Source organism: Nomascus leucogenys, chromosome 4 (assembly GCF_006542625.1).
Source record: "Nomascus leucogenys isolate Asia chromosome 4, Asia_NLE_v1, whole genome shotgun sequence".
Taxonomy (NCBI): domain Eukaryota; kingdom Metazoa; phylum Chordata; class Mammalia; order Primates; family Hylobatidae; genus Nomascus; species Nomascus leucogenys.
In genome coordinates, this window is record NC_044384.1 from 81,826,294 (window position 1) to 81,897,323 (window position 71,030).

General features: G+C 43.9%; 3 protein-coding genes and 1 pseudogene across 5 annotated transcripts in view; 2 read left to right on the top strand and 2 right to left on the bottom strand.

The window, feature by feature from the left end:
- Positions 1–3,648: 3,648 nt before the first annotated feature.
- On the top strand, positions 3,649–6,676 carry SCGB2A2 (secretoglobin family 2A member 2). 3 transcript variants are annotated; one of them, XM_003274073.4, is made up of 3 exons: positions 3,649–3,762; positions 4,369–4,556; positions 6,473–6,676. In XM_003274073.4, exons 1-3 carry the CDS (start codon positions 3,708–3,710, stop codon positions 6,509–6,511), a joined length of 282 nt encoding a protein of 93 aa, XP_003274121.1. In that variant the 5' UTR covers positions 3,649–3,707; the 3' UTR covers positions 6,512–6,676. The 3 variants fall into 3 exon arrangements, with proteins under 3 accessions (XP_003274121.1, XP_012367228.1, XP_012367222.1); XM_012511774.2 differs by having other exon boundaries at positions 4,369–4,547; XM_012511768.2 differs by lacking the exon at positions 6,473–6,676 and having other exon boundaries at positions 4,369–4,907.
- A 21,769-nt stretch (positions 6,677–28,445) lies between these two features.
- Positions 28,446–31,753, top strand: LOC115834653 (annotated as a pseudogene).
- A 13,917-nt stretch (positions 31,754–45,670) lies between these two features.
- Positions 45,671–49,318, bottom strand: LOC100602513 (mammaglobin-B-like). Its single transcript, XM_003282289.3, has 3 exons — positions 49,264–49,318; positions 47,794–47,987; positions 45,671–45,727 (listed from the first exon to the last, which is right to left on the bottom strand). The coding sequence occupies exons 1-3, from the start codon at positions 49,316–49,318 to the stop codon at positions 45,689–45,691; spliced, it is 288 nt and encodes a 95-aa protein (XP_003282337.3). The 3' UTR covers positions 45,671–45,688.
- Positions 49,319–68,556: 19,238 nt separating this feature from the next.
- The window catches only part of SCGB1D4 (secretoglobin family 1D member 4), a 2,672-nt gene continuing 198 nt past the window's right edge, over positions 68,557–71,030 (bottom strand). The window contains exons 2-3 of the mRNA XM_003282290.3: positions 69,677–69,864; positions 68,557–68,627 (exon numbers count right to left, since the gene is read on the bottom strand). Coding sequence (XP_003282338.1) covers positions 68,598–68,627; positions 69,677–69,864 — 218 coding nt within the window. The 3' untranslated portion in view covers positions 68,557–68,597. The remainder of the gene's footprint in view (positions 68,628–69,676; positions 69,865–71,030) is intronic.

Sequence of the window (71,030 nt, forward strand, 5' to 3'; positions counted from 1 at the left end):
AAGCCTGGATCACAACGCAGTGCTTTATTTTCCAAGTTAAATGTTTTTGCTTTGTCTAACTATGGTTATTGTGATATATTTTTGAGAATATTAAGGGCAGACTAATTTTCCAGTGTTCTATGATGAGCTTAGTAGTCCTAGGAGTTGAATCATAAATACAACTCTTAACAATAGGAAAAGATGATGAGCAGCTGACATTTAGACAGCACTGACTCTGCACCAGGCCCTGTTCCCAGTACCTTACCATTTTTACTTTACTTATAGTCACAACCATTCTATGACTGTTTCCATTTTGAAGGGGACACAAAGCATTAAGTCTCCTGTCCACCGTGGCACTGTCAGCAAACAGGGGAGCTGGGATGTGAACACAGGCAGTCGGTCTGGCTTGGGGTCCTCACTCAGAAGCCATCAGCCATGGGCCTATGAAGGAAAAGGCCTGCAGAATTCAGCAGAGATGCAGCTTCCAGGGCTGGCCATTCCAGGCTTTTCGGTACAAATACAGAAATCACTGAGAAAAGATGACTTTCAAACAACATTGCTATTTAATATGAAGTATGGCAATGCCTTTCATTTGCCCAAATCCCTCATGTCCCTGTATCTCAGCTCTTTTGTGAGCCCAAGGCCAGGGTAGATGTCTGCCTTTTTTTTTAAGGGATACTTTTTTCCCCTCCCAAAACACAAGCACATTTTAGAGAGAATGTGTGAATGACTTATTGCTTTGTCATAGTAGAGGCTCAGTAAACACTTGTCACAGAAACACTGAAGACTGAAGGACACTTGGCCTCCAGTTTCTGAACTGAATTAGGGACCTGAATAAAAGTCCCGGCCAGGTGCTGTGGCTCATGCCTATAAACCCAGCACTTTGGGAGGCTGAGGCAGGTGGATCACCTGAGGTCAGAAGTTTGAGACCAGCCTGACCAATATGGTGAAACCCCATCTATACCAAAAATACAAAAATTAGCCAGGCATGGTAGTAGGCACCTGTAGTCCCAGCTACTTGGGAGGCTGAGACAGGAGAACCTGGGAGGGGGAGGTTGCAGTGAGACGAGATCAAGCCACTGCACTCCAGCCTGGGTGACAGAGCGAGACTCTGTCTCAAAAGAAAAAGAAAAAAAATTTCTTCCCTTTTGGGAAGAGAAAAAATTGGACAAGCAGTACCGTGTTTTAAACTTCTGATTCTCCTCTCTCTCCCTGCAAATACTGGCTTGCAAATGAGTCTTTCTTGGGCCAGGTATGTCTTATGACTCGCCAGAGAATGATCACTGTCAGATCTGGATACAACATGTGAGTGAAAGAAAACACCATCTCTTTAGTGGGGCACCATGTAGGTGGTGTGGGGAGTTCATCTTAGATGGGTAAGATAACACTGCGTGAGTGTTTGTCCCTGTGGGAAAGAGGGCAGGTCCATAAGGACTGGGGCACCAGACAGAGACCCATTAGGTCTTGGCCAAGGAGACAGTCTCCATTTCATGATCAAAGTCTTTCACTTCACTTATGGAAGAAGGATGCCAGCCATGGCCAGCTCGGTGAAAGTATACCTATAAGTACAGAAACCTTCTTTTTAGCCTCTTCCTAAATCAATTTTGTTCTCAACTTGAAAATATCTTAGGCTCCAGCTGAATGATGAAAAAAAGATGTCATGGGTAATCCAGACAGCAAATAATGCATCCACGGGAAGTGAGGAACAGACTCATCCCTTTGGCTCTCTCATCTGTATCTTCTTTTTTTCTTTTGAGATGGGGTCTCACTCTGTCACCCAGGCTGGAGTGCAGTGGCGTGAGCTTGGCTCACTGCAACCTTCGCCTGCCAGGTTCAAGTGATTCTCTTGCCTCAGCCTTCCGAGTACCTTGGACTACACGCATGCACCACCACACCTGGCTAATTTTTTGTGTTTTGAGTCGAGATGGGGTTTCATCATGTTAGCAAGCATGGTCTCGATCTCCTGACCTCATGATCTGCCTACCTCAGCCTCCCAAAGTGCAGGGATTACAGGCATGAGCCATCACACCCGGTCTGTATCCTCTTTAATAAAAAACTGAAGCCAGCTTTGTATTTCTTGTTCCTATGACCTTCACCATGCCCCTAATTAAACGAGGGTGGATTTTCTGTCACATGAGGCTGTCCTGTCCTCCTGATCCCATGTGGCCATGTTCCTTGCCTTCCTTACCTGGCCAAGTGCCATCTGCCCTCTGGTCTCTGATCTTGTCATTCCCCCTTCATGGAACTCCATCTTCCCTGGATCTGTCACTAGACACTGTCATCCACTCATCCAAATGTCAGCTGAAATGGCATGGCCTCCTCCTCTCAGTAGTCAGTCCATGACATCATTTTGCTGTTGTGGATATTTTGAGTTCTTTGCAGTGATTACCACTTTCTCATATCTCTCTTATGTGGCAGGATGCTTGTTACCTCTCTTATTGGAAAGTCAGCTCCACAAGAGCAAGGACTTGGTCGAAATTGTGCCTATAACTGAATTTATGGTGTGCAGCTCAGTGCCAGCTCACAGGGGATGCTCAGCTGTTATTTAAAGATGGATGGGTGCATGCATGGATGAAATCTTGTCTTTATACATGACTACTTTGTACTGGGCTGTGTGAAACAATTTTTTTTTTTGAGACAGAGTTTCACTCTTGTTGCCCAGGCTGGAGTGCAATGGTGTGATCTCGGCCCACTGCAACCTCCACCTCCTGGGTTCAAGCAATTCTCCTGCCTCAGCCTCCTGAGTAGCTTTGACTACAGGCATGCACCACCATGCCCAGCTAATTTTGTATTTTTAGTAGAGAAGGGGTTTCTCCATGTTGGTCAGGCTGGTCTCAAACTCCCGACCTCAGGTGATTCACCCGCCTCAGCCTCCCAAAGTGCTGGGATTACAGGCATGAGCCACCGCGACCAGCCATGAAACAATCTTTACATGAAGCATCCTTATACAAATTCTGCATGCTATCCCATCCCGCCTTTTATTTTCTTCAAGTGATGAAAAGGAAGGATGCTCAGAGAGACCAGCAAGGATATGGCAGGACTGCAAGTTGCATCCAGGGTCCAAACCCTCATCCCTGATTGCAAATTCCATTACCACCCACCGCCCAGCACTGCCTGTCCAGCCCGTCAGTTACTCTACTAATTCACAGCATCCTTTGAATCAGTGGAAAGAAAACCCTAAAAAGTTACCAAAGAACTAAACAAAGTTATCAGTTAATTTATAATTAACCGAGATAATCCTTGTAAAAATAACTTTCAGCGGAGGTTGGATGGCCTTAAATTTCCCCACAAAAGGTAAAACTTTCCCAGACATCCCTTTCTGAAAATGAGATGTCAGTGGATGAGAAAAGCCTGCTCCCAAGAGTAGGTGTGAGGTATTGCACCCAGGCCCACTGCTGGGATAAGCTGGCACAGATACACGGGACATGAAACTGTCATTCTCACCTTAAAGAAAGAGACAGAGAAGAAAAGGAAGGGGAGCAAGTGGAGAAGAAATACAAGAAAGAGGAAGAGAAGCAGGAAGATTCTACATACAGGCAGGCTGTGTTTCCCCTGGGGCATGCTCCTGTTTACTGGTCCCATTGCCAGGTTGACTCATTGCCTCATTCGTGGGTGGAATTAAGATGCCTACCTGGGGAATAAATAGAGCAGGGCTGGGTGCTCACCTCCACAGCGGCTTCGTTGATCCTTGCCACCCGCGACTGAACACCGACAGCAGCAGCCTCGCCATGAAGCTGCTGATGGTCCTCATGCTGGCGGCCCTCCCCCTGCACTGCTATGCAGGTGAGTTCTGTGCAGGGAGGGCTGCCTCGGGGTTAGGGGTTGTCACTTGGACCTCTACGGAAGAATTCCTGCTCCCCAGTTCTCAGCACAGATCAGCCCCAGTACAAAGGCGCTAGGTATAATAGATCTAACCATGTTGCCCAGGCTGGTCTTGAACTCCTGAGCTCAGGCAGTCTGCCCATCTCGGCCTCCCAAAGTGCTGGAATTATAGGTGTGAGCCACTATGCCTGGCCTAAGATACTTGGAAATCTTCTGTGATGCTCTGAAGGGTAATAGTGAAGCATCATATGACTTTGAACCAAAGAAGACCAAATAGTCTTCACGATATACTTCCAAGTCCGAGTATTTCATTTCTGAAGTCTTATTAACTGAAGTTTCATGAGGTTTAGCTTTTCTGGGCTGGGGAGTGGAGAGAAAGAAGTTGCAGGGCTTACAGGAAATCCCAGAGCCTGAGGTTTTCTCCCAGAATTGAGAACTCTAGATTCTGCATCATTATCTTTGAGTCTATATTCTCTTGTGCTGTAAGAAGATGAGGAATGTAATAGGTCTGCCCCAAACCTTTCATGCCTTCTGTACCAAGCTTGTTTCCTTGTGCTTCCTTCCCAGGCTCTGGCTGCCCCTTATTGGAGGACGTGATTTCCAAGACAATCGATCCACAAGTGTCTAAGACTGAATACAAAGAACTTCTTCAAGAGTTCATAGACAACAATGCCACTGCAAATGCCATAGATGAATTGAAGGAGTGTTTTCTTAACCAAACGGATGAAACTCTGCGCAATGTTGAGGTGTTTATGGTAATTTCATTTTCTTCCTATAAGCTTTTCAAAACCCCTGATCAGGGACAAGTGGGCTCTTCATTTCTCACTGACAACGTCAAAGCCACTGGTAAACAAGTCTTTTCTTACATTGGTTAATTTAGTTGAATGGTTAGTCTAATGACTTTGCCATCAAGAAAAACATCCAGTGCCCCTGTGTTGTCACTCTACCAGAGAATCCTCAGTGGATGATAAAAGAATAGGGCAAGAGAGGAAAAGGAAAGGCCAGGAGAAGGCTTACCTATCCCCAGAGCTCTCTAGTTCATGCTCACAAACACAGACACAATCACACAAACACAGAAACACGCATACACAAATCCAGACACATGCAAACACACAGACACAGTCACAATCACACAAACACACATTCAGACATACACAAACACAGACAGGCAAAGACACAGGCACAGGAACAATCACACCAGCACACAACCATCCAGACACAAACACAAACACACAGACACAGACACAACCACAGAAACACAGACACACACAAACACACTCAGACACACACAAACACACTCAGACACACACACACAAACACATGTTCACTCTCTAGAGAAAAAACAATTTTCCAGAAGACCTGCACCTATAGACCAATCTGCAGAGAGAAGTTCTCTTCTTCAAAAAAAAAATGTAAAAGTGTTCTTAAAAATGCCCTATTTTTGGATAGAGTTTGGAAAATACCATTTGAGCAAGATTCTATACATCTTAAATAAAAAGAATTTAAAATGCATTTCAATGCATTTCCCAGGGCAATCATAATTTGCCTAGCATAATAAATGGACGGAGAAACCCTTGGGACCTATCCCAATAGGGCCAACCTGTAAATAATAAATCATAGGTATATGAAAATCACCTACACCATGGAGGGAAAGAGAATTGTCTCAAACAAAAACCAATAGTTTTGTATTTCTTTCTAATTACACATGTATATTGTTGAGAATTTTCTTTAGCATTTATTCCCTATGCTAAAATTCTTCTTTAATTTTTTCCTGGTAAAAAAGTTAGAAATACACCAAACACCTCCATTAGGATGAAAGTGAACATCATCTCAGGAAACCCTGACACTTTCTACAACATGGATGAACCTTGAGGACATTATAGTGAGTGAAGCACGAAGTCACAGAAACACAAATGCTGCATGACCCATGCATGTGGGAATCTCGGGAGCCAGATTCAGAGACAGTGAAAAGAAAAAAAAAAACAGTGGTTGTCAGGACTTGGGTGCAGAGAAGAAGGGGGAGTCGTATTTAATGAGTCTAGAGTTTCAGTTGTGCAAAACAATAATATTCTGGAGTTAGGTTGCAAAACCACGCGAATATACAGAACACTCCTGAACCATCCCCTTAAAATGGCAAAATTTATGAGATGTACATTTTGCCACTATTAATAATTTGTTAAAAACTAAATATCAACTGCAGGGAAGGGTGATGGATTTGTTTGTTTAAAAGCTTCCTTAGACAGATCATAGTCTGCAGCTCCAATAATTTGTAGAGCACAATGGTGGTGGCAGAGGGTGTTGGACTGCTGGGATGCTGGGAATATTTCCACAATGGAGGGTTAGACAAGAACTCAAAGGTTCACTTTTTTTTTTTTTTTTTTTTGGCATTTGAGCTAAGATTTTAACAATCCTGTGAAAATAGGTAATATAGTCACATATTTGTTGAATACATTATTTCAAAGAACAACAAACACAGAGAAAAAATATTTAAAAAGTCCATGGTGGGGGAAATGATCCAGAAACAACAGCTCTTCTACTTCCAGCCCTAACTGTCTGGGATGCGAGATGTTTGTGGGCAAACTCTGGAAAATGATAAGCTTCTGTTTTTCAAGATTTTATTTTGTTAGAGAGTGCAGAAAATCTAAGTGATGTCTCTGTTTTTGCTTTCTAGCAATTAGTGTATGACAGCAGTCTTTGTGATTTATATTAACTTTCCACAAGACCTTTGGCTCACAGAACTGCAGGGTATGCTGAGAAACCAACTACGGATTGCTGCAAACCACACCTTCTCTTTCTTATGTCTTTTTACTACAAACTGCAAGACAATTGTTGAAACCTGCTATACATGCTTATTTTAATAAATTTATGGCAAAAACTAAAGTTTCTCTTTGTTCTACCATAGAAAAGAGGCATTAGAGGGCCTCACGTATTTTAGACATGCACACACACACACACACACAACTTATTAAAGAACTCATGGTCATAGGTTGAAGACTCTGTGAAACACTTGCTTCCTCAGTACGTCCTCTAAACCTTGGTCCTCTCTCTGAAGAGTGTTTCCCTGCCTCCATCTCACCACCTCCCCCGTTGACTGTCTCTGGGGTCCTCAGACTTCGGGCTGTGAGGCAGTGTTTTTCTCAGAGGACCTGCTTTCACTCTAGTCCTCCGGTCCACACTGAGCCCTGCTGGCCATGTCAGGCTTCTCTGCACTGTCTCTGGGCCTCCCCGAGATGTGCAGGGCCTGGGCCAGAGCTAGCCAGGGAGGGGAGGTCTGCAAAGCAGGGTGGCTCCTGACCGGATTTAAATTTTGTAATTTTTACTCATCATAGGTGTTGGCTTCAGTTTTAATTTATAAAGTATATATGAAAATATTATTTCTAATGATATTATGTTATTATTTGAATCCTATGCAGTATGACTACTGAGTTTAACAGTACCCCTGTTAAGAATTTCAATGTCCTTTAGTCCTGTACCTGTGGTGGGAATGGGGTCCATCCTCCCCTGCCCCACAGTGAGCTGCAAAGGCCATGAGGGTTGAGGGGAGTGAGTGTGCTGTGCAGGGATGCAGCACAGCAGGAGGTGTTTAAATGGAACCTGGAGTCGGGGAGGGGGGGTGGAGCCAAGATGGCCGAATAGGAACAGCTCCGGTCTCCAGCTCCCAGCCCCAGCGACACAGAAGACGGGTGATTTCTGCATTTCTGCTTGAGGTACCGGTTTCATCTCACTAGGGAGTGCCTAACAGTGGGTGCAGGACAGTCGGTGAAGCGCACTGTGCGCGAGCCGAAGCAGGGCGAGGCATTGCCTCACTCGGGAAGCGCAAGGGGTCAGGGAGTTCCCTTTCCTAGTCAAAGAAAGGGGAAGCAGACGGCACCTGGAATATCGGGTCAGTCCCATCCTAATACTGCGCTTTTCCAACGGGCCTGGAAAACGGCACACTAGGAGATTGTGTCCCGCACCTGGCTCGGAGGGTCCTATGCCCACGGAGTCTCGCTAATTGCTAGCACAGCAGTCTGAGATCAAGCTGCGAGGCGGCAGCGAGGCTGGGGGAGGGGCGCCCGCCATTGCCCAGGCTTGCTTAGGTAAACAAAGCAGCCAGGAAGCTCGAACTGGGTGGAGCCCACCACAGCTCAAGGAGGCCTGCCTGCCTCTGTAGGCTCCACCTCTGGGGCAGGGCACAGACAAACAAAAACTCTGCAAGAACTTCCACAGACTTAAATGTCCCTGTCTGACTGAAGCTTTGAAGAGAGTAGTGGTTCTCCCAGCATGCAGCTGGAGATCTGAGAACGGTCAGACTGCCTCCTAAAGTGGGTCCCTCACCCCTGAGCAGCCTAACTGGGAGGCACCCCCCCAGTAGGGACAGACTGACACCTCATTCAACCCGGTACTTCTCTGAGACAAAACTTCAGAGGAACTATCAGACAGCTGAATTTGTGGTCTCACGAAAATCCGCTGTTCTGCAGCCACCGCTGCAGACACCCAGCAAAACAGAGTCTGGAGTGCACCTCTAGAAAACTCCAACAGACCTGCAGCTGTGGGTCCTGTCTGGTAGAAGGAAAACTAACAAACAGAAAGGACATCCACACCAAAAACCCATCTGTACATCACCATCATCAAAGACTAAAAGTAGATAAAACCACAAAGATGGGGAAAAAACAGACCAAAAAAACTGGAAACTCTAAAAAACAGAGCACCTCTCCTCCTCCAAAGGAAGCAGTTCCTCACCAGCAACGGAACAAAGCTGGATGGAGGATGACTTTGATGAGCTGAGAGAAGAAGGCTTCAGACGATCAAACTACTCTGAGCTACGAGAGGAAATTCAAAACAACAGGAAAGAAGTTAAAAACTTTGAAAAAAAATTAGAAGAATGGATAACTAGAATAACCAATGGAGAGAAGGGCTTCAAGGAGCTGATGGAGCTGAAAGCCAAGTTTCGAGAACTACGCGAAGATTGCAGAAGCCTCAGTAGCAGATGCGATCAACTGGAAGAAAGGGTATCGCTGATGGAAGATGAAATGAATGAAATGAAGAGAGAAGGAAGTTTAGAGAAAAAAGGATAAAAAGAAATGAACAAAGCCTCCAAGAAATTTGGGACTATGTGAAAAGACCAAACCTACGTCTGATTGGTGTACCTGAAAATGATGGGGAGAATGGAACCAAGTTGGAAAACACTCTGCAAGATATTATCCAGGAGAACTTCCCCAATCTAGCAAGGCAGGCCAGCATTCAGATTCAGGAAATACAGAGAACGCCACAAAGATACTCCTCGAGAAGGGCAACTCCAAGACACATTATTGTCAGATTCACCAAAGTTGAAATGAAAGAAAAAATGTTAAGGGCAGCCAGAGAGAAAGGTCGGGTTACCCACAAAGGGAAGCCCATCAGACTAACAGCTGATCTCTCAGCAGAAACTCTACAAGCCAGAAGAGAGTGGGGGCCGATATTCAACATTCTTAAAGAAAAGAATTTTCAACCCAGAATCTCCTATCCCCCAAACTAAGCTTCATAAGTGAAGGAGAAATAAAACACTTTACAGACAAGCAAACGCTGAGTGATTTTGTCACCACCAGGCCTGCCCTAAAAGAGCTCCTGAAGGAAGCACTAAACATGGAAAGGAACAACCGGTACCAGCCACTGCAAAAACATGCCAAATTGTAAAGACCATCGAGACTAGGAAGAAACTATAGCAACTAACGAGCAAAATAACCAACTAACATCATAATGAAGGATCAGATTCACACATAACAATATTAACGTTAATGTAAATGGGCTAAATGCTCCAACAAAAGACACAGACTGGCAAACTGGATAAGGAGTCAGGACCCATCAGTGTGCTGTATTCAGGAAACCCATCTCACGTGCAGAGACACACATAGACTCAAAATAAAGGGATGGAGGAAGATCTATCAAGCAACTGGAAAACAAAAAAAGGCAGGGGTTGCAATCCTAGTCTCTGATAAAATAGACTTTAAACCAACAAAGATCAAAAGAGACAAAGAAGGCCATTACATAATGGTAAAGGGATCAATTCAACAAGAAGAGCTAACTATCCTAAATATATATGCACCCAACACAGGAGCACCCAGATTCATAAAGCAAGTCCTAAGTGACCTACAAAGGGACTTAAACTCCCACACAATAATAATGGGAGATTTTAACACCCCACTGTCAGCATTAGACAGATCAACGAGACAGAAAGTTAACAAGGATATCCAGGAATTGAACTCAGCTCTACATAAAGTGGACCTAATAGACATCTACAGAACTCTCCACCCCAAGTCAACAGAATATACTTTTTTTCAGCACCACACCACACCTATTCCAAAATTGACCACATAGTTGGAAGTAAAGCTCTCCTCAGCAAATGTAAAAGAACAGAAATTATAACAAACTGTCTCTCAGACCACAGTGCAATCAAACTAGAACTCAGGATTAAGAAACTCACTCAAAACCGCTCTACTACATGGAAACTGAACAACCTGCTCCTGAATGACTATTGGGTACATAATGAAATGAAGGCAGAAATAAAGATGTTCTTTGAAACCAACGAGAACAAAGACACAACATACCAGAATCTCTGGGACACATTCAAAGCAGTGTGTAGAGGGAAATTTATAGCACTAAATGCCCACAAGAGAAAGCAGGAAAGATCCAAAATTGACTCCCTAACATCACAATTAAAAGAACTAGAAAAGCAAGAGCAAACACATTCAAAAGCTAGCAGAAGGCTAGAAATAACTAAAATCAGAGCAGAACTGAAGGAAATAGAGACACAAAAAACCCTTCAAAAAATTAATGAATCCAGGAGCTGGTTTTTTGAAAAGATCAACAAAATTGATGGACCACTAGCAAGACTAATAAAGAAGAAAAGAGAGAAGAATCAAATAGATGCAATAAAAAACGAAAAAGGGGATATCACCACCGATCCCACAGAAATACAATCTACCATCAGAGAAACTACAAACACCTCTATGCAAATAAACTAGAAAATCTAGAAGAAATGGATAAATTCCTCGACAAATACACCCTCCCAAGACTAAACCAGGAAGAAGTTGAATCTCTGAATAGACCAATAACAGGTTCTGAAATTGTGGCAATAATCAATAGCTTACCAACCAAAAAGAGTCCAGGACCTGATGGATTCACAGCTGAATTCTACCAGAGGTACAAGGAGGAACTGGTACCATTCCTTCTGAAACTATTCCAATTGATAGAAAAAGAGGGAATCCTCCCTAACACATTTTATGAAGCCAGCATCTCCTGATACCAAAACCTGGCAGAGACATAACCAAAAAAGAGAATTTCAGACCAATATCCTTGATGAACATTGATGCAAAAATCCTCAATAAAATACTGGCAAACCGAATCCAGCAGCATATCAAAAAGCTTATCCACCATGATCAAGTGGGCTTCATCCCTGGGATGCAAGGCTGGTTCAACATACGCAAATCAATAAATGTAATCCAGCATATAAACAGAACCAAAGACAAAAACCACATGATTATCTCAATAGATGCAGAAAAGGCCTTTGACAAAATTCAACAACCCTTCATGCTAAAAACTCTCAATAAATTAGGTATTGATGGGACGTATCTCAAAATAATAAGAGCTATCTACGACAAACCCACAGCCAATATCATACTGAATGGGCAAAAACTGGAAGCATTCCCTTTGAAAACTGGCACAAGACAGGGATGCCCTCTCTCACCGCTCCTATTCAACATAGTGCTGGAAGTTCTGGCCAGAGCAATCAGGCAGGAGAAGGAAATAAAAGGTATTCAATTAGGAAAAGAGGAAGTCAAATTGTCCCTGTTTGCAGATGACATGATTGTATATCTAGAAAACCCCATTGTCTCAGCCCAAAATCTCCTTAAGCTGATTAGCAACTTCAGCGAAGTCTCAGGATACAAAATTAATGTACAAAAATCACAAGCATTCTTGTACACCAATAACAGACAAACAGAGAGCCAAATCATGAGTGAACTCCCATTCACAATTGCTTCAAAGAGAATAAAATACCTAGGAATCCAACTTACAAGGGATGTGAAGGACCTCTTCAAGGAGAACTACAAACCACTGCTCAATGAAATAAAAGAGGATACAAACAAATGGAAGAACATTCCATGCTCATGGGTTGGAAGAATCAATATCGTGAAAATGGCCATACTGCCCAAGGTAATTTATAGATTCAATGCCATCCCCATCAAGCTACCAATGACTTTCTTCACAGAATTGGAAAAAACTACTTTAAAGTTCATATGGAACCAAAAAAGAGCCGCATCGCCAAGTCAATCCTAAGCCAAAGAACAAAGCTGGAGGCATCACGCTACCTGACTTTAAACTAACTACAAGGCTACAGTAACCAAAACAGCATGGTACTGGTACCACAACAGAGACATAGATCAATGGAACAGAACAGAGCCCTCAGAAATGATGCCGCATATCTACAACTATCTGATCTTTGACAAACCTGACAAAAACAAGAAATGGGGAAAGGATTCCCTATTTAATAAATGGTGCTGGGAAAACTGGCTAGCCATATGTAGAAAGCTGCAACTGGATCCCTTCCTTACACCTTATACAAAAATTAATTCAAGATGGATTAAAGACTTATATGTTAGACCTAAAACCATTAAAATCCTACAAGAAAACCTAGGCAATACCATTCAGGACATAGGCGTGGGCAAGGACTTCATGTCTAAAACACCAAAAGCAATGGCAACAAAAGCCAAAATCGACAAATGGGATCTCATTAAACTAAAGAGCTTCTGCACAGCAAAAGAAACTATCATTAGAATGAACAGGCAACCTACAGAATGGGAGAAAATTTTTGCAACCTACTCATCTGACAAAGGGCTAATATCCAGAATCTACAATGAACTCAAACAAATTTACAAGAAAAAAACAAACAACCCCATCAAAAAGTGGGCAGAGGACATGAACAAACACTTCTCAAAAGAAGACATTTATGCAGCCAGAAAACACATGAAGAAATGCTCATCATCACTGGCCATCAGAGAAATGCAAATCAAAACCACAGTGAGATACCATCTCACACCAGTTAGAATGGCCATCATTAAAAAATCAGGAAACAACAGGTGCTGGAGAGGATGTGGAGAAATAGGAACACTTTTACACTGTTGGTGGGACTGTAAACTAGTTCAACCATTGTGGAAGTCAGTGTGGCGATTCCTCAGGGATCTAGAACTAGAAATACCATTTGACCCAGCCATCCCATTACCGGGTATATACCCAAAGGACTATAAATCATGCTGCTATAAAGACACATGCACACGTATGTTTATTGCGGCACTATTCACAATAGCAAAGATTGGAACCAACCCAAATGTCCAACAACGATAGACTGGATTAAGAAAATGTGGCACATATACACCATGGAATACTATGCAGCCATAAAAAATGATGAGTTCGTGTCCTTTGTAGGGACATGGATGAAACTGGAAAACATCATTCTCAGTAAACTATCGCAAGGACAAAAAACCAAACACCGCATGTTCTCTCTCATAGGTGGGAATTGAACAATGAGAACTCATGGACACAGGAAGGGGAACATCACACTCCGGGGACTGTTGTGGGGTGGGGGGAGGGGGGAGGGACAGCATTAGGAGATACACCTAATGCTAAATGACGAGTTAATGGGTGCAGGAAATCAACATGGCACATGGATACATATGTAACAAACCTGCACATTGTGCACATGTACCCTAAAACCCTAAAGTATAATAAAAAAAATAAATAAATAAATGGAACCTGGAGTCTCCTTCATGTCCTGTCCCCAGCATTCCTGTCACCAGGGGCAGTTATTGCCACCTGTTCTGCTCCTACCTCAGCCTGTCCCTCTTCTTTCCAAGGCTATCACCTTGTAAGGTTCTTGTATCAGTTCGAACCCAAAGAGCACACCAACAGACAACACGAGGCAGTGTGGAGCAACATGTTGTTTTAATAAGTGTCTGGATACAGGCGGGCTGAGGCCTAAAATGGCATCAGCCCTAAGTGAGGATGGTGCAAAGGTTTTATAGTCTCCTTTAAACAGGAAGTGTCCTAGTCTGATGTAACTGCTATGTTGTACTTGGATGGCCTCTTTCTCCACCTTCAGGGGTATGTGTCTTCCGGCCGGCTCTCTTCCTGCTTCTGCTATCTTGCTGGTGCACCCCACTAGCACAAGTAGCCTTGTGCCTTGGGAGTGGGACTGAGAAGGGGGGAGCTATTCATCTCCTTAAGCTTTCAGGCCCTGGGGAGAATCTTACATTGCTGTCTTTTTGGTTATAGAAAAGAGAAAAGGATGACTCTCAATAACTACTTCAGGCTTGACATAGGGGTGACCTGGGCACCTTGGAAAAAGAAAAACTTAATTTTGCGGGTATTCTTGAGAGACAGGTTGGCATCTACCGTGTCATTGTAGCAGGAGCATCGTCTGGATTGTCTGGAAAGATGTCTGTGCCTGAAAGACAGTGATGTTGAGAGGACAAGGAGGTGTCAACAGGGAGCGGCATGGCCTCATTTCCTGCTTCACGAATGAAAGACCATGTCTGGATTAAGGAGGGGAAGTAATTCCTGAGTGGCTCAGTGTCTGGTAAGGGTGGAGGCCCCAAGACAAAAATTTGGCCATACATGATTTCAAAGGGACTATAAAAAGAGGGTGCTTTTGGTATTGTGCAGAGTCTCAGGAGGGTGAAAGGGAGATTTTTTGTCCATGACTGGTGGGTTTGTAGAGGCAGCTTGGTGAGTTGGGCTTTAAGGACAGAGTTCATTTTTTCAACTTTGCCTGAAGATTGAGACCTGTAGGGTGTGTGGAGAACTTACTTTATTCTTAAGGATGTAGAGACACCTTGGGTAATTTGGCTGATGAAGGCGGGCCTGTTATCGGACTGGATGGATGCTGGGAGTCCGAAATGGGGCATTATATGCATGATGAGAGTTTGTGTGATGACATTTGTACCTCCTGAAGTCATTGGGAACACTTCTACCTACCTGGGGAAAGTACAGACAAAAACTAGAAGATAGTGGAGCCATTTATCGGGCGGCATGTGAGTGAAGTCTACTGGCCAATCTTGCCCGGGTACCTGTCCTTGGGCTTGGTGGGTAGGAAAAGGCAGTGGCCGAAGGGAACCTTGGAGTGACACTGAGACGCAGATAGAGCAGTATTGGGTAATCTCTTGAACACAGCTGGAAAGGTGAGGAGAAGTGAGGATAGGGTGGAGAAGTTACAGGAGAGGTTTGTAACTGACATGGAAAGAGTTGTGGAGGCTTTGGAGGTGAAGAAGGCTTTGAGAGTGAGGAAGAGTGAAGCACCCTTCCTTGACATACCATGGTCATTGCTTTTGAAGGTTTTGGGCTTGGAAGTCCTCCTTTTCTTGTGAGGAGTACAGAGAAGAGAACAAGGACAGGGACAGAAACTGGCCTTGCACAGCATGTAGGGCTACGTTTTTGGCTACTTGATCTGCTAGCTCATTTCCAGCTAGGGAATATAGGATTGTCTGGGGTTTGGTGGTCTCTGTAATGAATGATGGCAACTTTCTGTGGGAGCCTGGAAGCTTGAAGGAGCTTGCTGATGAGAGAGCCATTTATGACAGGAGTGCAGGAGTGTTTTTTGCAGTTAGGAAACCCCGTTCTTTCCAGATGGATGAGTGTGAGTGCACGCATAATGAGAATTTGAATATATGTTCATCTGTTTCCTCTGTTGTCTGGCTGCTAGAGTGAGAGCTCAAGTGAAGGCGATGAGTTCAGCTTTTTGGGAGGTGGTGCCTAGGAGGAGCAGATTGGCTTCAACAGTGTGGGAGAGTGATGCTATAGCATAGCCAGCATGTCAGTGTCCTTGATGTAGGAAGGATCTGCCATCTACAAACCAAGTAAAGGAGGCATCTGGAAGGTGTTGGTCTGTTAGGTTTGGAAAAGGTATAAGGAAAGTTTGAACAGTGTTCACACAGAAGTGTGTAGGGTCTTGGGCGGTTGTAGCTTCAGGTAAGAGCGTGGCTTGGTTTAGATGGGAGCTTGTTAGCACGGTGATTTGTGGGGTTTCTATGAATACAGCACACAGTTGGAGAAACCGTGGGGCAGAGATGAGACTTAGTACACTGCGGTGAGCTAGCATGTCTTTGATGTTATGGGTTGAATACACTGTTAGGTTGGCATGGAGAGATAGTTTTAGGCTTACAAGGGTGAGGACAGCAGCTGCTGCCAATGCTCAGATGCAGGCAGGCCATCCCAGAACTGTGGATTCAAGCTGTTTAGAGAGGTAGGCAACAACCTGGAGGGTGGGTCCCTTAGACTAGGTTAGAACACCTAGTGCAACTCCATGACGTTCCTCGGTATAGAGGGAGAAAGTTTTGGTGAAGTCTGGGAGAGTGAGGATGGGGTCTGAGGTGAGAGCCTGTTGGAGTAGATGGAAAGGTTGTGTAATAGGCTGTGCAGGTTTTAAAGGCTCATGGAGAGGGCCTTTAGCAGCTTGGTATAGTGGTTTGGCAAGTAGAGTGAAGGAGGGAACCTAGAGCCTAAATATCCCACTAGTCCTAGAAAAGAGAGAATTTCTTGCTTAGTTTGCAGAGGCAAGAGGAACTGGAGGAGGGATATGCAGTCAGTTGTGAGCCTTCGGGTTTGTGGGGTAAGGGCTAAACTTAGGTAGCTGACTGAGGGTGTGCATATCTGTGCTTTCTTAGGGGAGACCTAATACCTCCATTCTGCCAAGAAGTTTAAAAGAGAGAGACACTATGGTCTTTGCAGTCTCTTTGAGAGGGGCTACATAGGAGCAGATCATTAACACATTGGAGGAGAGTGGACAGTTTTAGGGATAAGGTACAGAGGTCATAAGCAAGGGCCTGTTCAAAAAGGTGGGGGCTGTCTCTGAAAGCTTGAGGTAGTATGAACCAGGTGAGCTGACATGAAAGGTGGGTGTCGGGGTTTTCCCATGTAAAGGCAAAGAGGTTTTGGGAATCAGGGTGTAAAGGAATTGTGGGGAAAAAAAAGCATCCTTTAGGTTTAGAACAGACAAATGGGTGGTATTGGAGGGAATTGCAGAAAGTAAAGCATATGGGTTAGAAATTACTGGACATACTGGGAGTACAGCTTGGTTAATGAGCCTGAGGTCCTGGACTAAGCTATAAGTTCTATCTGGCTTTTTAACAGGTAGAACTGATGTGTTAAAAGGGGAGTTCGTTGGGCGGAGTAGGTGACTGGTGAGGAGGCGAGAAATGACAGGCTTTAGACCTATGAGAGCTGCTTAGGGGATGGAACACTGCTTCTGTGATAGGAACTGGGTGGGCCTTAAAGGGCAATGCGGACGGGAGTGTGGTGTTCTGCGACTGAGGGTGTGGAAGTATCCTAAACAGTGGGGTTAACTATGGATGGGGCATAAGGAAAAGTTGCATGTTTTAAGGTGGGAGGTTGTAGGAGTAGAAGAAAGAAGCCCCAGACGGGTCTGAGTTGATGCGTTGGGTACTACGGGAAACGTGGAAGTGGAGAGTAGTGTGGAGTTTTGAAAGGATGTCTCTGCCTAGGAGTGGAATTGGGCATGAAGGCAGGACAAAGAAAGAGTGAGTAAAGGAAAAGGTGTGCAGGGAGCAGAAAAGTGGAGGAGTGGCTTGGAGTTCAGAGACTTGTTCATCAATTCCTACAACTGAGACTTGGGAGGACTTGGTGGGTCCTGAAAAATTAGGTAAAGCAGAGTAGGTTGCCTTGGTATTCATTAAAAAACACACTGGCCTACCCGCCACCATCAGGGTTACCTTTGGCTCAGATGAAGAGACGGTAGTTGTTGGGGCGTCCGTTCCAGGGCACCGTCAGTCTTCAACAGCAAGGCTGATGAGATCCGAGTAGGAGGTTTTGGCCCGCTCAGGAAGGGATGGGGGTGGTCCTTGAAGGGACCGCTCACAGTCCGACTTCCAGTGGGGTCCTCCACAGAGGGGGCATGACCTGGTGGGCCTACAAGGGTTTGGGCATTGTCTGGACCAGTGGCCTTCATTGCCACACTCGAAACAGGGGCCAGGTGGAGGTGGATTGCTAGGAGGCTTCTGTGTGGAGCTGGGGCCCCGTGGGCCTGCAGGGCCCCAATGGTGGAGGCAAGCATTTGAAACTCTGCCAGTTTTTGTCTTTTACTTTCCTCATCACAATTGTTAAAGAGTTTGAAGACTAAATTAAGAAGGTCTCATTATGAGGTTTGAGGGCCGTTGTTAAGCCTCTGAAGCTTGCACCGGACATCGGGGTGGATTGGGAGGTGAACCAAAGCTTTAAGATAGTGGTTCCTTCTGTGCTGGCTGGGTCTAGGTTGGTATACTTTCTCATGGCTTCAGTTAAATGAGAGAGAAAAAGGGCTGGATTTTTGTCAAGACCTTGGGTGATTTCTGAAAGTTTTTCATAGTTTGCTGCTTTATGGGCACCCTTTTTGAGTCCTGCAAGGAGAAACACAATCATGTGGTCCCGACAGCAGCATCCAGAGGCCCCGTCTTGATAATCCTAGTGGGGGTCCTGACTGGGGACTGCCTCTGTGCCAGTAGGCTGGGCAGGAGCTTGGTGATGAATTGTGTCAGCATGCACCTGAGCTAGGGTCCAGATATGGTCCTGGTCTTCTGAGGTGAGGGTGGAAGGGTGGGTAACATAGAGGTCATGCCAGGTTAGTTCATAAGACTGGAGAAGGTACTGAAACTTTTTAATATAAGAGGTAGCGGCTTCTGGAAATGAACCGAGTGTTTTATTAATTTGAGAGAGATCAGTGAGGGAGAAGGGAACATGAACTCTAAGAATACCTTCAGCTCCTGCTACTTCCTGAAGGGGGCATTCTAGCACCAGTGCTGAAGTAAACATGGGGCATGGGCCAAACATGGCGCCTGAGTGAGTATGAGCAGGAGAGAAGGAAGAAGCCAGAAGTGGTTTCTGCTGAAGGTTTAAAGGGGGAAGGGAGGTTGAGTTCATAGGCAGTAGAGAATAGATAGGGTGGTAAGGTGGTGGGATGGGTTTACAGCCTCAGGAGAGGCTGGTGGGGGAGGAGAATGGGTACAGGCAATACTAGAATTGTCCTGAGGAGGGGACGGTGTAGGAAAAGAAATGGATACAGCTGACTGTGAAGGTGGAGGCTGGGAAGATGGCAGCTGAGAAGATGGTGACTGGGAAGAGGGCAGCTGAGAAGATGGTGACTGTGAAGATGGCAGCTGAGAAGATCACAGCTGAGAATATAAAGAGGCTTGGGGGGTTAAAGTAGACAGCTGAGAGGAAGAGGTAGGGGCTGGGAAGGGTGGACAGCAGTCTGCTGGATCTAACAAGGAAAAAGAGGTAGGGTCGGGAGGAGAAAGGTGATCAGGGTGGCGAGAATGGGGGAGAAGGATTTGAACAGGTAAGCAAGAATTGCAGAGGCCGAGTTGTGATCTGAGGGCCAAAAGGCCGGGACATAAGGAATTTCTCCCCATTTTTCCAATTGTTGGCAATAATTGCTTAAGTCAGTTAAAATTGTAAAGTCAAATCTTCTATTTGTGGGCCGTTTGGACCCGTTATCTAATTCGTACTGCGGCCAGGATGTATTGCAAAAATAGGCAAGGCACTTAGGGCAGATATCTTGCCTGAGGCCTAAGGTTTACAGGTTTTTTATGAGGCAGCCTAGAGGGCTGTCCTTTGGAACAGAAGACTGAGAATCTCCTACAACGGAGGGTAGGCTTGAGAGAACAGGGAAAAGGAGACCTTCCTGGAAGGTTGGAGGGAGACAATAAAAGGAGCGATCATCAACACTGCTTTTTTATTCCCGGAACCAGATCAAATGGCTTAGAGGTGTCCCCCTAAGACCAGATGATCAGCGAGTGCCTGGCACACGCCAGAGCCTTCTTGGACCAACGCTGGATTTTCAGACCAGAGAAACTAAGAGAGGCCATGCAGATTTTCCCTGTTAACTGGGCTCCCAGGAAACTTACCTGTAGGTGAGATCAGTGACCGATGTGCATGCACAGAGAGGTGACTGGAGGCTGAGGAGGTTCCTTTGTCCAGCAGCTGTGGCCTGCTCTCTGGGGTGCAGGGGTAGTCTCACGGGGGATGCAGACCTGAGCCCCTCCTGGGTTTTGGCACCAGACGTAAGGTTCTTGTATCTGTTCGAACCCCGAGAGGGCGCCAACAGACAACACAAGGTGGTGTGGAGCAACCTGCTTTTTTAATGAGTGCCTGGATGCAGGTGGACTGAGGTCTAAAATGGCTTCAGCCCTAAGTGAGGACGGGGCAAAGGTTTTACAGTCTCCCACAAACAGGAAGTGTCTTACTCTGACATAACTGCTATGTTGTACCCAGATTGCCTCTTTTTCGATCTTCAGGGGTATTTGTCTTCTGGCCGGCTCTCTTCCTGCTTCTGCTATCTTGCTGCTGCACACTGCTGGTGCAAGTAGCCTTGCACCTTAGGACTGGGCCTGAGAAGGGAGGAGTTATTCATCTCCTTAAGCTTTCAGGCCCCGGGAAGAATCTTACACCCCTCACACAGAAAGACCCTGTCTATTCCTCAGGACAACTCACCTCCACCAGGGCTGACTCTTTCCTTAAGCAAGGCGGGTGCAGAGATCGAGGCCTACAAAACTTATAAGGATCCATGAAAATGTCATAATTTAAAACAATCATTTTCTAAAGTGAGTATAATAATAATGATGAATATAAATCAATGAATCTAGCCAGGAATATATACACCCTTCGACTAATGCAGTTATAAAATACAATATTTAATATGTTCTTATGGAAAAGTGGCCCATGAAGGCAATAATACCTGTGACCTACAAAAGTCATAACGATGCCCTCCCACAGCACCTTTCCCAAACCACAGCCCACACTCATTGTCTTAAGATCCTGAAAGGAAGGAGAAGGGAAGAGAGATTCAGAGCTAGGAATGCAAAGACGGGCACATGTGTAGCAGAAAATACAAATCTCTTTAGAGATGGCCCTGGTCCCTTTGTTGAGGAGGCCACAGACTTCCTAGAGAGGCAACAGGCTCAGGAAGAGGGAGTATCCCATAACCAAAAACAGACTGGCTCTGGTGAATGAGCCTGAGAGAATCATCATGGTCCTTCCAGTGTCCTGGCTCAGTGGAGCACATGGGACTCCAAGGTGGCTATGCTGGCAGCAGATGAGACTCTCATTTGCTTAGGGTGACCATGCCAGATAACTTTTGACAGCCACCATGAAAGCCTGTCTTGGTCAAGACCCACATAGGGAAAAACTGAACATTCAGAGCACTGCTCAGAGGAAATCACTCCTGGACGTTATTTGACAAGATATTATTTGAGGGAATATCTCCTGGGTAATTCCTCAATGGGATGAAAATTTTCAACATCTTGTAGGGTGGATGCTGAGGCACTGAGACAGGGCTTAATGAAGAGGCCTGGTGACTGAAGACAGGAGTGGTACCTGGCAGGGACACCAGTCGTCAATGGCTCTGGTCTCAGCACTGACTGCGTGGAGAGCTGTGGGAGGAGCCGGGGCACCTACGTAGTGACCAGCCCAGGGCCCAACCTCAATGTCAGGGGCTGGATGTGGTGTCTAGAGACCACTGAGTGAGGTTGTGCGGGTCCAGGACTCCAAGTGGCTGGAGTTGCATCATCTGCGTTAGCAGGTTTAAAATATAGATCATACAAACCCTGTTCTGTGACCATAATTGAGTCCAATGAAAAATCAAGAGTCGAATGACAAGAAATTTGCCAATCACTTGAAAATTAAACTCCCTGCTGCCAAGTGATAATGAGTCATTAAATACTTTTTGAAATTGTTGTTAGAGCGTCTGTGTCCGGCCCTTGGGCTGTGAGGTATGGGCAAGAAGGGACAGTGGATAAACCCTTCTCTACTCCTGCTGGGATGGTTGGGGACAATGCTCTTTCACTTCCTAGAGGAATGTCAAATAATCCTGTTTACCTTTCTTTTCTAGACACTTCAGGGGCCTTCTGAAGTATTCAAAAAGCTAACTGCAAGGGAAGACAATTTTGAAACTAAAGTTTGATTTTGGGAAGGCTGTTAAATGTTCGAGGTTTAAAACACTTGATATTGTAAAATAGAATTGCAGATTATTATAAGTTTTTTATGTTTCCAAAATGATGACTCAGAAATTTTAAAGAAGCAAAAACCTTTTATCGCCTTTTACAGATTTTGCCAAAGAGCAGATTAGTGCCTTAGGAAGACCTTGTTATGCTTTTATTTCAATGCTCAATTTACAGAAAAACCATAAAATAACCCATTTTTTAAATTTAGTCAATATATTTACATAGAGAACCTCCTATGCAAAATTAATTTCCACAATTCTTCCACCACTTCTTGAACCTTCAGATTTTTCCTATCTAATTTAAAACTATCGGCTGGGTGCAGTGGCTCACATCTGTGATCCCAGCACTTTGGGAGGCCAAGGCGAGCAGATCACGAGGTCAGGAGATCAAGACCATCCTGGCCAACATGGCGAAACCCCATCTCTACTAAAAATACAAAAATAAGCTGGGTGTGGTGAAGCACACCTGTAATCCCAGGTACTCAGGAGGCTGAGGCAGGAGAATCGCTTGAACTCAGGAGGTGGAGATTGCAGTGAGCCGAGATCGCACCACTGCACTCCAGCCTGGCAACAGAGCAAGACTCCGTCTCAAAAAAAAAAAAAAGAAACAAAAAAAAGAAAAACTATTCTTTAACCCTAGGCAACAGTTTACATTTCCATGCCTTCTTATAATCTTTTACTAGAAAACACATTTTACTGTTTTTAAACACCTTGCATGAAAATCTATTTTCAGTAGTTTTAATTACATAATAGTAACTCCTAGAAATTGTTAACATTAAGGTAAAATCTGGTAAGTTGCTTTAATTGTGTGCTAAGTGCAGCCAAGGTTTACCTTCTTACTTAAGGGCGTGGTTAGTTCCCTATGTCCCCAGGCCCTACCAATTGTGAAGCAATCAACAAAGACAGTTCTCAAAACCCAAAAAGCAGTTTGCAACCTGGGTTGGTTCTTAAATCAAGTTTTTTTCTGGTTTAATACTTGGCAGTTCTGAAATAGCTGCAATTTGTCCTAGTTGAAATATGGTAATGAGAATTATAAAGAGATTTTTAAAGGAGCTCAGTGGTTAAGAGTCAGCTTAATTAAAATCTAACATCCAAGATGTGTGTGTATGCATTTAAAAGGCCTTCATATTTTTGTTTTTGTTTTTCCTCCTAGAAATTTGACTTTTTTGAGCAAGTTTTTTTTTCTCAGTTGACTGAATCCTGTTTTCTTTATTTATTTCTGCTGTCTACCAGGATGTATTTTTTTGTAGGAAAGCTTAAAGAGAAATAATTTTATCTGGGAAAGAATCATATGGTAAATGTTGTCCTAAAATGAAATGACTGGTTGTTTAAGAAAGAGGGATGTTCAGGACAAACAAGAAAGTCCAAACATGTCATAAATGACCTGTGTAACTTATAATAAGATAATTTATTTTAAGAAAAAAATTTCTATATGATCTAGTTGTCTATAATTAAAGGAAATTATAATGGTCTTTCTAGAAATTAGGTTTTGATTTAAAAAATACTTAGTAAAGAATTGTTTCCAACTATGAAGTTTTCTTAAGGTACTGCTTTACTCTTATTAAATTACAAGACATTATAATTTTTGTTTTCTGCAAAGTTCAACTTTTATTGTATCTGTTTTCAGCTTTCTCTCCCCTTTTAAAAGGCCCAAAGTAATAACTCTATTCTTCAATTCATTTTCAGCTTCTGTAAGTTTCTTTTTTCCTTAAGGTTCTAGCTTGTGGCCTGATGCTTTAAAAAAAGCTTTATCTTAAAGGTCTAAAGGAAATGTTTCCTTTTAACCTAATATTCCTCATAAGGAATAGCAGTCACACTGCAGAAGGTCTTTCCTTTTGCCTTGGGTAACTGGCCTAATAAATAGATTTTATGCTTTATTGAAATAATTCCTATTGTTATTACTAAGTTTCGTTTGCTTAGAAAAAAACATTCATTTGGCCAGATGTGGTGGCTCATGCCTATAATCCCAGCAATTTGGGAGGCCGAGGTGGATGGATCAACTGAGGTCAAGAGTTCAAGACCAGCCTGACCAACATGGTGAAACCCCATCTCTACTAAAAATACAAAAATTAGCCAGGCATGGTGGTGTATGCCTGTAGTCCCAACTCCTCAGGAGGCTGAGGCAGGAGAATTGCTTGAATCTAGGAGGCAGAGGTTGCAGTGAGCCGAGATCACACCACTGCACTCCAGCCTGGGTGACAGAGAGAGACTCCATCTCAAAAATATTAGTTTTTTTAATTCAGGATACTACATCCCTGTAACTTTCTGTATGTGTTTGTAAAGTCCTTGTGTCATTAAGTTACAGGACTTTGACTCGTGAGTCTAAAAGGACACCAAGTCCTGCTAAATCTTAACACTGATAGCACTTAAAGCCTCATCTTCAGACCCCATAGAAGACGCCAATCAAAGTAAACTGTGTTCATGAGGCCCAGGGCCAGAAATTAAATCTATTCAAGGCCCTGGTCAAGGCCCAAGAACTGTTATGAAAGAGGTAGGCGTCTGAGATTGTAAGGGCTGATTTGGAGAGATAAATAAGTTGTTTCTCTATGAATTAACCATTATTGTCAAAGGCACACTAATGCAAAACCAGCCTATGGATCCCTGTGTCAGAATAATGAGATTTTCTTGAAGCATTAACAAACTCCATGGTAAAGGTCAGAAAAGGCTTATGGAAATTATATCTTATGGTCAAGATGATTGCACTTTATAGATTATAAAATTTTAAAAAACTAATTTCATAGGCTTCATGCTGTTTTTATTAGAGCTTATTGTTTGGAAAGTTATGTCTCCTTTCTCAAATAATGGTTTTTACCCTTTTTGAAATCCTTGAGTTATTCATTTGGTTAAATGAATATTTATTTTTCAATGACCTGTGATCCTATTTTCCAATAAGTGTTTAAACCTTTGATATTCAACAAACTTTCCAAAATCAAATAATAAATTATGTCTTTTTCTGACCTAATTAATTCTTGAAGATATTAGGTTTCCTAAAGTCCAAAAATGACATATTTGGCTTATGGGATATAAAAATCATACAGGAAGCATTATCAAATATGGAGTGTTGTTTGGCTTTCTTTGGGCTGTATTTCTATAAATATTTTATTGGTATATGTTCCAAAATTATGTGAAACTCCTATAATTCTGCTAGGACTTAGTGTACATTCCCAGTAATAATTATAATTGTTACGTTAAATTATTGTTTGCCACAGAGGTAACAGATTTCCTTGTCAATTGTGTCTTTGACTATGGCTACCCTGAAACTTTTTGTCATTCACAGTCAATTGTTGTCTTGTTTTGGTCCTCTTTATAAGGTGGTTTTATAATCAGCTATAAAACTCTAACAGGTATTTTCTAATGCAGGCTTCTGTTAACTGTCAAGATTGTGACATTTGAAAGAGGAAAAACACTCAGAATTCTCATGGAGAGCTGGAATGTTCATGAATATCATGCACATGAACTGAACTAATAGGAGACTGAAATAATCTTTTGACATTTTTGCTTAAAACATTGCTACTCCTTTGTTTTGTTTTTCAGAGTGAAGAAGCTTTTCTTTTGAGCTATTTACAGCTTGTAGCAATTAAGTAAAGTATACTCCTGTGAACAAAATTTGGAGCATATTTGTTTCTCTCTACCTGATTTCTCCAGAATTTGTGAGTATTCTTAACTTATGGCAATATAGTTATTTTCATAAGTGCAATAATAATCTGTTTTCTTTTGCAACAGGAAACCATCAGACCAACTATTTATTTTACCAAGGCTTTGACTGGAATGGTGTGCTTTACTTTAAGTAATCAAACTTTACTTATAGTGCCAATAAAACCCCCTGGGGAAAACTGGCCTTGAACCTTGTCTACACAGTTTCTCTACACTTTATATCTTACGCTTTTGTAACAACAATGTGAATATGATAAATTGTGTTTTGCAGGTATAGATATACAAACTGAAAACTATTGCACTCTTTTTATTACCACTATTCTAATTAACTATAGAAGTTTTTCCAACCCTCTGGGCCTGCAAATTTCCAAGAAGAATCAGCTCATGGCTAGTTTGGTGAATGGATTTTCTTGGGACATTCCATTCTATAAAGCCAAGGCAATGTTTGTGTGATCAAGGATAAAAATGGTTTCTTGGTTGAATGAATGAGTCAACAGAAAGTAAGGGCTTACTTAGGAAAGAGAATGTGCTCAAGGCCCTCTTGGCCTTCTGTAAATCTTTGGCTTTACAGAAGCAGGTAGCTCAAAATTCAGGTGCTTGGAAGGTGTGATTTTGACTTCAAGCCCAGGTGATTTAAGTTTTTTTTTTCATTGTGATACATAAAAGTAAAATGTGCCATCTTACATTTTATACATTACAAGTTTGCATGCACCTCAGTGGTATTAAGTACATTCACTTTGTTGTACAACCAATCTCCAAAAACTTTTTTGGAAACCTGAAATCCTCTACCATTAAACAATATCTCCCAGGCTGGGCGCGGTGGCTCAAGCCTGTAATCCCAGCACTTTGGGAGGCCGAGGCAGGAGGATCACAAGGTCAGGAGATCGAGACCAACCTGGCTAACATGGTGAAACCCCATCTCTACTAAAAAAATACAAAAAATTAGCCGGGCGTGTTGGCGGGCGCCTGTAGTCCCAGCTACTCGGGAGGCTGAGGCAGGAGAATGGCGTGAACCCGGGAGGCAGAGCTTGCAGTGAGCTGAGATCGTGCCACTGCACTCCAGCCTGGGGACAGAGAAAGACCCCATCTCAAATAAAAAAAAGAAAAAAAAAACCTCCCAACATCTTTTCCCCAAAAGTTTCTGAAACCCACCATTCAAACTTCTGTTTCTATGGATTTGGATACTGTAGATACCACATATAAGTGGAATCATACAATATTTGTGTTTGTGACTGGATTACTTCATATAGCATAATGTACTCTAGTCCATCTATATTGAATTCCACAACCTGTGTCTGGATTTTCCTCCCTTTAGAGTCTGAATAAGATTCTATTCCATGAATACCCAGATTTGCTTCATCCATTCATCTGGGGATGAACATTGGGTTGGCTCCCCTTCTTCACTGATGTGAATAGTGTCCTTAAGGACATGCCCTTGCAATATATCTACAAGATCCTGATTTCAGTACTTGTGGCTATATCATCAGAGGAGAAATTCCTTGATCCTATGATATTTTCTGTTTTAATTTGAGAGGCCCCCATATTCTTCAATGATGGCTGCACTATTTTACATTCCCACTAAGACAGCACTAAGGTCGCTACCTCTGCACTTCCTTGTTACAATGTTATTTTCAAATTTTTTAGTTAGCTTGTGCATCTGTTTTATACTAGCTATCCTAAAGGATATGAAAAGTCTATTATTTTGACCTGAGATTTAAAATCACACACACACAAAAAAACAGTGGGGTAACAAAATCTGAAAGTGTCTCATCTCTCCCACCCATTCTCCTTTCCACAGAGGAAAGTGCAAGCAAGCTGCACTGAATTTGGCCCATCCTGTTCTCTAGCCACAAACCCTCCTTTATTATACCATGTTCACCTGTCTGTTTCAGGTTCACCAGGCTACCTGATGTTCCTCACAAGCCACTTTGTTTATACTGTGTTGACTTCTCTCATGCTGTTCTCTGGGCTCCCTCCACACAACTGTTTTTTTTGAAACAAACTGTTTATTCTTTTTTTTTTTCACCCAGGCTGGAGTGCAGTGGCGAGATCTTGGCTCACAGCAACCTCTGCTCTCAAGCGATTCTCCTGCCTCAGCCTCCCGAGTAGCTGGGACTACAAGCGCCCGCCACCATGCCCAGTTAATTTGGAAAATGTAGGGTTATTTATTCATCAGATCAGCCCTAAGATAAGATGTAAGTGGCTACACATCACAGAAAGCTTGCTCTTAATAGGTAGAAAATGTGAATCTTGGTCATATTTATAACTGCACCCATAAACAAGACTCAGGTCTGGGAGTAAGGCAGGATAGAGAACAGGTGCAGTGGTTGTTTTTTCCCCAGGAAATCCTCCAAAGGTAGGATGTATCAACTCAGTTTAGGTACCTATGCAGTGAACACAGTGGTGATGGAAGGGGATGGAATAGGTCTTGTTTCGATTTGCCCAATGTGCAACTGAAACAATCCTGCTGGTTGTCAGACATGCAGGGGGATCAAAGCAGGGTTTCCTTATGTCCCTGCTCTCCCATAACCAGAACACAGCCTTCCAGCTTCCTGTGCCTGCTGAAGTCAAAATCCACCTGGGCTTCTGCACTGATATAAAGAAAAAATCATCATTAGCAAAAGCTCAGGAGGAAACTGAGAATCCCAGGAATATTTCCAGAGGTGTCTGAACACTCACCTGGAGCACAGAGCTGAGTTTTGGGTGGTTCTCAGCTCTGCTGCCCACACATGGGCTGCTCTCCTGAGCTCCACCCAACTCAGGATGGAGGGAGGCATGGGGACATGACACTGGTGGATGGCAGCAGCCCTGGCTAGGAAAGTTGAGCTGACAGCCAGGCCTCGTGACCTGTCAGGTGCCTCTGTGGGCAGGACCAGCCAGGCTCCCTAGATACAAATAGCCCTGTGCTCCACGACTTCACAGGCATCTGGGGTTGAGTTCAAATTTCTCATCGTTTGTGAAAGCTGAGCTCACAGCAGAATAAGCCACCATGAGGCTGTCGGTGTGTCTCCTGCTGGTCACGCTGCCCTTTGCTGCTACCAGGGTGAGTACATCAGTCATGAGTCCAGCACCAGCCCCTGGGAAGCCCCCTCCTCTGAGCACGAGGCCACTCATTCGGGCTGGGGTAGGAGTCTTCACCAAACCAAAATACCAGACATTTTTCTGTGCTGCCTCTCCTAAAACTCAGGGCTATTTCTTCTCCCCAGCACCTAGGAAGTTTTATAAAATATAGATGCAGGAAATGTTAGGAATTCTTCTGCCCGAGCTTTGCTCGTAGATGGGATCTGTGTCAGAGGACATAACGTGAGGTCTGGGGTGAATCTGGGCTTTGCCACTTCCCAGCCATTTGACTTTTGGCACAATGCTCACCCTCCCTGAGCCTCCTCCAATCACTGATGGTTACAGCTTCTGGCAGGAGTGGCTATGGGAATGGAGTAGGATTAAGTCTGTCAAGAGTCTAGCTGTGGGCCAGGCATCATGGCTCACACCTAGATTTTAACACTAGGTGTGAGCCATGTAATTTTAACACTTCTGGAAGCCGAGACGGGAGCATCGCTTGAGCTCAGAAATTTAAGACCAGGCAACATGGCGATACCTAGTATTTACAATAAATAAATAAATAACCCACAAAAAAATTAGCTGGGCATGGTGGCATGCACCTGTGGTTTCAGCTACTTGAGGGGCTGAGGTAGGAGAATCACTTGAGCCCAGGAGGTTGAGGTTGCACTGAGCCTAGATTGTGCCACTGCATTCCAGCCTGAGAAAGTGATACCCTGTCTTGAAAAAAGAAAGAAAGAAAGAAAAGGCCGAGCACGGTGGCTCATGCCTGTACTCCCAGCACTTTGGGAGGCCGAGGCGGGCAGATCACCTGAGGTCGGGAGTTCGAGACCAGCCTGACCAACATGGAGGAACCCTGTCTTTACCAAAAATACAAAATTAGCTGGGTGTGGTGGCACATGCCTGTAATCCCAGCTACTTGGGAGGCTGAGGCAAGAGAATCACTTGAACCTGGGAAGGGGAGGTTGCAGTGAGCCGAGATCATGCCATTGCACTCCAGCATGGGCAACAAGACCGAAACTATCTCAAAAAAAAAGGAGAAAAAATAAAAGAGAGAGAGAGAGAGAGTCTAGCTGTGGGTATGAACCTCTTCCCTTTGTTTGTGTGACCTTGACGAAGTCACACCGGAAGGGTCTGGCATTGTCATCAGCACAAAAATGGTATAGAAACATGGATCCCAGGGGATGATGTCTGGGAGCCATTAGGCAGCCATGAGAGAAAAATCGACTTTTTCTAACATAAAGTGTATTTTTATTCTTGTGTTGCAGCCAAGGCTGTGGTCTGCCCAGCTCTTTTTTCTGAGATCTCAGGCTTCTCATTCATTAATGAACCTGTGTTAAAGTTAAAACTTGCCAAATATGATGCACCTCCAGAAGCTGCTGCAGCCTTTTTGGAAGTGAAGAAATGCACAGATCAGATATCCCTTGAGAAAAAACTTTTAACTGAAAAAATCCAGGTAATTTCCTTCTTTTCTTTTGTTTGAGTCATTGCAACCTCTGCCTCCCAGGTTCAAGCGATTCTCGTACCTCAGCCTCCCGAGTAGCTAGGATTACAGGTGCCTGCCACCATGCCTGGCTAATTTTTGTATTTTTAGTAGAGACGGGGTTTCACCATGTTTGCCAGGCTGGTCTCAAACTCCTGACCTCAGGTGATCCACCCACCTCGGCCAATTTATTTCTTGTTTTGTGGCGAGGCTTCTGGTCAGCAGCACAGTGTGAAGTGAGGTCAGCTTGCTGCTCTGCAGGGGACACAGGTGGTGGGGCACCTGCCTTGCTGGTCACTGCTTGAGTCACTCAGGGACACAGCGTAGGTGCTTCCATTTCACCCGCAGAATTCAACTCAGCTGCACACAGCCTCCTGCATGTTTCTCCTACTCAGGTCACCTGCCTGGATGCCGTGTCCCCAGAGTGTGCTGAGGACATGGGGAGTGAGCCCAGGCCCAGGCAGGGTGGTGAAGGGCCAAGCATGACTGCCTCTCCACCTGGGGACTTTCCTGAGGCCAAGCGGCCCTCATGCAATCACTGTGGAATGTTCTGGGGAGTGTGGGAGCCTTGAACAGGAAGAGGAAGGCAGGGAGGAACCCAGAGCCAGGCCTCCTGCAGATGCAGCGCTTGCGGGCTGGGCTTCTCTGCAGCTTCTGCAGAACCAGGAAGGAGCCCCTCCCGGCTCCTCAGACTCCATGCTCCCCTCCTCATCCACAATGCTCTCCTGACCACAGCCAGTGGGCCAAGACCCTGGCTACTCTGCCTCCTGCAGTGCCATGGAAGTGGGATGTTCTCACTCTGTCTTTGTCAAGAAATCAGAGATTTTCCAGGGGCCTCTCAGCCTGGCTGCCTCTGGGTTGCTGTCTTGAGGTTTAGCTGCAAATGTCCATGGAAGCTGCAGGCTCAGGGTTGAGAGTTGCCCGGGCCCTGAGGCAGAATTCCCACCTGGGAAGGCTGGAGTATCCTAAAAGCCACGCTTCCCAGAGGCCCTGTCAGCCCTGGGTCCCCCATTGCAGGGAATGGGAGACTCCACAGTCCTGGGACACCTGCAACAACAGTCTTTGGCTGCTCTATTCACTCCTCCCCTCCAACTTCCATGAGGACCCTGGGCCTCACTCCTGGGTACCCCCAGGACTATTGGCCTGGCAGGGAAAGGCTGCTCCATCGTTGGCATGGGTGTTGTAAGGGCACCAGTTCTAGGCCTCAGTTTCTTAAACTGAATTCTTGCCTCTGCCCTTCCAATTGCCTTTGGGGACAGAATTCCACTGGCCTCTTGGATGTTAGCCTGTTATCTCCAGCAGCAGCATGACTGACCCCACCTCCCTTTTTTTCTTTTTCTATTTCAGCTAAACATAGTGGCAAAAAGTTAATATGTGATATGTAAAAACTCTCATCCTGGTTTCCACCATCTTTCAATGATACCCTGATCTTCACTGAGGAATGTAAACATTTAAACGTCTTGCCTTAATAAATCATTTGCCCTGCACGTCTCCACTGGTCTTGTTATGATCCTGCAGTCTCAGGCCTTGAGTCAAGGGTGGCTTTTATAGGGGAATGGCCTTTTGCTGTGGGTGATAATCAGCTCCAGAGAACCAAGGCCCTGTTACCAATGGGGCCTGAGTCCAGGCATCCCAGAGGGAACTATCTGGTAGGAATCATCCTGTATTCCTTAGACATTCCCTATCCTGTGGCCCTAAATGGACACCATGGTAACGAGGACAGAGGAATTACAATGTTTCTGATGGCCTTGTACTGAGGGAACCCCTAGCCTGCCTGGGTGTCCAGGCCTGGGGTTCCCACTCAGCAGTGGCCCTAGTGTGATGTCCTTTAGGACCGAAAGTCAGCCTGCTTGGTGCCACCTCTGCACTGTGGTTTCTCTGCCCTGTCATGTTTATTTCCTAATTTATCACAATTTGAGGGCATCTCCAGGTTTCGACATGGAGTTCACATTTTTTCACTGCCTAAACTCAGAGCACTCCTCAGTGTCTGCACCCTTACCAGCACCTGAGGCGAACTCTTTCTCTCTCCAGCTCTCCCAAGAGCTCCAGAGACCAGCACCCCCTGCCAACTGGACAGCTCCAAGCATGCACCCTACAGTCATTTCAGGAGCAGGATGTGAAACTGAGCACAGCATCCTCCCACAGCCTGCTCTCCCTTCCATGAGCCCATCCAGGCTAACGTGCTTGCCCAGCAAGTCCCCTGACCAGGACACAGGGAGACGCCACAGGTTCTTGTCTTGGTGTCCTGTGGCTGCTGGAACAAACCCCTCTGCAAGCTTGGTGGCTTAAAACAACTGATTTTCTGACACCTTTGGGGATCAGAAGCCCAACATTAGTATCACTGCTGGGAGGCCAGGGGGCAGCAGGGCTCTGCTTCCTCTGGGGGCTCTCAGGGAGAGATCACTAAGGGCTGCTAATGACTTCTGGGCTGCTGACTGTCCTGGTCCTGTGGCCACACCACTCCAACCTCTTTCTCCATGATAAATTTTTTTTCTATTGCTATTTCCATGTCAAATCCTTCTCTGCCTTTTAATTACAAAATACAGGTGTTGGGTTTAGGGACCACCAGATTATTTAGAATAATGTCCCTGTCTCATAATCTTTCACTTAATCATGTCTGCAATGTGCTTTTTTGTCATGTGATGGAACAGTCACAGATTCCAGGGGTTAGGATGTAGATATGTTTTTGGGGGAGAACATGAATCAGCCAAAAACGTCTCCCCTTCCTACTGCCTCCTAGCCGTGCACTAAGTTTTATTCCCTCCATGGCTACAGCATCTCCTCAGCAAATCTCTTTTTTCGTGTCTTGTCTGGTCTGTGTCCTTCACAACTTAGACTGAAATCTCCTAAATTGTCTCCTAGCCTCTGTGAAGCCTTCCTGCAATACATTCTCCTTATCCACACCAAAGTGAGTCTCCTGAAATTAAAATGTGATTCTGTCTTCTTTTCCACAACTGTACACGACCAGAGGCCTCTTTGTTCTCAAGGGTTTTAAGTAAGGGAACTTATTTTTACCCTGAACCTACCTTCATATGATAATAGTAATGTTTATACACTTGGGACAAGAGTAGATAAGTTATTATCAATTGAACATTGCTTGTAAAATAAATATGTATTTAAAAAATCACATCAGAAAATAGGTGCACTTAAAAATAGAACCTAAGTTTGTGAAACCCATTACCAGTTCAGTCTACACACTGTGCATGGCAAACAAGGATTCACGGAGCTCTCGAAACACTGGGAGAAAACCACAGAGGAACAATTGCTGGAGGAGCAAGTCCACACCCTTGCATTGCATACAAGGGCTTCCAACACCTGTTTTTGCCAGCCCCTGCCCTCTCATCTCCCTTTTCCCCCAGGTACTCTGTAATCAGTCATAGTGGTTATATTTCATTTCTTATGTATCACATAAGTCATACCCTTCCACTAGGGCTGATGGGTTTTCCTTTGCCTTTGTAGCCTTCTCTCCCTAAGACATCTGACAACCCCGTCTATAGAATTCACTTCGCTTATCACTTCCTCTGCAAAGCACTCTCAAATACCCAGGCCTTACATTAAATCCTGATACACACATGCACCCCCATGCATAGACATCCCTTTTGTCATTAGTTTGCCTTTCTTTGTTTTAGGATGCATATCATAGCATTGTTGTAAGAACACACCAAATTAATTAATACTCGAGAAAATCTTAGCACTCTACAAATTGTAGCAACCATTACTATAACACTTAAAATGAATACAAGTTTCTATTTATTGAGCATCCTGATATGCATTTTGCTGGAAGGCTTCCAAGTTCTCTGACTTAGACCTCACTAGTGCCCAGGAAGGTCTGAGGTTATTCCCACTAAAGAACACAAGAATGACAAATGCTCTACCTTGGGGTCCTCAAACGTGGCTCTGTTTTAGAATCCACTGGGAAGCTGTCAAAAGCAAGTGATGCCCTGGCCCCATGCAGGGCACAGGTGTCTATCCCTGTGCAGGTAGGGTCCATGCAGTCCCCATCCTCACACCTCACACCTCCCAATCCTATACGCATGGGCATCCAGTGACCTGAGGAGGGAGTGGCTGAGACAGGAGTCCCCCATGATACTCACAGGACTCCCAGCATCACCAGGGCTGTCCCTTGAGGCCCCTCACTTAGCTACCTCCATAGTTTTCTAAGCCTGGGGATTGCAGAGTACTCATTACTTTCACCATTATACAACTAATTATATTGGTGTCACATGTGGTAAGGGTTTTTGTTTGTTTGCTTGTTTGTTTTTGTTTTTTTCCTGGGCTGCTATTAAGTAGTGTGACGTGAAATCCAGCAAGACTGCTCAAGCTGAGGCAGGGAGGAAAGGGTATTGGGAGTCATTGTTTAAGGGCTACTGAGTTTCTGTTTGGGATAATAATTTCCTAGAAATGTATAGTATGACAACATCATGAATGCCATGAAGGCCACATAATTGTACACTTAAAAATGATTGAAATGAGAAATTTCATAAAATGACAATACAATACAATACAATACAATATAATACAATACAATACAATACAAGAATGCAAGGACTGCTATTGCCTAAGGGGCAGGAGGAAGATAGCTACAGGGGAGCTGGGCCTGTATTTTACCCCTGGACACACACTCCTGAACCTGTCAGCATCCCACACTCATTGATTCATATGCTGAATTTCTTCTTTGTTGAAGATATCATTTTTAAAAAACTCTGGTTCAGTCCTGGGTGCAGTGACTCATGCCTGTAATCCCAGCACTTTGGCAGGCCGAGGCAGGCAGATCACAAGGTCAGGAGTTCAAGACCAGCCTGACCAACATGGTGAAACCCTGTCTCTACTAAAAATACAAAAATTAGCCAGGCAGGCTCTCATAAATATCCCTGTGAAGGCTGCTTTGCAAATGAGTCTTTTTGGGGCTGAGTTATCATTATCTTACTCACCAGAGAATAAGCACCTTCAGATGTCCTTATCAAACATGGAAATGGAAGAAACACAATGTCTTTAGGGTGGGCACCTGTACCTGATGTGTGGTATTCTTTATATGACTAGGAAACCTCTGGCTGGGCGTGGCAGCTCATGCCTGTAATCCCAGAACTTTGGGAGGCTGAGGCGGGCAGATCACCTGAGGCTGGGAATTCGAGACCAGCCTGACCAACATAGAGAAACCCCATCTCTACTAAAAACACAAAATTAGTCAAGCAAGGTGGTGCATCCCTGTAATCCCAGCTACTTGGGAGCCTGAGGCAGGAGAATCACTTGAACCTGGGAGGCAGAGGTTGCGGTGAGACAAGATCATGCCATTGCACTCCAGCCTGGGCAAAAAGAGCGAAACTACATCTCAAAAAAAAACAAAAACAAAAACAAAAAAAGAAAAGAAGCATCTGCAGGGTCCTCTGACCCAGCAGGTGATAGGGCAGGGCCATAAATGCTGAGGTACCAGACAGCCCCAAAAATTCCTGGCCAAGGACAGTCTCTCCTTTCACGATCAAAGTCCTTCACTTCCCCTGGGAATAAAGAAAGCCAGCCAGGACCGACTGTTTACACAGGTAAGTACACAACTCATCTACTTTCTGTCTTTCTAAAATCAGGCTAGTTATTGGAAACTGAGGTTCTAGTTGAATGATAGAAACAAATATGTCACAAATAATTGAGAGAGCAAATACTGCCTTCATGGATAATTAAGAAGAAATTCATCTCTCTGGCTCACTCGTCCATATCTTCTTTGTTTAAACCTGAGCCAATATTGTTTTCCTTGTCTCTATTGTCTTCACCTCAACTGTAATTAAACTGGGGTCAGTTTCTATCATTTGAGGCTTTCCTGTCTCCCCGTTACCCCAGGGAGGATAACAGGGACCTTCCTTGACCTTGCCAAGTGTCTTTTGCTCTCAGGCCTCTGTACTTGTTTTTCCTTCTTCTGAAAACACTCTTTCCCAAAAGTCCTGGAGAAGTGTTGGAGTTTTAGCAATGCATGAAGATGCAACAGTATTTTGTTGTTTGAGACAACGCCTGGAGGTTTTTGTTTTACCTTTAAGATTAAGGAGCATGGGCAGCTCAGCAAGGCCGCTGTGGCCAGACTGCCGCTCTAGATTCCTCCACTCTGGGCAGGGCATCGCTGAAAAAAAGGGCAGCAGCCCCAGTCAGGGGCTTATAGATAAAAGCCCCATCTCCCTGGGACAGAGCACCTGGGGGAAGCGCTGGCTGTGGGCACAGCTTCAGCAGATTTAAACGTCCCTGCCTGACAGCTCTGAAGAGAGCAGTGGATCTCCCAGCACAGCATTGGAGCTCAGCTAAGGGTCAGACTGCCTCCTCAAGTGGGTCCCTGACCCTTGTGTATCCTGACTGGGAGACACCTCCCAGTAGGGGCCAACAGACACCTCATGCAGGAGAACTCTGGCTGGCATCCAGCAAATGCCCCTCTGGGACGAAGCTTCCAGTGGAAAGAACAGGCAGCAATCTTTGCTGTTCTGCAGCCTCCACTGGTGATACCCAGGCAAACAGGGTCTGGCATGGACCTCCAGCAAACTCCAGCACACCTGCAGCACAGGGCCCTGACTGTTAGAAGGAAAACTAACAAACAGAAAGGAATAGCATGTCCACTCAGAGTCCCCATCTGAAGGTCACCAACATCAAAGACCAAAGGTAGATAAATCCACAAAGATGGGAGAGAAACCAGTGCAAAAAAGGCTGAAAATTCCAAAAACCAGAATTCCTCTTCTCTTCCAAAAGATCACAGCTCCTCGCCAGCAAGGGAACAAAACTGGACAGATTTTGAGTTTGATAAGTTGACAGAAGTAGGCTTCAGAAGGTGAGTAATAACAAACTTCTCCGAGCTAAAGGAGCCTGTTCTAATCCAATGCAAGGAAGCTAAGAACCTTGAAAAAAGGTTAGACGAATTGCTAACTTAGGAATAACCAGTTTGGAGAAGAAAATAAATGACTTGATGGAGCTGAAAAACACAGCATGAGAACTTCATGAAGCATACACAAGTATCAATAGCCGAATTGATTAAGTGGAAAAAAGGATATCAGAGATTGAAGATCAACTTAATTAAATAAAGCGAGAAGACAAGATGAGAGAAAAAAATGAAAAGGAACGAACAAAGCCTCCCAGAAATATGGGACTATGTGATAGGACCAAATCTACATTTGATTGGTGTACCTGAAATTGACAGGGAGAGTGGGACCAAGTTGAAAAACACTCTTCAGGATATTACCCAGGAGAACTTCCCCAACCTAGCAAGACAGGCCAGCATTCAAATTCAGGAAATACAGAGAACAACCACAAAGATACTCCTCAAGAAGTGTAACCCCAAGACACATTATCGTCAGATTCAGCAAGGTTGAAATGAAGGAAAAAATGTTAAGGGTAGCCAGAGAGAAAGGTTGGGTTACCCACAAAGGGAAGCTCATCAGACTAACCGCAGATCTCTCTGCAGAAAACATACAAGCCAGAAGAGAGCAGGGGCCAATATTCAACATTGTTAAAGAAAGAATTTTCAACCCAGAATTTCATATCCAGCTGAACTAAGTTTCATAAGTGAAGGATAAATAGAATCAGACAAATGTGGAAAGGCTGATGGCAGTATGGGTCAGGGAGGGAAGGTTGTCACTACTGGGGATGGGGAAGCTGTTCCTTCTGGCAAAAAAAGATTCATCAGAGTTTACAAACTCAGTGTTGCCAGCTTCATCAGGGTCCTCCCACACATTTTTATTCCAAGTTACAGGGTCTCATTCTTTTCCAATCAATGCCCTCACTTTAACAGTGGACACCCGGTGAGGGGGTGCATGCACCTTTCATTACAGGTCAGCCACTTGTGTGATAAGAGCTTGTGTCTATTTTTCCACAATTTCAGCTCTGTCTCTACAGGAGATAAGATTCTCACTCACGGCAATCTTAGCAGATTGGAGGCTCAGTATCTGCTTCTGAAGCCAGGAGACAGAATCCCTGAGTTCATCCTTTTCTTTCATCACTTTGTCCACTGAACTTAGGAGTAACCAACCAGCTTCATTATGTTCCTTGGTTCTCCACATATGGTCAAAGGTATCATAATATTCCTTTGGGTATATACCTAGTAATGAGTTTGCTGGGGCAAATGGTATCTCCAGTTCCAGATCTCTGAGAACTCACCACACTGTCTTTCACAATGGTTGAACTAATTTACATTCCCACCAACAGTGTAAAAGCGTTCCTGCTTCCCCGCAACCTTACCAGCATCTGTTGTTTCTTAACTTTTTAATAATCGCCATTCTTCCTGGTGTGAGAGGATATTTCATTGTGGTTTTGATTTGCATTTCTCTAATGATCGGTGATGTTGAGCTCTTTTTCATGTATTTCTTGGCCACTGAAAGTTTCAATGTTTTAAAAATAAGAAATTAACCCAAGTGACAAATTCACTGTAGTAGAAATCTATGAATTAATGTTTGTTTATCTCTTTGGTAGCTTTTTTTTTTTTTGAGATGTAGTCTTGCTCTGTCACCCAGGCTAGGGTGCAGTGGCATTGTCTCAGCTCACTGCAACCTCCGCCTCCTGGGTTCAAGTGTTTCTCCTGCCTCAGTCTCCCAAGTATATGGGATTACAGGCACCCACCACCTCACCTGACTAATTTTTGTGTTTTTAGTAGAGACGGGGTTTCACCATCTTGGCCAAGCTGGTCTCGAACTCCTGAACTCATGATCCACTTGCCTCAGAAATAGAATCCTTTACAGAGAAGCAAATGCTGAGAGATTTTTGTTACCACCAAGCTTGCCTTACAAGAGCTCCTGAAGGAAGCACTAACATGGAAACGAACAAGTACCAGCCACTGCAAAAACATACCAAATTGTAAAGACCACCAACGCTATGAAGAAATTACACCAACTAATGGGCAAAATAGCCAGCTAGCATCATAATGACAGGATCAAATTCAGACATAACAATATTAACCTTAAATATAAATGGGCTAAATGCCCCCAATTAAAAGACATGGACTGGAAAATTGGATAAAGAGTCAAGTTCCATCAGTGTGCTGTATTCAGGAGACCCATCTCATGTGCAAGGATGCACATAGGCTCAAAATAAAGGGATGGAGGAGGATATAACAAGCAAATGGAAAGCAAAAACAGCAGGGGTGGCAATCCTAGTCTCTGATTAAACAAACTTTAAACCAACAAAGATCAAAAGAGACAAAGAAGGCCATTACATGATGGTAAAGGGACCAATGCAACAAGAAGAGCTAACTATCCTAAATATATATGCACCCAATACAGGAGCACCCAGATTCATAAAGCAAGTTCTTAGAGACCTACAAAGAGACTTAGACTCCCACACAATAATACTGGGAGAATTTAACAACCCACTGTCAATATTAGACAGATCGATGAGACAGAAAATTAACAAGGATATTCAGAACTTGAACCCAGCTCTGCACCAAGTGGACCCCAAATCAACAGAATATACATTCTCCTCAGCAACTCATCGCACTTATTCTAAAATTGACCACATAATTGGAAGTAAAACACTCCCTAGCAAATGCAAAAGAACAGAAATTATAACAAACACTCTCTCAGACCACAGTGCAATCAAATTAGAACTCAGGATTAAGAAACTCACTCAAAACCACACGACTACATGGAAACTGAACAACCTGCTCCTGAATGACTACTGTGTAAATAATGAAATGAAGGCAAAATAAAGATGTTCTTTGAAACCAGTGAGAACAAAGACACAACATACCAGAATCTCTGGGACACATTTAAAGCGGTGTTTAGAGAGAAATTTATAGCACTAAATGCCCACAAGAGAAAGCAGGAAAGATCTAAAACCAACACCCTAACATCACAATTAAAAGAACTAGAGAAGCAAGAGCAAACAAATTCAAAAGCTAGCAGAAGGCGAGAAATAACTAAGATCAGAGCAGAACTGAAGGAGATAAAGACACAAAAAACCCTTCAAAACATCAATGAATCCAGGAGCTGGTTTTTTGAAAAGATCAACAAAAAAGATAAACCACTAACCAGACTAATAAAGAAGAAAAGAGAGAAGAATCAAATAGATGCAATAAAAAATTATAAAAGGGATATCACCACCAATCCCACAGAAATACAAACTACCATCAGAGAATACTATGAACACCTCTACATAAATAAACTAGAAAATCTAAAAGAAATGGATAAATTCCTGGACACATACAACCTCCCAAGTCTAAACCATGAAGAAGTCAAATTCCTGAATAGACCAATAACAAGTTCTGAAATTGAGGCAGTAATTAATAGCCTACCAACCAAAAAAAACCCGGGACCAGATGGATTCACAGCTGAATTCTACCAGAGGCACAAAAAGAAGCTGGTACCATTCCTTCTGTAACTATTCCAAACAATAGAAAAAGAGGGAATCCTCCCTAAATCATGTTATGAGGCCAGCATCATCCTGATACCAAGACCTGGCAGAGACACAACAAAATACTCATAGAAGAGGATGTGGAGAAATAGGAACACTTTTACACTGTTGGTGGGACTGTAAACTAGTTCAACCATTGTGGAAGTCAGTGTGGCAATTCCTCAGGGATCTCGAACTAGAAATACCATTTGACCCAGCCATCCCATTACTGGGTATATACCCAAAGGACTATAAATCATGCTGCTATAAAGACACATGCACACGTATGTTTATTGCGGCACTATTCACAATAGCAAAGAGTTGGAACCAACCCAAATGTCCAACAACGATAGACTGGATTAAGAAAATGTGGCACATATACACCATGGAATACTATGCAGCCATAAAAAATGATGAGTTCGTGTCCTTTGTAGGGATATGGATGAAACTGGAAAACATCATTCTCAGTAAACTATCGCAAGGACAAAAAACCAAACACCGCATGTTCTCACTCATAGGTGGGAATTGAACAATGAGAACTCATGGACACAGGAAGGGGAACATCACACTCCGGGGACTGTTGCGGGGTGGGGGGAGGGGGGAGGGACAGCATTAGGAGATACACCTAATGCTAAATGACGAGTTAATGGGTGCAGGAAATCAACATGGCACATGGATACATATGTAACAAACCTGCACATTGTGCACATGTACCCTAAAACCCTAAAGTATAATAAAATAAATAAATAAATAAAAAATAAAAAAAATAAAAAAAAAGAAAAAAAAGAAAATTTCAGGCCAGTATCCCTGATGAACATTAATGCAAAAACCCTCAATAAAATACTGGCAAACTGAATCCAGCAGCACTAAACTCCTTGCCTCTCATGAATGATGAAACAGGAGTGTCAAATGCATTTATTTTTTATTTTGTAAAAGTCTCTAAACAGTTTACACCAAAGACTATCAGTGTTCTCCATACTATTAGGAGTAGAGTCCTTAGCATTTTTGGGTCGAATTATATTAAGTAGCTAACGCCAGAAACCCCCAAAACAACGAAAGAACTTCATCCTTAATATTCTGTTCCTCTAGAACCACTCCTGGTACAAAAATCTGTATTAAGGTTCTCTAGAGAGTAAAAACTAATAGGAGATATAGACATATATGAAATTGCTATGATATTATATAACATATATAGTATATAATACAATTTTAATATATATTATATTTATGTGAGTTTATTAAGTATTAACTTATATGATCACAGGGTCCCGCAATAGGCTGCCTGCTGCCTGCAAGCTTGAGAAGCAAGGAGAGCCAGTACGAGTCTCAAAACTGAAGACCCTGGAGTCCGATGTTTGAGAGCAGGAAGCTTCCAGCATGCAAGAAAGATGTAGGCTGGGAGGCTAGGCCAGTCTCTCCTTTTCAAGTTTTTCTGCCTGCTTTATATTCACTGGCGGCTGATTAGATGGTGTCCCAATTAAGAGTGGGTCTGCCTTTCCCAGTCCACTGACTCAAAATCTCCTTTGGCAACACCCTCACAGACACATCCATGACCAATACTTTGTATCATTGAATCCAATCAAGTTGACAGCATTTTTTTTTTTTTTGAGATGGAGTCTCGCTCTGTCACCCAGGCTGGAGTGCAGTGGCACCATCTCAGCTCACTGCAAGCTCCACCTCCGGGGTTCACGCCATTCTCCTGCCTCAGCCTCCTGAGTAGCTGGTACTACAGGCACCCGCCACCACGCCCAGCTAATTTTTTTTTTTTTTTGTATTTTTAGTAGAGACAGGGTTTCACCATGTTAGCCAGGATGGACTCGATCTCCTGACCTCGTGGTCCGCCCACCTCAGCCTCCCAAAGTGCTGAGATTACAGGAGTGAGCCACCGCTCCCGGCCTAAGTTGATAGTATTAGCCATCACACCCTGGTTCTCAATTTTTACCTCCTTGCTTCCACATAAGGAATCCCAGAGAGAGAACTGCCTAGCAGTGACCTGAGCCAGGTCCTCACACCTCTTCTTGTCCATCCCCACAGTGTATAAAGTGTGCTCACCCACCTATAAGATACCTGTATGTCTTTGTAAGTTGGCCCCACATGCAAACAACACACATGAGAACAGCAAACCACAACCACATTGAAGGTACCAAATGAAAAGGTGGGTATTTGAGTCCTTTGCCAAAGCAGGTGCCACTTAGGAGATAAAATAAATAGATTTTCTCCATCTTTTTCTGGAGAGGAAAGCAGTTACCCTGTGGCATCCGCAGCAGGTTGGATGCAGTGTTGTATGAATTCTGGAAAAGCTGGGCAGAGAAGCAGAATAAATAACCTCAGGATATGTGAGATAGAGCAGGAAACTGATGGGCTGATCCTCACTGTGGGTTTCTAGAGACAGTTTACTGAACTTGATAGTTTACTCAGCAGAAAGTCCTTTCTTCCTATAAAGTGCATTGCAATGATGTGGATAATAAAACCTTTTGTGCTATTTGTCATTGGCCTCCATTAATCCCATTAGTTCTGATACTTTATGTACACCTAGCCGTACATAGCATCTTCCCTGAACAGCCTCTGGCTGTAAGTCAGCCACCCTTTGGCACTAAGGCATAAATTTGCAGAATTTTTTCCTATTCCACGATGATCTAATATCTGGTTATTGCCCATTAAGCCTCCTGTGGTTGTTCTCAGATGTATTTATTGAGCTAATTAAGCCTCATTTATTATATTGTAGGCAACAAACTTTCCAGCTATTAACTCTTCAGTGGGTCAGATAAATGGCCTCCAACTGAATGAAAAATTAAGACCAAGACTCTAGATTATCATCATGGGAAGCCAGATAAGGCTGATTTTTCCTTAGGTCCAGATTTACTTTTTCCTCTGTATCCTCCTACTGCTAACGTGGAGGCCTGTGTATTTCCCAACCCACAACCACATGGCAGCTGGCTCCTTGTGAGTCTGCAGTGGAAGGTATTGCTGGGAGATTGGAAGCTGGGAGGAGGCAGGAGTCATGTTTCTCTGCTTCTGACATGGCCTCTTGCAGCAATTGTGGCAGCAGAACCTGCAGAACCCAGCAGCCCAGCAGGGCCATGTGCAGTGTGAAGGCTGTCATTCCTGCTTAGGCGGATCAGTTCCAGAAAGAGCAGTGGTTGTTCTAAGTCACCCAGGATGGTTCCTCTAAGCAATTTGGAGTCTCATCTGGTTCCCAGTCTAGCCACTTGGAGTCCCTTGTCTATAATAGACCAGGACTCTGGGGGCAACAGTGATGGGTTTCTCAGGGGTCTTCAAGAAGTTCTGGGTGTGGGTTACCTTATGCCTGAAAGATTTGAGGCATAGTTTGTCACCATGCTCAAGTTTGCTAAAGGCCCTTCTCTGGGAATGCCACACAGAGAAGCCAAGAAGAATCTGAACAGCAGGACTTGCTGGATTTTCCCACTCCGTCTATTCGCATGAGATTATTCCCTTTTTGTCCAATCACATTTCTACACAGCTGTTACTGTCTATTAAATCTAAGCTTTAAAATGAATAGTTTTCCCTTGGTTCTTTGTGACTTCATTTCTGAAGCTTTCCATGTCAAGTAAAACTTTGATTAAATGAACTCGTTATGCTTTAAAAAAACAAAAACCAAAGGGGAAAAAAAATCCTTTTCTCGAGAATGTTCATTTTGTCGGCAATTTCAGAAGCTCTTATGTCTGTCACCTACCATGCACAGGGTCCCCTTTCCACTGCATGGGTCTGACATGCTCGTACATAGGCTCATCCACCAGTGCAAACCTGGTTTTGGATGTGGGATGTTCCCCATGCGGCATGAGTATCCTGGAGTGGCCCCTTCCCTTACAGCCTGTTGCCTCTCAAGAATGTATATGGCCCCCTCACCAAATGGTTCAGGCCCTTCTCTATACAGATTTATATTTTCTGCTACCATGTGCCCAACTTCTAGTTCTTAGCTCTGAATCTCTTCTCCCTTTTCCTCTCTTTCAGGACCTTAAACCAAAGAGGGTGGCCTGTGGTTTTGGAAGTTGTTGGGCGTAAGGCTTCATTGCGACTTTTGCAGGTCACAGTTATTTTACTGCCTTCATACGCCATTTATCCACAAAAAAAAAATAAACTTTGTATTTTACAACTACATTGGTAAAATAGAGTATATATTTCTGGCTAGATTCATTGATATATATTCATCACTGTTATATGCACTTTAGGAAATGATTCTTTAAAATTATTTCATTTTTATGGTCCCTTACAGATATTGTGGGCCTGGATCCCTGCACCTGCCTTGCCTGAGAAAAGAGTCAGCCCTAGTGGAGCTGAGTTGTCCTGAGAAATAGACAGGGTCTTCTTGGGTGAGTGGATGGCCCCAGAAAGAAGAGGGTCAGGCTGAAGCAAGAGCAGAAGAGGTGGCAATAGCCTACCCCTGGTGCCAGGAACGCTGGGGACAGGACATAAAGGAGACCCCAGATTCCATTTAAACATCCCCTGCTGTGCTGGGTCCCTGCATGGCACTCTCACTCCCCTCAACCCTCATTGCCTTTGCAGCTCACTGTGGGGCAGGGGAGAATGGACCCCATTCCTACTGCAGAGACACGACTCAGGGAAACTCAGTAATTTAAGGAGGGTGCTATGAAACTCAGTAATTATATTTTTATATGCCTAAAATAATATAATATTATAAATGATACTTAATGCAACATTTAAAGAAATTGAATCTGAGGCCAACATCCATAATGAACAAAAATCATAAGTTAAAAGCCAGACACCATCCACCCTGCTTTGTAGGTCTCCCCTCCCTGGCTGGCTCTTGTCTGGACCCTGCACACCTGGGGGAGGCCCAGGGACAGTGCAGAGGAGCCTGGCATGGCCAGCAGGGCTCAGCACACACAAGAGGACTGGAATGAAAGCAGGCCCTCTGAACAGGACTCCACCTCAGAACCTAGAGCCTGAGAACCCCAGAGAGAGTCACATGGGGAAGTGGTGGGATGGAGGTAGGAAACAGTCTTCAGAGAGAGGACCAATGCTTGGGCAAGAGTTGAAGAGAAAGCAAGTGCTTCGCAGAAGCCTCGGTCCCTCACCCAGCACTTGCAAGGCCTGTCTATGGCCTGTCTGTGTCTGCCTCCCACAGGCAGCCTGACTGTGAGGTCCGGAAAGCCTCCCTTTCCTGAAACAACAAAAGGAACTTTATGATTTGCAGTTAGTTTATTGAAATGAGAATGAATTTGAGGTTTCAGCAGTTTCCCTGAAATTTCCACAAAAAAGGTCCAAAGGAAAAAGAAAACAAGAAAAATGGCAGTTTCTAGCTGTAGGCAGCAGTTTTCTGGCCATCTTCTCTCTCGTCTTGTCTGAGCCAAAGGTCTTGCATAAAGTTAGAAGGCCTTACACCAAGGGCTGTCGTATATTATTTTCTGGGAAACAAAAGCAAATAGACAATTTAGATTTGTAAATCACTCTTAGAAAGTGAAATATTAAGATACAGAAACTTTTCTTCATGTTGTTTTCCTGCATTTGTCCATGAACATCTAACACTCAGGAAAATTTGCACTGGAAGCAAAACAAGAATTTTCTTTTCATTTATTCTGTCATCCAGGAGACACCTTTATATTTTGTTAGTTTGTTTTTTGTTGTTGGGTTTTTTGTTTGTTTGTTTTGTTTTGTTTTTTGAGACAAAGATTTCCTCTGCTTCCGAGGCTGCAGTGCAGTGGCACGATCTCGGCTTACTGCAACCTCCGCCTCCAGGTTCAAGCCATTCTCCTGCCTCAGCCTCCCAAGTAGCTGAGATTACAGGTGGCTGCCACCATGCCCAGCTAATTTTTGTATTTTTAGTAGAGATGGGTTTTCACCATGTTAGCCAGGCTGGTCTTGAACTACTGACCTCAGGTGATCCACCCGCCTCAGCCTCCCAGAGTGCTGGGATTACAGTTATGAGGCACCGTGCAAGGCCCAGGAGACACTTATTCCTACAGGGGTGCTAACTGGGGTCAGGGTTTTAGGATCTTTTCCCTGACAGGATCCTCTTAATATTTTCTTCTCCAAAACTCCTATTCTTTGAAATAGTTTATCCAATAAATATGTGACGTGCACTATTTGATGAAGACCTGCCAGTTTAAACTGATTCTGAGACCGCTCTTTCAACACAGAATCGTTAAAAACCTCAGCTCAAATATATGAATGTGATGGTTTGGAGTTGCTGTGTGGCCTTACAAGTGAGAAATATTGTAACAGCCTGAGGCACTCCACCACTACCTTGATATAGATTTAAAAATATTGGAGCTAGGTATGATTAGTCTGCTCCAGATTTTTAAAGAAGAAATGATTCTACAAATGTTTGGTAGGTCTTTACATTTTCTACCATAAAATCTTTCAAATGGAATTTTGAAATATTATGTAAATGTTAAAAATAGAATCTGTAGGTAGCATATTTTTTAAAACAGGCAGAAATACTTGTTGTTATAACCATTGAGTTTTATTTTAAAGAATTCCGGCACTCATGCTGTTTTGCATCCATGACCTGCACTTCTCATTTCCTGAGGTGCTTAATTAAATGGTGCATGATTCCCAGTCATGTATGCTGGCAAATCTGGGCACGAGTTCTAAATTCTTTATATTAGAATCTGTAGAATTTGCACAAATGGTATTTTCTGGACTGTGTAAAATAATTTTGAGAACATTTGTATTATTTATTATTGTGAAAGGGAAAAATTGCATTGTTGGTTGCTCCTAGTAGTGACTGGTTCTTTGAGAATCAGATACTTCCTCTTGATAGAAAATGTCCAGCCTCGCCAACATGGTGAAACCCCATCTCTACCAAAAAATACAAAACTTGCCTGGTGTGGTGGCGGGCACCTGTAATTCCAGCTACTCAGGAGACTGTGGCAGGAGAATCCCTTGAAGCTGGGAGGCGGAGGTTGCAGTGAGCCGAGATCGAACCACTGCACTCCAGCCTAGGTGACAGAGTGAGACCCTGTCTCACAAAAATTAAAGAAAGAAGGAAAAGTGTTTGTGTGTGTGTGTATGTGTGTGTCTGTGTGTGTGTGTGTGTGTGCCTGTTAGTCTGTGTGTATGTGTTTCTTTTTGTGTGTCTATGTGCATGCGTCTGTGTGTTTCTATGTACGTGTGCATCTGTGTCTCTGATTCTATGTGTGTGTGTGTGTTTCTGTGTGTTTGTGTCTATGTGTGTGTGTCTGTGTGTTTCTATGTGTGTGTGAGAGAGAGAGAATGGACTGGGGAGCTGATGATTTGCTCTGCCTTTTCTGGAGCTTGCTTTTTTTTTTTTTTTTTTTGCCTTTTCCATTTATCACTCCCTGAAGACTCTCAAAGTGAAGTGTCAAAGCACCGTAAGGACAAAATTAAATTAAATGATGTACAAAGAAAGCTTGTTCACCAGATGCTTAACACTCCTTGTGGCACATTTAGAGCCTGTTTGTTTCTGGACAGTGATTTTAAAGGGCACATAAGAAAAAAATGAAATTACCATCATTAAATCAAAATTCTGCAGAGTTTCATTGGACTGGTTGAGGAAACACTGTTTGAATTCACCTACAGCCTCTTGATCAGCATCACTGTCTAGGAACTCTTGCAAATATTGCTGGTATTCTGATAAAGACACTTCAGGATCGATGGTCTTTTCAACCACATCATCCAGCAGTTGGCAGCCAGAACCAGAACCTGAGAAAAAGGCACAAGAACATGGGCCATCCCCAGAGGGGTGAACTCATTTTGGGCATGAGCTGTGAGGCTGGTCATCTTCTTACCTCCCAGGAGAGACCAAGGTTCAGAAAGATTATGGTGCAGCATGCCAAGTTCTCTTCTAGGAGCATAAACTCAGTCTGTGCAAATTCTCCCAACCTCTGTAGCTCAGATCAGCCCAACCCTGTGCATCCTTGGTGAAGAGGACCCTTGGGAAATGAGGTGCTCTGACTGGGGACACACACCAAACACTGCTTGAGCTTCTTTGGTTCAGAATCGTGCAATGCTTCCCTTTTATCATTCCCAGCATCAAGTAGGGGTTCAATGACTTCAGATGAATGGGTCTAGGATATTGTCCATTAGTTCCATTAACTCTACTGCAATAAAAAGGAGCCTGAAACAGAACTTCTTGCTCATGATAGAATCTGAGGTGGCCCCCACTTTCGGGGAGTGGAAAGTGCTCAGGACTCGGATTCCTGTGAGCTTCTTGTGCTCTGGGCTCTGCTGTTTTCTATTTAGTTGACTGTGAGCTTGTTAGCTATTAACCCATTTGCACCTACTTTGGCAACAAATGAGGCAGAGTATGCAGGGTAAGCTTTGTGAATTGCACAAGGCAAGCCACTGACGGGACCTATCAGTGCTGATTCCAGCTGTCTGGGCTTTTTCCTCCCACTGGATGTTCAGTGCTGGAAGAAGACTTCAGGGGGTGTGAATTCTCCTCCCCAGTCTGCCTTGAGCCTGAAGGAACTGGGATGGAAAAGGCATCCCAGAATGACTCCTCTGAGAACACAGAGTGAGGCCCACAGAATGCAAGATGCTGGATTACACTCTGCAGCCTGCGACTTCTGTTTTAAGAGGTTTGCTGTTTCTTTACACATTCAAGGACACCCATCATTGTTGCATTGATTGTGGGAGCATATGTCATGGGGCCTTCGTTCATGTCTCTCTCTTGCAACACTGAAATAGCTCATTTCAATATTCGGTCTTGAGACTCATCCTGGTTTCTATGGTCACTGTGATCATGGTGGGACCCTGAGTGCCATGACACACAACGTGAGGCTCCAGTGCAGGGGACAGCTCATGAAGGCACTGCCTGCTTGATTGTCAGGATCTAAAGGGAACCCTAAGGCCTGTCACACCCAGACCCTTTGTACTGAGGCTGACCTGTCCTGGGAACTGGGGTCTGGGAGTTCTTTTACAGGGGCCTGGGTGACAAGCCCTAACTCTGAGGCAGCCCTCTCTACCCAGAACTCACCTGCATAGCAGAGCAGCGGGAGGGCCGCCAGCATGAGGACTATCAATAGCTTCATGGCGTGGCAGCTGCTGTCGGTGTTCAGTCGTGTGTGGCAGGGATCAAGGAAGCTGCTGTGGAGGTGAGAACCCAGCCCTGCTCTATTTATTCCCCAGGTAGGCACCTAAGTCCCTTCCAGGAATGAAGCAATATGTTAACCTGGCATGGGACCAGGACACAATAGTGTACACCAAGGGGAACCCAGCCAGCCTGTGCTCTGTTTGTAAAAACCAAGAAGGCAGTGATTTTTGGACCCCTGACAATTTGAGGACTGCAATAACAACACATGGCTCCAGGTAAATTGGATGTGACAGTGTTCTCCAAAATATAAAGCAAAGCCCAGCAGTGTGGCCTTGTACTCTCATCACTGTTGTGATTATAATTGTGTCTTCTCTATTCCTTCCTGCCTTGAGCTTCCTGCCGCCTGAACTCTTTCTTCTTCTGCTTCTCTTCACCTCTTCTTCTTCTCCTCCTATTCTTCAAGGTGCAGACAGCTTCATATCCTGTATGTCTGTCTGTCCTGGAACTATTATAGTTGGAGTAAGTGCGATACCTGTATCTCCCTCTGGGAGGTAGTCCTTCCTCACCCAGAGCCATTCCTTTTCCATTAAAGGTGTTTCAAGTTTAAAGGGAAATATATTAATATCTAATCTCTGAGATTTTTATTGTTTTTTTTTTTAAGTTCCAGAGCACATGTGCAGTATGTGCCACTTTGTTACATAGGTAAACGTGTGCCATGGTCGTTTGCTGCACCTATCAACCCATCACCTAGGTATTAACCCAAGCATGCATCAGCTCTTTTCCTTAATACTGTCCCTTCCTGCTCTCCCACAACAGGCCCCAGTAAGTGTTGTGTCCCTCCATGTGTCCATGTATTCTCATTGTTAAGCTTCCACTTATAAGTGAGAATATGCGATACTTGCTTTTCTGTTCCTGTGTTAGTTACTGAGGATAATGTCTTCCAGCTTCATCCATGTCCCTGCAAAAGACATGATCTCCTTCCTTTTTATAAATGCATAGCATTCCATGATGCATATATACCACATTTTCTTTATCCAGTCTATCATTGCTGGGAATTTGGATTGATTCCATGTCTTTGCTATCGTGAATAGTGCTGCAATGAACATACACATGCATGTATCTTTGTATCAGAATAATTTAGATTCCTTTGGGTATATACCTAGTAATGAGTTTGCTGGGGCAAATGTTATCTCCAGTTCCAGATCTCTGAGAACTCACCACACTGTCTTTCACAATGGTTGAACTAATTTATATTCCCACCAACAGTGTAAAAGCATTCCTACTTCCCCGCAACCTCACCAGCATCTGTTGTTTCTTAACTTTTTAATAATCGCCATTCTTACTGGTGTGAGATGATATATCGTTGTGGTTTTGATTTGCATTTCTCTAGTGATCAGTGATGTTGAGAGCTATTTTTCATGTATTTCTTGGCCACTGAAAGTTTCAATGTTTTAAAAATAAGAAATTAACCCAAGTTGACAAATTCACTGTAGTAGAAGTCTATGAATTAATGTTTGTTTATCTCTTTGGTAGCTTTTTTTTTTTTTTGAGACATAGTCTTGCTCTGTCACCCAGGCTAGGGTGCAGTGGCACAGTCTCGGCTCACTGCAACCTCTGCCTCCTGGGTTCAAGAGATTCTCCTGCCTCGGTCTCCCAAGTAGCTGGGATTACAGGCACCCGCCACTGCGCCTGACTAATTTTTGTATTTTTAGTAGAGACGGGGTTTCACCATCTTGGCCAAGCTGGTCTTGAACTCCTGACCTCGTGATCCACCTGCCTCAGCCTCCCAAAGTGTTGGGATTACAGGCATGAGCCACTGCACCGAGCCTATTTGGTAGCTTTTTAAGTTTTCCCTCCCACTGATTGAAAGGATGCTGTGAGTTAATGGAGTAACTGACTTCCTGGGCAGGCAGTGCTGGGCAGTGGGCAATGATGGGATTTAGGCTCATGCAGATGTGAGCTTAGATCTTGGAGGCCATATGTAGTCATGCCATGTCTCTGGACAAGTTACATGCTCGTTTCTCTAGGATTTTTTTTCTCTCTTCTGTGAAATGGGTATAAGTGATACCATGCTACAATTTGGAGTGATGATGGATACTCTATGCCAAGTTTTTATAACATGGTGTAGCATAAGAGAATTCTGAATAAATGGCAGTTTTCATCTATGTACACATCTATTGTTGACCACATAACCCATGGGCTTCTCCGATGAGCTGGGCCAGACAAATTTCATTGTAGACAAAGATTCAATCAAGTCCTTGCTTTCATGTAATTTTCTTTCCCAGAAGAAAGGCCAAACATAACCCTACAAATGAATCAGAGATATCAGGAAGTGAGAATTGCTGCAAAGAACAGCAGAATATCCATAATGGCAGAATGCTGTCATGGACTGGAGGATGAGGGGCAGTGTCCTGTAAGCAGCCCCAGGCACCCTGGAGAAGCAGGTGTTCTTTCAGGGAGACTTAAATGAATGGACAGTGACATACAGAAACACATCTGAGGAAGAGTGTTCCAGGATGGGAACAGCAAGTACAGAGACCTGAGGGCAGAGGGTACTTGGTAAGGTCAGGGAAAGTAGGGAACGTGTACCTTTTGTGGACAAGAGGGCTTAACATGAAAGAAACCAACCTTAGTTTATTTAGGGATAATATAAAGGCAAAAGATACCAGAAACACAAAGCTGGTTCAAATTTAACAGGAACAAATGAGACAGCCAGAATGATGAGTCCCTTCTTAATTACTCATGAATGCATTATTTGCTGTCTGGATTACTTGTGACATATTTTTGCCATCATTCAGCCAGAGCCTCAGATGACAAGAACAAACATAATTTTGTGAGGACAGAAAGTAGAAGAGTTGTGTACTTACCTGTGTAAACAGTTGGCCATGGCTGGCATCCTTCCTTCCCAGGGGAAGTAAAGAACTTTGATCAGGAAATGAGGCACTGTCTTTTCAGCTGAGACTTATTGGGTGTCTGCCTAATGCCACAGTCCCTATGGCCCTGCTCTGTCACCTCTTGGGCCAGGGGTGACAGGTGCAGGTGCCCACACTAAAAAGCTTGTGTTTTCTTTAACCTCCATCAGGACATCTGAAGGGCATTATTCTCTCATGAGTCAAATAACAGTAACTCAAGCCTAAAAAGACTCACTGGCAATGCAGCCTTCCCAGGAAGAACTAGGAGAGCCCCAGAGCTCAGCATACTCGTGTTGCTGGTGCAGTTTTTTCTCTTCACAAAGGGTCTTTGCTTAAGTCTCTTAACGAAGTTCACAAACTGGAGAATTCTAGTGTCCTTCAGTGTTGTGCTTGGTTTCACTAATATTTATTCATCACCTGCTGTGGCAAGCACACTACAAAGATAAACTACTTACAAGTTCTATCTGGAGTGAGCTGGTGTCTCTAGAAAGAATGAAAGAAATAGTGAGGTTTAGGAGAGAGTCAGTGGAGCCAAGATGGCCGAATAGGAACAGCTCCAGTCTACAGCTCCCAGCGTGAGCGATGCAGAAGATGGGTGATTTCTGCATTTCCAACTGAAGTACCGGGTTCATCTCACTGGGGAGTGTTGGACAGTGGGTGCAGGACAGTGGGTGCAGTGCACCAAGCGTGAGCTGAAGCAGGGCGAGGCATCACCTCACCTGGAAAACAAAAGGAGGCAGGGAATTCCCTTTCCTAGTCAAAGAAAGGGGTGACAGATGGCACCTGGAAAATCGGGTCACTCTGACCCTAATACTGTGCTTTTCCAATGGTCTTAGCAAAGGGCACACCAGGAGATTACATCCCACACCTGGCTTGGAGGGTCCTATGCCCATGGAGCCTCGTTCATTGCTAGCACAGCAGTCTGAGATCAAACTGCAAGGCAGCAGCGAGGCTGGGGGATGGGCACCCACCGTTGCTGAGGCTTGAGTAGGTAAACAAAGCAGCCAGGAAGCTCGAACTGGGTGGAGCCCACCACAGCTCAAGGAGGCCTGCCTGCCTCTGTAGACTCCACCTCTGGGGGCAGGGCATAGCCAAACAAAAGGCAGCAGAAACCTCTGCAGACTTAAATGTCCCTGTCTGACAGCTTTGAAGAGAGTAGTGGTTCTCCCAGCATGGAGTTTGAGATCTGAGAATGGACAGACTGCCTCCTCAATGGGTCCCTGACCCCCGAGTAGCCTAACTGGGAGGCACCCCCCAGTAGGGGCAGTCTGACACCTCACACGGCAGGGTACTCTTCTGAGACAAAACTTCCAGAGGAATGATCAGGCAGCAACATTTGCTGTTCACCAATATCCGCTGTTCTGCAGCCTCTGCTGCTGATACCCAGGCAAACAGGGTCTGGAGTGGACCTCCAGCAAACTCCAACAGACCTACAGCTGAGGGTCCTGACCGTTAGAAGGAAAACTAACAAACAGAAAGGACATCCACACCAAAACCCCATCTGTATGTCACCAATATCAAAGACCAAAGGTAGATAAAACCACAAAGATAGGGAAAAAACAGAGCAGAAAAACTGGAAACTCTAAAAATCAGAGCGCCTCTCCTCCTCCAAAGGAACGCAGCTCCTCACCAGCAATGGAACAAAGCTGGATGGAGAATGACTTTGACGAGTTGAGAGAAGATGGCTTCAGATGATCAAACTACTCTGAGCTAAAGAAGGAAGTTCAAACCCATGACAAAGAAGTTAAAAGCCTCGAAAAAAGTTAGACGAATGGCTAACTAGAATAACCAATGCAGAGAAGTCCTCAAAGGACCTGATGGAGCTGAAAACCACAGCACGAGAATTACATGACGAATGCACAAGCCTCAGTAACCAATTCAATCAACTGGAAGAAAGGTTATCAGTGATGGAAGATCAAATGAATGAAATGAAGCAAGAAGAGACGTTTAGAGAAAAAAGAATAAAAAGAAACGAACAAAGCCTCCAAGAAATATGGGACTATGTGAAAAGACCAAATCTATGTCTGATTGGTGTACCTGAAAGTGATGGAGAGAATGGAACCAAGTAGGAAAACACTCTGCAGGATATTATCCGGGAGAACTTCTCCAATCTAGCAAGGCAGACCAACATTCCAATTCAGGAAATACAGAGAACACCACAAAGATACACCTCGAGAAGAGCAACTCCAAGACACATATTTGTCAGATTCACCAAAGTTGAAATGAAGGAAAAAATGTTAAGGGCAGCCAGAGAGAAACGTCGGGTTACCCACAAGGGGAAGCCCATCAGACTAATAGCTGATCTCTTGACAGAAACTCTACAAGCCAGAAGAGAGTGAGGGCCAATATTCAACATTCTTAAAGAAAAGAATTTTCAACCCAGAATTTCATATCCAGCCAAACTAAGCTTCATAAGTGAAGGAGAAATAAAATCCTTTACAGACAAGCAAATGCTGAGAGATTTTGTCACCACCAGGCCTGCCCTAAAAGAGCTCCTGAAGGAAGCACTAAACATGGAAGGGAACAACCAGTACCAGCCACTGCAAAAACATGCCAAATTATAAAGAGCATCGAGGCTAGGAAGCAACTGCATCAACTAACGAGCAAAATAACCAGCTAACATCATAATGATAGGATCAAATTCACACATAACAATATTAACCTTCAATGTAAATGGGCTAAATGCTCCAATTAAAAGACACAGACTGGCAAATTGGATAGAGTCAAGACCCATCAGTGCGCTGTATTCAGGAAACCCATCTCACGTGCAGAGACACAAATAGGCTCAAAATAAAGGGATACAGGAATATCTACCAAGCAAATGGAAAACAAAAAAAGGCAGAGGTTGCAATCCTAGTCTCTGATAAAACAGACTTTAAACCAACAAAGATCAAAAGAGACAAAGAAGGCCATTACATAATGGTAAAGGGATCAATTCAACAAGAAGAGCTAACTATCCTGAATATATATGCACCCAACACAGGAGCACCCAGATTCATAAAACAAGTCCTTAGAGACCTACAAAAAGAGACTTAGACTCCCACACAATAATACTGGGAGACTTTTAACACCCCACTGTCAACATTAGACAGATGAACGAGACAGAAAGTTAACAAGGATATCCAGGAACCGAACTCAGCTCTGCACCAAGCGGACCTAATAGACATCTACAGAACTCTCCACCCCAAATCAATAGAATAGACATTCTTTTCAGCACCACACCACACCTATTCCAAAACTGACCACATAGTTGGAAGCAAAGCACTCCTCAGCAAATGTAACAGAATAGAAATTATAACAAACTGTCTCTCAGACCACAGTGCAATCAAACTAGAACTCAGGATTAAGAAACTCACTCAAAACCGCTCAACTACATGGAAACTGAACAACCTGCTCCTGAATGACTACTGGGTACACAACGAAATGAAGGCAGAAATAAAGATGTTCTTTGAAACCAACAAGAACAAAGACACAACATACCAGAATCTCTGGGACACAGTCAAAGCAGTGTGTAGAGGGAAATTTATAGCATTAAATGCCCACAAGAGAAACAGGAAAGATCTAAAATTGACACCCTAACATCACAATTAAAAGAACTAGACAAGCAAGAGCAAACACATTCAAAAGCTAGCAGAAGGCAAGAAATAACTAAGATCAGAGCAGAACTGGAAATAGAGACACAAAAAGCCCTTCAAAAAATCAATGAATCCAGGAGTTGGTTTTTTGAAAAGAACAACAAAATTGATACACCGCTAGCAAGACTAATAAAGAAGAAAAGAGAGAAGAATCAAATAGATGCAATAAAAAATGATAAAGGAGATATCACCACCGATCCCACAGAAATACAATCTACCATCAGAGAATACTATAAACACCTCTACGCAAATAAACTAGAAAATCCAGAAGAAATGGATAAATTCCTCAACACATACACCCTCCCAAGACTAAACCAGGAAGAAGTTGAATCTCTGAATAGACCAAAAACAGGCTCTGAAATTGAGGCAATAATTAATAGCTTACCAACCAAAAAAAGTCCAGGACCAGATGAATTCACAGCCGAATTCTACCAGAGGTAAAAGGAGGAGCTGGTACCATTCCTTCTGAAACTATTCCAATCACTGGAAGCATTCCCTTTGAAAACTGGCACAAGACCAGGATGCCCTCTCTCACCACTTGTATTCAACATAGTGTTGGAACTTCTAGCCAGGACAATCAGGCAGGAGAAGGAAATAAAGGGTATTCAATTAGGAAAAGAGGAAGTCAAATTGTCCCTGTTTGCAGATGACATGATTGTATGTCTAGAAAACCCCATCGTCTCAGCCCAAAATCTCATTAAGCTGATACGCAATTTCAGCAAAGTCTCAGGATACAAAATCAATGTGCAAAAATCACAAGCATTCTTATACACCGATAACAGAGAAACAGAGAGCCAAATCAGAAGTGAACTCCCATTCACAATTGCTTCAAAGAGAATAAAATACCTAGGAATCCAACTTACAAGGGATGTGAAGGACCTCTTCAAGGAGAACTACAAACCACTGCTCAATCAATTAAAAGAGGATACAAACAAATGGAAGAACATTCCATGCTCATGGGTTGGAAGAATCAATATTGTGAAAATGGCCATACTGCCCAAGGTAATTTATAGATTCAATGCCATCCCCATCAAGCTACCAATGACTTTCTTCACAGAATTGGAAAAAACTACTTTAAAGTTCATGTGGAACCAAAAAAAAGCCCACATTGCCAAGTCAATCTTAAGCCAAAAGAACAAAGCTGGAGGCATCATGCTACCTGACTTCAAACTATACTACAAGGCTACAGTAACCAAAACAGCATGGTACTGGTACCAAAACAGACATATAGACCAATGGAACAGAACAGAGCCCTCAGAAATAATAGCGCATATCTACAACTATCTGATCTTTGACAAACCTGACAAAAACAAGAAATGGAGAAAGGATTCTCTATTTAATAAATGGTGCTGGGAAAACTGACTAGCCATATGTAGAAAGCTGAAACTGGATCCCTTCCTTACACCTTATACATAAATTAATTCAAGATGGATTAAAGACTCACATGTTAGACCTAAAACCATAAAAACCCTCGAAGAAAACCTAGGCAATACCATTCAGGACATAGGCATGGGCAAGGACTTCATGTCTAAAACACCAAAAGCAATGGCAACAAAAGCCAAAATTGACAAATGGGATCTCATTAAACTAAAGAGCTTCTGCACAGCAAAAGAAACCACCATCAGAGTGAACAGGCAACCTACAGAATGGGAGAAAAATTTTGCAATCTACTCATCTGACAAAGGGCTAATATCCAGAATCTACAATGAACTCAAACAAATTTACAAGAAAAAAACAACCCCATCAACAAGTGGGCGAAGGATATGAACAGACACTTCTCAAAAGAAGACATTTATGCAGCCAAAAGACATTTGAAAAAATGCTCATCATCACTGGCCATCAGAGAAATGCAAATCAAAACCACAATGAGATACCATCCCGCACCAGTTAGAATGGCCATCATTAAAAAGTCAGGAAACAACAGGTGCTGGAGAGGATGTGGAGAAATAGGAACACTTTTACACTGTTGGTGGGACTGTAAACTAGTTCAACCATTGTGGAAGTCAGTGAGGCGATTCCTCAGGGATCTACAACTAGAATTACCATTTGACCCAGCTGTCCCATTACTGGGTATATACCCAAGGGTTTATAAATCATGCTGCTCTAAAGACACATGCACAGGTATGATTATTGCGGCACTATTCACAATAGCAAACACTTGGAACCAACCCAAATGTCCAACAATGACAGACTGGATTAAGAAAATGTGGCACATATATGCCATGGAATACTATGCAGGCATAAAAATGATGAGTTCATGTCATTTGTAGGGACATGGATGAAGCTGGAAGCCATCATTCTCAGCAAACTATCGCAAGGACAAAAAAACAAGTACCGCATGCTCTCACTCATAGGAGGGAATTGAACAATGAGAATACATGGACACAGGAAGGGAAACATCACACACTGGGGCCTGTTGTGGGGTGGGAGGAGAGGGGAGTGATAGCATTAGGAGATATACCTAATGCTAAATGACGAGTTAATGGGTGCAGCACACCAACATGGCACATGTATGCATATGTAACTAACCTGCACATTGTGCACATGTACCCTAAAACTTAAAGCATAATAAAAATAAAAATAAAATGTGGCACATATATGCCATGGAATACTATGCAGCCATACAAAAGGATGAGTTCATGTCCTTTGTAGGGACATGGATGAAGCTGGAAACCATCATCTGAGCAAACTATCACAAGGACAGAAAACCAAACACCACATGTTCTCACTCACAGGTGGGAATTGAACAATGAGAACACTTGGACACAGGATAGGGAACATCACACACCAGGGCCTGTCATGGGGTGTGGGGAGGGGGGAAGGATAGCATTAGGAGATATACCTAATGTAAATGACGAGTTAATGGGTGCAGCACACCAACATGGCACAGGTATACATACATAACCTGCACATTGTGCACATGTACCCTAGAACTTAAAGTATAATAAATAGATAAATAGATAAATAAATAAATAAGCGATGACTAAATCAAAACTTCGGATTCAGAATATTGAGCTTGTCATAATGTGTAAGATGGATCATGGGGAGAAGACGCTGGAGAAAAAGTGCCTAGGCAGAGACTGATAATATCTGTCCAGAGGGCAAATTATGAGACTCTACTTAGCTCAGTGGTCATGGGAGACGCCTGAAGAAATAAAGTCAAGAGACCCTGCATGAGTCAATCCTACATACTTGGTAAACCTCATTCTCAGGTTTTTGAACTAGATGTTCTTCAAAATTAGTAATATCATTAGCAAAGAAGAAATCTAGGATGTCAATCAATGAGCACATGGACACCGAGAAAGCTGACTATGAGATGCTGGCAGGTTTGGAAGGCATTTCTAGGGGTAAAATACAAGCCCAGCTCCCCTGCAGTTACATTCCTCCTCCCCCTCAGAGAGTAGCAGTCCTTGCATTCTTTTATTGTATTGTCATTTCATGAAACTTTTCATTTCAATCATTTTTAAGTGTGCAATTATGTGGCCTTCAGTGTATTCTTGATGTTGTCACACTATACATTTCTGGGAAATTCTCATTCCAAACAGAAACCCTGTACTTCTTAACAATGACTTCGATACCCTCTTCTCCCTGTCCCAGCCTGAGCGGTCTTGCTGGATCCCACTTCACACTCTTTTAACAGCATCTCTGGAAGGAAAATGTTACCGTATGTGACATGAATGTGATCAGCTTTGAATGATGAGAAGAGTGAGCACCTTGCGACCCCCAGGCTTCAAAGCCTATGGAAGTAGCTAAGGCAGCAGCCCTAAGTGACAGCCCTGGTGATGCCAGGAGTCCTGTGAGTATCATGGGGGACTCCTGTACCAGCTACTGCCTCCCCAGGTCACTGGATGACTGCACCTATAGAAGAGAGAGGTAAGAGAATGAGGACTGCATGGGCTCTACTTATACACAGATTCATGTGTTCCAGACAGAGCCTGGGCATCACCTGCTTTTGACAGCTTCCCAGTGGATTCCAAAACAGAGCTAGGATTAAGGTGCCCTAGATAGGCATTGCTCATTCTCATGTTCATTAGTGGAAACAATCTTGGACCTTCCTGCGTACTAGTGAGGACTAAAAAACAAAGGAAAAATGTTCCAGCAAAATGCATACTGGGGTGTTCAATAAATAGAAATTTTTATTAATTGCAAGCATTCGAGTAGTAATTTCTACGATATATTGAGTGCTTTATAGTATTAATTTATCTAATGTGTTCTCACAACAATGCTAAGACATGCATTCTATTTCACAGGAAAATAAGTGAATGATTAAAAAGGATATCTATGCATATGGGTGCATGTGTGTATAAAGATGTAATGTAAGGTGTGGGCATCCATGGGGGCCTCACAGAGAAGGAGACATGTGAAGTGCATTCTATGGATGGAGTGGTCAAATGTCTGAGGCAGGTAAGTCTATAAAGGCAAAGGAAAACCTATATGCCCTGGTGCAAGGATGTGACTCATGTGATGTATAAGAAATGAGATATAAACAACTGCGGCTGAGGACAGAGCACCCAGGAAAACAGAAGATGAGGAGACAGGGCTCCCAGGAGCAAGGTCTTGGAAGTCCTCATGTGGAACACAAGGCTGTGGATGTGTTCCTCCAGCAGTGGTTCCTCTCTGGGGTTCTCAGAATGTAGCCTGAGCTCTGGGAATCCTTGTGTCTGTCTGTGAATCCTTGTGTGTGTCTGTGAATCCTTGTGTCTGTCCGTGCACAATGTGTAGGCTAAACTGGTCATGAGTTTCACACACTTAGGTTCTATTTTTTTTTAAGTGTCAATATTTTCTGGTGTTATTAAAATACAAATTTCTCTTAAAAGCAATGTACAATAATAACTACTGTTATCTACTATTTTCTCAGTTGTATAAAAATAGCTATTATTATATAAATATGAGTTTAGGGTAAAAAATGACTTCTGTTACTTGAAACCCTTGAGAACATGTGCCCTCTGGTCATTTAGCGTTGTTGGAGGATAGGACCATGTTTCAGTTTTGGGAGGCTCGCATTGGCATGAATAAGGAGGATTTATCACAGGAAGGGCTCACAGAGGCTGGGAAACTATTTAGGAGACATTAATCTGAGTTGAGTTTAGAAGGACTCAGACAAGACTGTTAGGTGGCTGTGTGATGGGAAAGAAGGGACTCGTGGAGGGTATGCTGTGGCCATGGAGTAAACAGAACTTAGGGTATGGTGAGGAGTCAGGAGGGAGGGAAGCTGTAGTTGGCTGATTTATGCCTCCATCTCCCAAAAGATATACACATTCTAATCCCTGGAATCTGTGAATGGCCCATTGCAAGATGAAAAGGCATTATGTAGACGTGATTCAGTTAAGGATCTTGGGATGGGGACATTATTCTGAATAATCTGGTGCTTCCTAACCCCAACCTCTGTATTTTGTAATAAAAAGTCAGAGAGGGATTTGACATGGAAAGGAAAGGAGATGGGAATGTATCATGGAGGCAGAGGTTGGAGTGATGTGGCCACAGGACCAGGATGGTCCGCAGCCAAGAAGCCAGAAGCAGCCCTTAGTGAACTTGCCTGGAAAGCCCCCAGAAGGAACAGAGCCCTGATGCCCCCTGACTTCCCCACAGTGATACCAGTGTTGGGCTTCTGACCTTCAGAGGTACAAGAGAATCCTTTGTTTTAAGCCACCAAGCTTTCGGAGGTTTCTTGCAGCAGCCACAGGACATCAAGCCACGAACCTGTGGCATCTCCCTGTGTCCTGGTCAGGGGACTTGCTAGGTTGGGTGCATTAGCCTGGATGGGCTTATGGAAGGGAGAGCAGGCTGGGGGCAGATCCTGTGCTCAATTTTTTTTTTTTATTATACTTTAGGGTTTTAGGGTACATGTGCACAATGTGCAGGTTTGTTACATATGTATCCATGTGCCATGTTGATTTCCTGCACCCATTAACTCGTCATTTAGCATTAGGTGTATCTCCTAATGCTGTCCCTCCCCCCTCCCCCCACCCCACAACAGTCCCCGGAGTGTGATGATCCCCTTCCTGTGTCCATGTGTTCTCATTGTTCAATTCCCTCCTATGAGTGAGAACATGCGGTGTTTGGTTTTTTGTCCTTGCGATAGTTTACTGAGAATGATGTTTTCCAGTTTCATCCATGTCCCTACAAAGGACACGAACTCATCATTTTTTATGGCTGCATAGTATTCCATGGTGTATATGTGCCACATTTTCTTAATCCAGTCTATCGTTGTTGGACATTTGGGTTGGTTCCAACTCTTTGCTATTGTGAATAGTGCCGCAATAAACATATGTGTGCATGTGTCTTTATAGCAGCATGATTTATAGTCCTTTGGGTATATACCCAGTAATGGGATGGCTGGGTCAAATGGCATTTCTAGTTCGAGATCCCTGAGGAATCGCCACATTGACTTCCACAATGGTTGAACTAGTTTACAGTCCCACCAACAGTGTAAAAGTGTTCCTATTTCTCCACATCCTCTCCAGCACCTGTTGTTTCCTGATTTTTTAATGATGGCCATTCTAACTGGTGTGAGATGGTATCTCATTGTGGTTTTGATTTGCATTTCTCTGATGGCCAGTGATGATGAGCATTTCTTCATGTGTTTTTTGGCTGCATAAGTGTCTTCTTTTGAGAAGTGTCTGTTCATGTCCTCTGCCCACTTTTTGATGGGGTTGTTTGTTTTTTTCTTGTAAATTTGTTTGAGTTCATTGTAGATTCTCGATATTAGCCCTTTGTCAGATGAGTAGGTTGCAAAAGTTTTCTCCCATTCTGTAGGTTGCCTGTTCACTCTGATGATAGTTTCTTTTGCTGTGCAGAAGCTCTTTAGTTTAATTAGATCCCATTTGTCGATTTTGGCTTTTGTTGCCATTGCTTTTGGTGTTTTAGACATGAAGTCCTTGCCCATGCCTATGTCCTGAATGGTATTGCCTAGGTTTTCTTGTAGGATTTTAATCTAACATAGGTTTTAGGTCTAACATATAAGTCTTTAATCCATCTTGAATTAATTTTTGTATAAGGTGTAAGGAAGGGATCCAGTTTCAGCTTTCTACATATGGCTAGCCAGTTTTCCCAGCACCATTTATTAAATAGGGAATCCTTTCCCCATTTCTTGTTTTTGTCAGGTTTGTCAAAGATCAGATAGTTGTAGCTATGCGGCATCATTTCTGAGGGCTCTGTTCTGTTCCATTGATCTATGTCTCTGTTGTGGTACCAGTACCATGCTGTTTTGGTTACTGTAGCCTTGTAGTATAGTTTAAAGTCAGGTAGCGTGATGCCTCCAGCTTTGTTCTTTTGGCTTAGGATTGATTTGGTGATGCGGGCTCTTTTTTGGTTCCATATGAACTTTAAAGTAGTTTTTTCCAATTCTGTGAAGAAAGTCATTGGTAGCTTGATGGGGATGGCATTGAATCTATAAATTACCTTGGGCAGTATGGCCATTTTCACGATATTGATTCTTCCAACCCATGAGCATGGAATGTTCTTCCATTTGTTTGTATCCTCTTTTATTTCGTTGAGCAGTGGTTTGTAGTTCTCCTTGAAGAGGTCCTTCACATCCCTTGTAAGTTGGATTCCTAGGTATTTTATTCTCTTTGAAGCAATTGTGAATGGGAGTTCACTCATGATTTGGCTCTCTGTTTGTCTGTGATTGGTGTACAAGAATGCTTGTGATTTTTGTACATTAATTTTGTATCCTGAGACTTTGCTGAAGTTGCTAATCAGCTTAATGAGATTTTGGGCTGAGACAATGGGGTTTTCTAGATATACAATCATGTCATCTGCAAACAGGGACAATTTGACTTCCTCTTTTCCTAATTGAATACCTTTTATTTCCTTCTCCTGCCTGATTGCTCTGGCCAGAACTTCCAGCACTATGTTGAATAGGAGCGGTGAGAGAGGGCATCCCTGTCTTGTGCCAGTTTTCAGAGGGAATGCTTCCAGTTTTTGCCCATTCAGTATGATATTGGCTGTGGGTTTGTCATAGATAGGTCTTATTATTTTGAGATACGTCCCATCAATACCTAATTTATTGAGAGTTTTTAGCATGAAGGGTTGTTGAATTTTGTCAAAGGCCTTTTCTGCATCTATTGAGATAATCATGTGGTTTTTGTCTTTGGTTCTGTTTATATGCTGGATTACATTTATTGATTTGCGTATGTTGAACCAGCCTTGCATCCCAGGGATGAAGCCCACTTGATCATGGTGGATAAGCTTTTTGATGTGCTGCTGGATTCGGTTTGCCAGTATTTTATTGAGGATTTTTGCATCAATGTGCATCAAGGATATTGGTCTGAAATTCTCTTTTTTGGTTAAGTCTCTGCCAGGTTTTGGTATCAGGACGATGCTGGCTTTGTAAAATGTGTTAGGGAGGATTCCCTCTTTTTCTATTGATTGGAATAGTTTCAGAAGGAATGGTACCAGTTCCTCCTTGTACCTCTGGTAGAATTCAGCTGTGAATCCATCAGGTCCTGGACTCTTTTTGGTTGGTAAGCTATTGATTATTGCCACAATTTCAGAACCTGTTATTGGTCTATTCAGAGATTCAACTTCTTCCTGGTTTAGTCTTGGGAGGGTGTATTTGTCAGGAATTTATCCATTTCTTCTAGATTTTCTAGTTTATTTGCATAGAGGTGTTTGTAGTATTCTCTGATGGTAGCTTGTATTTCTGTGGGATCGGTGGTGATATCCCCTTTTTCGTTTTTTATTGCATCTATTTGATTCTTCTCTCTTTTCTTCTTTATTAGTCTTGCTAGTGGTCCATCAATTTTGTTGATCCTTTCAAAAAACCAGCTCCTGGATTCATTAATTTTTTGAAGGGTTTTTTGTGTCTCTATTTCCTTCAGTTCTGCTCTGATTTTAGTTATTTCTAGCCTTCTGCTAGCTTTTGAATGTGTTTGCTCTTGCTTTTCTAGTTCTTTTAATTGTGATGTTAGGTGTCAATTTTGGATCTTTCCTGCTTTCTCTTGTGGGCATTTAGTGCTATAAATTTCCCTCTACACACTGCTTTGAACGTGTCCCAGAGATTCTGGTATGTTGTGTCTTTGTTCTCATTGGTTTCAAAGAACATCTTTATTTCTGCCTTCATTTCATTATGTACCCAATAGTCATTCAGGAGCAGGTTGTTCAGTTTCCATGTAGTTGAGCGGTTTTGAGTGAGTTTCTTAATCCTGAGTTCTAGTTTGATTGCACTGTGGTCTGAGAGACAGTTTGTTATAATTTCTGTTCTTTTACATTTGCTGAGGAGAGCTTTACTTCCAACTATGTGGTCAATTTTGGAATAGGTGTGGTGTGGTGCTGAAAAAAATGTATATTCTGTTGACTTGGGGTGGAGAGTTCTGTAGATGTCTATTAGGTCCACTTTATGCAGAGCTGAGTTCAATTCCTGAATATCCTTGTTAACTTTCTGTCTCGTTGATCTGTCTAATGCTGACAGTGGGGTGTTAAAATCTCCCATTATTATTGTGTGGGAGTTTAAGTCCCTTTGTAGGTCACTCAGGACTTGCTTTATGAATCTGGGTGCTCCTGTGTTGGGTGCATATATATTTAGGATAGTTAGCTCTTCTTGTTGAATTGATCCCTTTACCATTATGTAATGGCCTTCTTTGTCTCTTTTGATCTTTGTTGGTTTAAAGTCTATTTTATCAGAGACTAGGATTGCAACCCCTGCCTTTTTTTTATTTCCAGTTGCTTGATAGATCTTCCTCCATCCCTTTATTTTGAGTCTATGTGTGTCTCTGCACATGAGATGGGTTTCCTGAATACAGCACACTGATGGGTCCTGACTCCTTATCCAGTTTGCCAGTTTGTGTCTTTTGGTTGGAGCATTTAGCCCATTTACATTTAACATTAATATTGTTATGTGTGAATCTGATCCTGTCATTATGATGTTAGTTGGTTATTTTGCTCGTTAGTTGCTATAGTTTCTTCCTAGCCTCGATGGTCTTTACAGTTTGGCATGTTTTTGCAGTGGTTGGTGCCGGTCATTCCTTTCCATGTTTAGTGCTTCCTTCAGGAGCTCTTTTAGGGCAGGCCTGGTGGTGACAAAATCACTCAGCGTTTGCTTATCTGTAAAGTATTTTATTTCTCCTTCACTTATGAAGCTTAGTTTGGCGGGATAGGAAATTCTGGGTTGAAAATTCTTTTCTTTAAGAATGGTGAATATCGGCCCCCACTCTCTTCTGGCTTGTAGAGTTTCTGCTGAGAGATCAGCTGTTAGTCTGATGGGCTTCCCTTTGTGGGTAACCCGACCTTTCTCTCTGGCTGCCCTTAACATTTTTTCCTTCATTTCAACTTTGGTGAATCTGACAATTATGTGTCTTGGAGTTGCCCTTCTCGAGGAGTATCTTTGTGGCGTTCTCTGTATTTCCTGAATCTGAATGCTGGCCTGCCTTGCTAGATTGGGGAAGTTCTCTTGGATAATATCTTGCAGAGTGTTTTCCAACTTGGTTCCATTCTCCCCATCATTTTCAGGTACACCAATCAGACGTAGGTTTGGTCTTTTCACATAGTCCCAAATTTCTTGGAGGCTTTGTTCATTTCTTTTATTCTTTTTTCTCTAAATTCCCTTCTCTCTTCATTTCATTCATTTCATCTTCCATCAGCGATACCCTTTCTTCCAGTTGATCGCATCTGCTACTGAGGCTTCTGCAATCTTCGCGTAGTTCTCGAAACTTGGCTTTCAGCTCCATCAGCTCCTTTAAGCCCTTCTCTCCATTGGTTATTCTAGTTATCCATTCTTCTAATTTTTTTTCAAAGTTTTTAACTTCTTTGCTATTGTTTTGAATTTCTTCTCGTAGCTCAGAGTAGTTTGATCATCTGAAGCCTTCTTCTCTCAACTCATCAAAGTCATCCTCCATCCAGCTTTGTTCCGTTGCTGGTGAGGAACTGCGTTCCTTTGGAGGAGGAGAGGTGCTCTGTTTTTTAGAGTTTCCAGTTTTTGTGCTCTGTTTTTTCCCCATCTTTGTGGTTTTGTCTACTTTTTGTTTTTGATGATGGTGATGTACAGATGGGTTTTTGGTGTGGATGTCCTTTCTGTTTGTTAGTTTTCCTTCTACCAGACAGGCCCCTCAGCTGCAGGTCTGTTGGAGTTTACTAGAGGTCCACTCCAGACCCTGTTTGGCTGGGTGTCAGCAGCAGTGGCTGCAGAACAGCAGATTTTCGTGAGACCACAAATTCAGCTGTCTGATAGTTCCTCTGAAAGTTTTGTCTCAGAGGAGTACCCGGTTGAATGAGGTGTCAGTCTGTCCCTACTGGGGGGGTGCCTCCCAGTTAGGCTGCTCAGGGGTGAGGGACCCACTTTAGGAGGCAGTCTGTCCGTTCTCAGATCTCCAGCTGCGTGCTAGGAGAACCACTACTCTCTTCAAAGCTGTCAGTCAGACAGGGACATTTAAGTCTGTGGAGGTTCTTGCTGAGTTTTTGTTTGTCTGTGCCCTGCCCCCAGAGGTGGAGCCTACAGAGGCAGGCAGGCATCCTAGAGCTGTGGTGGGCTCCACCCAGTTCGAGCTTCCTGGCTGCTTTGTTTACCTAAGCAAGCCTGGGCAATGGTGGGCGCCCCTCCCCCAGCCTCGCTGCCGCCTTGCAGCTTGATCTCAGACTGCTGTGCTAGCAATCAGCGAGACTCCGTGGGCATAGGACCCTCTGAGCCAGGTGCGGGACACAATCTCCTAGTGTGCCGTTTTCCAGGCCCGTTGGAAAAGCGCAGTATTAGAATGGGACTGACCCGATATTCCAGGTGCCGTCTGTTTCCCCTTTCTTTGACTAGGAAAGGGAACTCCCTGACCCCTTGCGCTTCCCGAGTGAGGCAATGCCTCGCCCTGCTTCGGCTCGTGCACAGTGCGCTTCACCGACTGTCCTGCACCCACTGTTAGGCACTCCCTAGTGAGATGAAACCGGTACCTCAAGCAGAAATGCAGAAATCACCAGTCTTCTGTGTCGCTGGGGCTGGGAGCTGGAGACCAGAGCTGTTCCTATTTGGCCATCTTGGCTCCACCCCCGTCCTGTGCTCAATTTTACATCCTGCTCCTGAAATGACTGCGGAGTGCGCACTGGGAGCTGTCCAGTGGGCAAGGGGTGCTGGACTCTAGAGCTCTTGGGAGAGCTTGAGGAAGGAAGCATTCGCCTCAGGTGCTGGTGAGTAAGGCAGACACTGAGGAGTGCTCTCAGTGTGGGGAGTAAAACAATGTGAACTCCAGGTTGAAACCTGGAGATGCCCTCAAATTGTGATAAATGGAAAATAAAGTATACTGGACATGACTTGGTGCAGAGAGAGCACCAAGCAGGCTGGCTGTGCATCTGAGAGGACAACAAACTAGGGCTAGGGCTGCTGCTAGTGGGAACCATGTGCCTGGACACCAAGGCAGGCTGGGAGATCCCTCAGTCCAAGACCAGCAGGACCACTGTAATTGCTGTTTTTCTATTGCCATGGTTTTCATTCGCGAACGCAGGATGGGAAATCTGTAAGGAATGCAGGATTATTTCTGCAAATATTTCCTTCTGGGATGCTTGCATTCAAGCCCCATTAGTAACAGAATGCTGGTTACTCTAGAGTTGATTGTCAGCCACAGCAAAAGGCCACTCGCCTATGGAAACCACCCTCGACTCAAGGCCCGAGACTGCAGGATCATAACAAGACCAGTGGAGATGTGCAGGGCAAGTGATTTATTAAAGCAATATGTTGAAATCTTTACAATTTTTAGTGAAGATCAGGGTATCGTTGAAAGACTGTGGAAACCAGGTTGAGCATTTTTACGTGTCACACATCACATTTTTCCACTATTCTCAGCTGAAATCGAAAAAAAAAGAAAGGAAGGAAGGTGAGGTCAGTCATGCTGCTGCTGGTGATGATAGGCTAACATCAAAGAGGCCAATGGGATTTTGCCCCAATGGCAATTAGAAAGGCAGAGGCAAGAACTCAGTTTGGGAAACTGAGGCCTAGACCTGGTGGCCTTACAACACCCATTCTGGTGAGAAAGCAGCCTTTCCCCACCAGACCAATAGACCTGGGAAGACCCAGGAGTTAGGCCCAGGGTTTTCATGGAGGAGTAGGGGATGGGTTGACAGTGCAGCCAGAGGTTGTTGTCTGGGCTGTCCCAGGACTGTGGAGTCTCCTGATCCCCGTAATGGGGGACCCAGGGCTCTGAAGCCAGGCAGGGCAGGGAGGGCCTCTGGGAAACACAGCTTCCAGGAGACTCCAGCCTTCCCATGGGAGAATTCTGCCTAACGACCAAGGGTCTTATCAGCCCTGACCCTGCAGCTTCTGTGGGTATTTGCAGCCAAACCTCAGGACAGCAATCCAGAGGCAGCCAGGCTGAGAGGGCCCTGGAATCTCTGATTTCTTGAGAAAGACATAGTGAGAACATCCCATTTGCATGGCATTGCAGGAGGCAGAGCAGCGAAAAAGTCTTGGCCCACTGGCTGTGGTCAGGAGAGTGTCATGGATGAGGAGTGGATAGTGGCCCTGAGGAGCTGCAAGGGGCTCCTGGCTCTGCAGAAGCTGCAGAGGAGCCCAGTTCACCAGCACCCTGTCTGTGGGAGGCCCAGCTCTAGGTCTCCTCAAGCCTTCTCTCCCTGTTCAAATCTCCCACACTCCCTGGGACATTCCACAGTGACTGTGTCCACTGCGTGAGGGTAGGTTGACCTCAGGAAAGCTCCCAGCAGGGAGGCGGCCATGCTTGGCCCTTCACCATCCCTGCCTTGGCCCTAGCTCACTCCCCATGTCCTCAGCACACTCTGGCGACACAGCATCCAGGCAGGTGACCTGACAAGAAACATGCAGGAGGCTGTGTGCAGCTGAGTTGAATTCTGCCTCTGTATAAAGGAGAAAGAAATTACCAGGATTCTTTCAATGAGAATTCGTTTCTTCAAAGGTATCTGATCCGTGCAGTGCTTCACTTCCAACTTGGCTGCAAGAGCTTCTGGAGGTGGATTAAATTTGGCAACTATTAACTTTTCCACATTGTCACTTAAGAAGAAGAAGGCTGTGATCTCAGAAGCAAGAGCTGGGCAGACAAGAGCATTGGCTGCAGCACAAAAATAAAAATATTGTTGATGTTAGGAAAGTCGATTTTTCTCTCATGGCTCCCTGATGTTACACCAGACGGGATCCCCTGGGTTCTATGTTTCTATACCATTATCATGCTGATGACAATACCAGAAACTCCAGGTGTGACTTTCTCAAGGTCACGCAACAAAGGGAAGAGCTTCATATCCTCAGCTAGACTTCTTTTTCTTTTTTTTTGAGATAGGGTCACCCAGACTGGAATGCAGTGGCACAATTCTCGGCTCACTGCAGCCTGAATGTCTTGGGCTCAAGCGATCCTCCCTCAGCCCCCAAAGCAGCTGAGACTACCAGTGCATGCCACCATGCCCAGCTAATTTTTGTGGGTTTTTTTTTTTTTGGTAGAGATGGGATTTTGCCATGTTGCCCAGGCTGGTGCTGAACTCCTGAGCTCAAGTGATCTGCCCACTGTGGCCTCCCAAAGTGCTGATTACAGGAGTGAGACACGATGCCTGGCCCACAGCTTGACTCTTGACAACCATAACCTTACTTCATTCTCATAGCCACTCCTGGCAGAAGCTTTAACCTCCTAAGAGGAGGCTCAAGGAGGGTGAGCATTGTGCCCAAGATCAAGGGGTGGGAAGTGTTGAAGCCCAGGTTCACCCCAGACCTCACATTACATCATCTGACACAGATCCCATTCAGAAGTGAAGCTCAGGCAGAAGAATTCCTAACATTTGCCTGAATTGATTTTTCTATAAAACTTCTTAAATACTGGGGATTAGAAGAAATAGCTCTAAGCAGTCAGGCGCAGTGGCTCATGCCTGTTATCCCAGCACTTTAGGAGGCCGAGGCGGGCAGATCAGCTGAGGTCGAGAGTCCGAGACCAGCCTGACCAACACGGAGAAACCCCATCTCTACTAAAAATACAAAATTAGCCAGGTGTGGTGTCCCATGTCTGTAATCCCAGCTACTCAGGAAGGCTGAGGCAGGAGAATCACTTGAACCCGGGAGGCAGAGGTTGCAGTGAACCAAGATCGTGCCACTGCACTCCAGCCTGGGCAACAAGAGCAAAACTTCTCAAAAAAAAAAAAAAAAGGAAGAAGAAAGAAGAAATAGCTCTAAGCTTTATGAATCTTATTCAACAAGCACAGAAAAGGGTCTGGAATTTTGTTTGGTTTTGTGCAC

Excerpts from the sequence above, each read along its gene's own strand:
- SCGB2A2 (XM_012511768.2), top strand. The coding sequence starts at position 3,708 with ATGAAGCTGCTGATGGTCCTCATGCTGGCGGCCCTCCCCCTGCACTGC. Across the intron at positions 3,763-4,368 it reads CCCCCTGCACTGCTATGCAG|GCTCTGGCTGCCCCTTATTG; the intron begins GTGAGTTCTGTG and ends CTTCCTTCCCAG.
- LOC100602513 (XM_003282289.3), bottom strand. The coding sequence starts at position 49,318 with ATGAAGCTATTGATAGTCCTCATGCTGGCGGCCCTCCCGCTGCTCTGC. Across the intron at positions 47,988-49,263 it reads CCCGCTGCTCTGCTATGCAG|GTTCTGGTTCTGGCTGCCAA; the intron begins GTGAGTTCTGGG and ends CCTTTTTCTCAG. Across the intron at positions 45,728-47,793 it reads AGAATTTTGATTTAATGATG|AAAATAATATACGACAGCCC; the intron begins GTAATTTCATTT and ends TTTGTTTCCCAG.